The 72,089-nt window shown below is 31.8% G+C and overlaps 2 protein-coding genes across 7 annotated transcripts; both read right to left on the bottom strand.

Moving 5' to 3' along the window:
* Positions 1–27,527: 27,527 nt before the first annotated feature.
* Positions 27,528–32,244, bottom strand: LOC143242767 (dynein axonemal heavy chain 12-like). 6 transcript variants are annotated; one of them, XM_076486251.1, is made up of 4 exons: positions 32,104–32,244; positions 31,254–31,394; positions 28,264–28,496; positions 27,528–27,792 (listed from the first exon to the last, which is right to left on the bottom strand). In XM_076486251.1, exons 2-4 carry the CDS (start codon positions 31,333–31,335, stop codon positions 27,559–27,561), a joined length of 549 nt encoding a protein of 182 aa, XP_076342366.1. In that variant the 5' UTR covers positions 31,336–31,394; positions 32,104–32,244; the 3' UTR covers positions 27,528–27,558. The 6 variants fall into 6 exon arrangements, with proteins under 6 accessions (XP_076342366.1, XP_076342371.1, XP_076342368.1 ...); XM_076486256.1 differs by having other exon boundaries at positions 28,264–28,543; positions 32,104–32,242; XM_076486253.1 differs by having other exon boundaries at positions 32,108–32,220.
* Positions 32,245–34,879: 2,635 nt separating this feature from the next.
* LOC143242239 (anoctamin-2-like) lies at positions 34,880–62,188 on the bottom strand. Its single transcript, XM_076485608.1, has 17 exons — positions 62,035–62,188; positions 61,411–61,574; positions 60,123–60,205; positions 58,398–58,469; positions 57,308–57,385; positions 53,578–53,748; positions 52,256–52,292; positions 50,122–50,233; positions 49,091–49,145; positions 44,274–44,371; positions 43,856–44,001; positions 42,733–42,885; positions 41,244–41,296; positions 40,065–40,243; positions 38,014–38,120; positions 36,476–37,194; positions 34,880–36,288 (listed from the first exon to the last, which is right to left on the bottom strand). The coding sequence occupies exons 1-15, from the start codon at positions 62,109–62,111 to the stop codon at positions 38,075–38,077; spliced, it is 1,524 nt and encodes a 507-aa protein (XP_076341723.1). The 5' UTR covers positions 62,112–62,188; the 3' UTR covers positions 34,880–36,288; positions 36,476–37,194; positions 38,014–38,074.
* Between the last annotated feature and the right edge of the window lie 9,901 nt (positions 62,189–72,089).

Genomic DNA, 72,089 nt, shown 5'->3' with positions numbered 1-72,089 from the left:
AATAGAGTATATATATTTAACAATTAGTTATAAACATAAATTTACCTGTAGATTATACAACCGAAATATCGAGATAGTGTAGTGTTCTTCAACTTGTCTTTTGTGCAAGGATACCTGGAAATCACCAAACACGCGATGGCATTTGACAGTGTTTTCTGAGAAATATGGCGCACACTGTGGCTGTTGGGAAATGAAAAGTTTGTTACCATTGTTTATATTTTAGCTTTCGAGAAGCTAATAGCTTTCCTCTACTGGACACGTAGTTTTAGTTTTTTACTTTAATCAAGTTTAAGACATCAATTACCTTGAAGAGATACACAAATAGCGCTATATATATACACACTCTAACACTTGAAGAAGTGCTTTTGTCGTGCTTAATTTGTTAGTTACAGAACTGGAGATATTTATCTCATAATCTACTATAAAATACATGGTGTTTTAGCAAAGATAGATTCTAATACGGGTGTATATAATATTAACGTATAGTTAATCATATATTAAATGTGTACGTATACGTATGCACTACAGTCTATATTTAATCTCACATTGTACGTTTATTCTTTGACCATAAAACTACAATATGAGCTGTTTGCACTCTGTCCACCAGGTGGAATCAAAGTACGGATTTTAGCGTTCTAACTCCATAAACGTATCGCTGATCCAACGAGGACGTCTTAAGTGAACGTATGAGTCCGTAGGTTAATTTATTCCTATATGTAAGGAATTCATAATTATATAAACATTAAACGACTTCAAAATAGAAGAATAACCGTATTGAAAAAATACACAAATATACGATCATTCTGTGCCGAGTAAAACATATATCAAAACACCATAAATATAATATACACTCTCCCACTACATGTAGCCGTTCTTTCGATTTGCCCGAAGTTATTGATGAGGGGATGAAACTTCCTAAAACCGGTATAACTCGGTGATGAATTGTAGATTTTGCTTCGCATTTAGCACTTGTTTTGTTGTTATGCGCAAAGCCACACAAAGGGATATCTGTGCTTTGCCCACTACGGGTATCAAAATCCGAATTTAGCAGTATAAGTCCGCAGACATACCACTGTGCCACTGGGGTGCTCCGCGTTTAGTGTTGTTTGTTTGTTTTTGAATTTTGCGCAAAACTACACGAGGGCTATCTGCGCTAGCCGTCCCTAATTTAGCAGTGTAAGACTTAAAGAGAAGGCAGCTAATCATCACCACCAACCGCCAACTCTTTTCCCAACGAATAGTGGGATTGACCGTCACATTATAACGCTCCCACGGCTGAAAAGGCATGCATGTTTGGTGTGACATATTACAAGTCGAATGGCTTAACCACCTGGCTATACCGTGCCCAAATTTAGTGTATGCTGAATAATTCACAGGATTACATTACTTGGTAACACCAAAGCTACATATTAATAAAATTTTTATAATGCAGAATCAGTGTGTGAGCAAAAGACATTTCAAAATACTACACATATAAATACGTTTGTGTGCGTTTTTCTTTTAACATTTTAAGTAAATTTTGTAACTTATAGCTTGCTATTGCGTCAGGCATTCTTTAACCTAACACTTTGTTTTTTCCATAATTATAGTCCTTTAGTTTTAAACTTATTAGGGGCTCTATAACTCATTGGATTTCGTTACACATTTTATAAGTTATTCATCCACTAAAATTACTCGTGGATCTAAGCTTGCTAGTTACAAGTTACCTAATACGAAAATCAAAACATAGAAAGAAATTGACAAATATATCATCGATACTACAGCTAATTCTGATAATAACTGCTGAGAAACTAACATGGTCAGGTATTTAGGGCGTTCAACTTACAATCTGAGGGTTGCCTGTTCGAATCCCTGTCACACCGAACATGCTCGTTCTTTCAGCTGTGGGGGAGTTATAATGTGATGATTCGTTGATAAAATAGTAGTCCAAGAATTGGCGGTTGGTGATGTTGACTAGCTACCTTTCCTCTAGTCTTTCACTGCTAAATTATGAACGGTTGGTCAAGGTAGCCCTCGTGTAGCTTTGTGTGAAATTCAAAACAAACCAGACCAATAGCTACTGGGAGTTCGTGCATATTTTTACATAGAAAAGTAGTGGCTTCACGCAATGTTTTGAATGGTTCTTTTCATTAAGTATTATAAAATTGTTCATCTCATAAGATGATAAAGTTATGAACTACAGTGGTAGTGAATTGTGTAGGAAAGAAATCGTAATTTGAATATCAGAAATAATTTGGAAACACTTATGGACTCCAGTGATAGTGAATAGTGTAGGAAAGAAGTCATAATTTGAATATTAGAAATAATTTGGAAACACTTATGGACTCCAGTGGTAGTGAATAGTGTAGGAAAGTGTACAGTGTATCGAATCTACTTTTTGATTGCAGGTAATAAATGCTATTAAACTTGCAAGGCTTGGGAGATATATTACTTCTCTATTTTGCACTTGGTATACAAAATGTTTACATAACTTTTTAGATTACAATAGGCTGCATGATTTCTTAATAATAGCCTAGATTTACTTAGACATTATGTATTCTTTTTTTAACATTTGTATTTCAGTTAGCTACAAAAGAAGTAACTTACTATATTACCTTCATCCCACTGGGTTAGCTACAAAATTACTTTACACTGTTGTTCCCAAATCATTCTCCAGAAATCCGCCACAGTTTCAGGCAAAGGAGTTTGACATGCAATATAGAAGTCCGGTTTTCCTCCATAACCCTATAAATTAAACGCGTGTTTAATTAATATATCTCCATAAAGATCTGAGCAAACTAATGTAATTCACATCTTATTAAACTAGACATGTTGATATTATTCCTTATGAGATCTAAATATATTTAAATTAATGTTCTTAAAGAATTTCCAATATACAATAATCCTCATTTAATTGTTTGTTTTTCTTTGTGAATTTCGAGTAAAGCTGCACGAGAACTATCTGCGCTAGCGTTCCCTAATTTAGCAGTGGAAGACTAGAAGGAAAGCAGCTAGTCATCACCACCCACCGCCAACTCTTGGGCTACTCTATTACTAACTAATAGTGGGATTGACCGTCACATTATAACGCCCCGCGGCTAAAAGGGCGAGCACGTTTGGTGCGACGGGGATTCGAACCCGCGACACTCAGATTACGAGTCGAGTGCCCTAACTACCTGTCCATGCGGGTCTCTTCATTTAATCATCTACAAAATAAACAAGAAATAATTTGATGTAAACTTTAGAATTTGATGGTCAAGGCAGTAAAACAGAGAAAAGCATTAGCACTTCATATGAAACCACAAGACCAACATCAGAAACTGTTTAGTTTTCAGAAATTAAAGGTGGCTTCTCAGGAACGAATGATAGTTCTGGCTACTACACAATATTCAGGTTTCAGGTCTGTTATGTGATATTTTACAATCTACTGATTTTCTTCACGAATGTCCCCTGTGGGATAACAGTAGGTTTGCAGACTTACAAAGTTAAAATCAGTGGTTCTGACTTTTAAACATATATAACACTCACGGTATTAATGTAGTTGAAGAGAAATGGAAGCTACTGTCGTTTACTTTTCAGAATTGACAAATTAAGAATTTGTTTTTCTAATTTGACATGAGAAGAATTAACGCTCAGTCACAATTAGAATATCGGCAGTTAATTAGTAAGAAACTGCGGTCGTTCTGCGACTCAACAATTAGTAGCACATACTCATTGTTTGTTTGTTTTGAATTTCGACAAAGCTATTCGAGGGCTATCTGTGCCAGCCGTCCCTAATTTAGCAGTGTAAGACTAGAGGGAAGGCAGCTAGTCATCACCACCCACTGCCAACTCTTGGGCTACTCTTTTACAAACGAATAGTGGGATTGACCGTAACATTATAACGCCCCACGGCTGAAAGGGCGAAACGCGTTTGGGCTGACGGAATGCGAACCAGCGACACTCAGATTACTAGCCACTGGTTCATGAGCATTTCTTGTTTTCAAAGATTAACAAATAGTGACTCTCTCAACATGTTAATTATCCCAAAACTAGTGTCCAAGTTTTGAAACTTTTCCAATTTCGTAGATGTAGTAGGTAATGATTGTTACATGGAGCTGTTGAGCCATTTCTCACAGTCAACTTTGATTGCTTCAAATATTAAAATATTGACATTGAGAAAAGGCATAAATTTGCAAGTTCTTTTCTTCAAACCGAATGACAACTTTTGCATAAAACGTTATTTACTTTCCTACCTAATATTCTCTGTGACAATTCTTTGTATCATTAAAGTTTTGTGCTCTGGTAGTCATCACTATGGCCACAATTTTTGTGTGCAGTATCCCTAATGTGTTTCTTTAAGTATTTGTTATACACACATACACGCGCCATCACTGAACAATTCCCTCTTACTGTTGCAAACAGGCTCAATGTCGGTGACTTTCATATCAGTCATCGAACATGAGGTATACTGAGCGGAACTAGACTGTTATAAAAACAAAGTAATTTTTCATATTTTACTTGGGTGCTTCACACGCTTCTTTGTTTGTCTACCCCTCACTCTAGAGTCATGAGGGACAATTTTTTGGCCTGCATTTTAAGTTTATCCTACTGCTGGTTATGAAGATTACTACTGCCAACTATACAGTTAAAATATTTAATGAAGATCACAACACTTTTTTACATTCTATATAAAATATAAAGGTCAGATCACATTTGTGAAATTGCCTAGTTTTAAGTGGAGGAAATTGATAAAGACAATGAATTTCATGGTATCATTAGTTTTACAAAGTATATAATTGTTTACAAGTAACTTCTCTTAGGAATTAAAACCAACAATCCTATCACACACGTAAATGGAAGAACTCAATGAAAGTATTTATATTTAAAAGAGTATCTTAAATGTATGTTCTATTTATCCTGTATATTTCCATACATGTCCATTACAAATGTTTGGTACCTTCATTATTTTGTACCATTTACATTTTGACAAGCAAGTACATCTGCATACTTTCTCTTTTATTACAGAAAAACATATTTCAAGGGACGTAATACTTTAGGTATAAACATTTCAAATGTAAAATATTTTTTCGAAAACAAATATCAGTATCATGAGAAAGAGTAAGAAAAAAGAAAAAATCATTTGTCTTAGAAATCTTATATACAACAACATGCACACTATATTTCATCAGGAACACTATTTAACATAAGTATAGAAGGTATGAAATTTCTGATTTTTAGAAACTTAAATTAGGTTCATTCTGAAGGAACTTCAAACAAACCTTCTAATTAACAGATGTTCTACAATCAATAGCAATTCAAATTGGCTTGAAATAAAAGTTTCTACCTTTATACTTGAAAATTATAGTGAGTATAATTATCTTGATACTGTAAGTCCTAAAACCAAATCAAATTCCTGAAACAAGAATTGTTGAACCCTTTACAAGTGAAATATATTTATCTGTAACTTGGTAATCACATTCAAAATTTATTTTCCTTAAACTTTTGTCCAGAGTAAAACTTAGTTTATGCATGAAACTACAATGACAAGAAATGTTATAATATTTTTAACTCATTCTGGGATAGTTCAATAGTCAAGAGACAGGGTTAAAATCTCCCTTATGTAAAAATATTTTTCATATAGCTACTTACCTCTGCACCACTAAGAGCTATTCACTTACATACAACTAACACATGCCATCAACCTTGAACAAGCTCCCACGTGCATTATAACAGCTTATGACGATCACACTGCTGTAGCCCTCAACCAATGGGAAGGTCACACAATCTCTATATAAGCACAAGTTTTCTCTTGACAAGGCAAAGAAAATGAACTGGATGTCAGAAAGATCAGGAAAGAATTGTCTGTTTTATTTGTTTTGTTTTTATAAGAGTTCAGAATTGGCTATGTCAATTATATTCCCAGAAAACTTTCATTTCAACACTGGTCTCTTAGGAGGAGGAGATTGGTTTAATATTTTCCATTCTCCTATGTTCAATACAGATTTTTGTTAAGTCATACCTGTGAGGTAAAGACAGCAACTTGGTGGTTTCCCATGGCACCAGGAATGAGAAGTGTAAGATGATTTTCTTCATGTAACATTGTATCAGATGACTATCACCTTCTTCCATCCATTTTATTTTTTCTTATCAATGAGGAATTTTCAATTTGTTGAAATGTGTACATTAATCAAGGTACCATAATACATTATATATATAAACCACATTAAAATGACTGGAAAATAAAACAAACAAAAGTCATCACACTAGATCTTCTGGGTATATTGGAGAATAAAATTGGTAGGAGGCAAAATCCATAGAAAAGGAAACTGCATAATTATATAAGTTATGGAAGACAAATGTGTTACTTTTAGTTCACATGCCAGTCTGTGAGATCGCCAAAGACAAACAACGAATAGAGGCTGTGCTATGTTGAAACTGGCAGGAGATGCAAAAATGTCTATGGTCTGACTCACCCAAAGAAGAATATGCAAGATGGATCAGTTAGTGATCCCAAACAGTTAAAGCAGAAAAGGATAAATCAAGAGACCTCTCTAACGAAAAGAGTGATTCAGAGATGATAAAAAAATGACAGGATAAGAATTAATTGATTAATTTAGTGTTTTATGGCACAAAGCAGCTAAGTTTTTTGAAGGAGGATCCATAGGAAAAAAGACAAATTTCGGAACCCACTGACCCCACCCAGCATGGAGTCCTACGAGGGGATGCACTACAAAGTCATGCGAGGACAATGCAGCAACGCCAGGATTTTGTGAGGATTATACCCAAACACCAGCATCAGGCACAACGCCCACAACACCTGTTGAGAACTTCCAACACTGGTACTTGGTTGACTCTAGCCCAAGTGGACCAGCTGATTGACCCAAGGGGGGCCACCCAAAGGCTGCCCATCTACAGGAATTCAAGGTCAAAGTGGTGTATTAGGGTTGGACCCCTCAACCACCAAGATCCACTCCTCCCCTTCACAGGTTGCCACGCACGACAAACATGTGGGTGGATGTTTACATCCCAGAGAAGGTAACCAGACAAAACAGAACCTTACCTGGGAGGTCCCCTCACCAAGTACAGGAATCCACACTGAGGGAACAGTATAAAAAACCAACTTTATGAGGACAACAAAAAGACTAGAATAAAAATCCATAGTAGAGTGGGAGACAGATTCTATAATTCCTTCTGTTAATAATGAAGATACAGAAGATCAGTGAGAAGTAGATAGAAAATAGAACAATAAGAAAGGTAAAGTATGAAAAAGGAAGATTGAAATTATGAGATAGGACATACAAAGCCCCAGGTTGTTAAAGAAAGTAAACAGGAAGATGAAGTGAGAGAGGAAGGCACTGACAGGACCAAAGACTGGGACTGGTTCCAAAGAAGAATAACCTCTGAAGTCTAAACCCTGGATTCCAAAGGGTTAGGAGCAATTTCAAAAGACAGAAATATAAAAAACAATAGACAAGACAAAGCACCTAGATATAAAATGAAGGGATATGAACACCAAACTTAGGAAATACCAAAAACAAATAAATCAGAACAAAGAGAGAAGGGGAAAAGTGAAACTAAAGTAACAAACTGATTTTAAACCATCTGTATACTAGGGAATAGAAGTATGGTTCAAAATATGTTTGGCAATGAAAATAGTACAACCAATTGAAGTATCAACCTTCCTCAGATGATTCAGAGAAAGGTAACAGGCAGAGGTGGTAATAAAACATTGTGTGGTGGGCTGATCAGTAGAGACAGCAACGTCAATCTATCACATACTGAACTCAGTCAGCTACACCTAAATATGAAGACCAAAAACAAGAATGCCAGACTGTATATTCCCAAAAAGTAGAGCCAGTGGAACCCAGTGTACAGACTCTGAACTGGAGAAGTGTGGAAAGACCCTGTTCAGGGCTGAAGTATCAGATGTTGAACAGCATACAGCATGTTCAAGGCCAAGGTCCTGAGAGAAACTTAGATAAAGAGACAAAGAGTCCAGTTTTGAACAAAAAATCAATCTGCCTCATAACAGCTCCAAAATGTTCAGTGCCCTTGTTCACTTCGTATTTCAGTCGGTTGGATAAGTTTTACTACTGTGTATATTTCACAGTTATATCATTAGACAGGGTCAGAAAGACATTGTAAAGTAAAAGCAGCCAAATTGGAAATGTTTAGAAAACTGAGGCTGTGCAAAAATAAAAATTGTTATTGCATTTTCACAATCTGCAATTATTATGTACTTCCAACACTTGTTTCACTACTTTCATTACAGTTGGTGTTATGGTAGAGAAGATAAGAGAGCAAGTTTAAAGATCTATGAAAAATAAAAAAAATGATATTCATTTCGAAGGCATAATGAGTAATGTAAATTAAGCATAAAAACCATTAGGTGAACACAAGTAATTTTATTCTTAGCATAACAAATCACACATTACACAGAATTACTTGACAGAGAATTCATAAATTAAAGGATAAATGTTTTATGAAAGCAATTTTCTCTAAATATAATTTAAGTTTGCAAAAGGAATGTAACGTTTAGATAAACATTTGCCAAAACTCATGATGATACACTTTGTATATTTAGAATATTTCAGTAGTTTATGTAATTTCATGTTTACATGGAGATTACAAAACTGGTCAGAATGACCAAGCACACATACAGGTTTAATAGAGTATAATCTAATTGACAATGGAATATGCATGTGGATCACAATCAGTTGCCTAAATGTTTTAGTTTGAAGTACATTTTTTTTAAATTCTTTAGATACACTTACCATTTTAGAAACTTCTAGTAAGCCTAATTTTCTTTTCACTTTTGATAAAACACCACCAGTGACTTCATCAGGAAAACTGCTCTTGATTGGATGCTGTAAACAATTACTTTTCATAAATGTACTTGCTACAGTTAATTTTAAACATGAGTGAGGAATAAAATCAGGAGAATGTTTGTAATACATAATATATAGTTTGTTTTTCAATGTCCTAAAACTAATCTTTTGTTAAAATACAGCTTAATACTAACTATTTGGTTTTGGATACTTTTGTTTTAAGGTGGTTAATTACCTCAGACTCATTTCAGTTAGATTCTTAACCATAATGTTGGCAAGTCTTTCTGCAATTTTATATCAAATCTTATTTCTTTATTGAAGAAATTATATTGAAATAAATAAAGTTTATAATCTTAAAATCCCTTTCTATGGGAAAAGATTAAGTGTAGAAAATCTTAGTGATTTACATAAAAAACATAATTAAAGAAAAAGTTATTAATTCAAATTCTGTTAAACATTTATGAAACAAAAAGTAACGTCTGAATTACAAGGTGACAAGTGCCTCTAGGATCAAACTACTTCATGAGAAAGATAATCAATACATCTTGCTCTGATCCACCAAATACTTATGAAGTAGTATACAGCTTTGGTCTTCTTACACAAGAAGGAATAGTGATGTATAAAGGACTGTTCAGAGTGATGCAACTTAAACAGATTATCAAGTAAAAACGAGGAAGTTATCTTTCTATTCAAGTCACTAGTTGGTCCTCGATAGTCTTCACTTGAAATATTGTGTGAGCTTTGTCTGAGTAATGACAGTGATTTGTTGTAAATTGTTCACACCACAGCTACTAAAATTACACCAGGGATGGAAAGGTTATATTAAGATCTCTTTATAAAAGATCAACAGACAAGGTTTTCTGTATGTTTAAGTGGGTGATACTAATGAATCAGGGAGATAATCCTGTCAGTGTACTATGTAGTGCTGGCTTGTGACTCTTCACCATATTTTATGCACAATATCTTAAGGAAGATGCAGAGGCATGCTCCCCAAGAAATATTTAAAATCAGAAACACCATTCTCTCTATTTTCTGGTCTCTTTTAAAATAAGGGTATAAAAAATGATTAAATTTGCAATGAACATGTGATATAGTAAGGTGTAAAACATCTTTTCATGAATGTTATTACTCTTCTTCCTTCAGTAACATGAATCTCGATCACACCCAATATGCTCGCTATTTCAGCCATAGGAACTTCATAATGTAGCACTTAATTGCACTATTAGTTGGTAAAAGAGTTGTCCAATAGTTGACGGTGAGTGATGTTGACTAGCTACCTTCCCATTTGCCTTACACTACTAAATTTGGGACGGCTAATGCAGATAGCCCTTGTGTAGCTTTGCATGAAATTCAAAATAACACTGAACACAATATTCCAAATGTTTGCTCTTAAGTTATATAATATACCTGCCAGGCGAGTTGTTTAAAGAATTTTCATAACAATAATTGTGATTATCTAACAAGTATTATTGTCAAACAATAATATTTTGCAATAAAAATCGCGTAATCTTTAGCCCTTGGTGAGCTCAGCAGATAGCCCAATGTGACTTTGCTATAAGAAAACACACACACAAACACGTAATCTTAATATTTTTTCCATCTCATTTTAAATTTGTATATTTTGAATTGAAATCAAAGCTATTTCCAACTTGAATTGTGGTTCTGTGGCATTACCACAAATTTTTCACCTTCTAGTTTCTGTACTTTGTCAGCTTTAGGCATTTAATCGGAAACTTCTATAATACATTATATGTCTGACATCTTTGTTGCTTCTAAGCATTGTAAAATCACGTGCTTACATTAAAAATATCATCAATGAATTAGTTTCTTAGCAACACAGAAATTAGGAAACTTTTATAACCTTAGTTACATAAAACATTTAAATTTTAGTGCAAATAGATATAAAGTTATAGTGGAGATGAAATTATATTTACAAACATTTATTATCACACTCGGTGCTTTAATAACCGCAATGCCCACACAAACAAGAGTTAAACGTGAAGGTATTGAACTCAACGCCTTGAACAGCTTTTTGTATTAAGTAGCTAATATCTATTACTGAGTATATCTTTCACTTTCGGACGACTAATTTAGGGATGGCTCGCGCAGCCACTCTCATGTAGCTTTGTGCAAAATTCAAAGAAACAAATCTTTAATTTTGATCTAGGAAGATATCTTTATCTGTAGGATCAACGTGTCAATGAGAAAGCAAAATTTGAGAATAAATAGAGCACTTCGTATTGTTCTCTCTCTTGGGTTTTGAGTATCATATGTACTCTGGAGGGTCAGGTGCTCTTTGACCTCTTCCGCTGTTCTTTATTTATATGATCATGCAGTGTTGGTTGGTGTTAGTTCCTGCTTTAGAGTCAGAGTGGGCTGAATTTACTCCGACCCTTTTAAGATCAATGTCCATGTACTGGTATACATATACAGATATTATTTTGCCTTGTCAGTAAGAAGTCTAGTTTGATGGTGGCCCTTTTTAAATATATATTATTATTTTATCTTTTTTTTCATTCATTTTGTGTGTGTTTAAAATATGTGTTGATCGGGTAGAAGTGTTTAGGACTACCTTCATCATGTACGAGGTACCTCTCTAGTTCGCTTAATAATTCATTTTTCATCCAATCTTTATCAAAATACTTTTTTGTACGATGTAAGAGTCTATTTGGTATGGTTGGTATGTTTAAATATTTGTGTATGAATTTGAATGTTGCTTCTCTGGGAACTCTATATGCTGTTGTGAGGAGTGTGTTTTGAATTGTTTGCAACTTCATTTTAATTGTTTTGTCACTTACTATGCTGGAGCTGCATAGTCATTTACCGGTCTGATGCATGTTTTGTATATTTTTCGTGTATTGTCTGTTGATGCTCCACTATTCTTGCAAATAAGACTCAAGCATAGTTGGTTCTTAGCCAGACTTTAATTTCGTTTACATGGTTAATTTTGTGTCATAGGCTAGACTTAGAAATTTTGCCAATGTGGTAGGCAGAAGTATTGTTCCATTCACATATACTTCAGGCTGAAGTATTTTTTGTATCTTGTCAACTATGTAAAGACAAGTTGCGTTTTTGCTGAATTTATTTTTATTTTGTATTTTCGACAATAATCGTTTATTCTGTTTAGTTGTTGTTGTATGTTTATGGCTGCTGTTGTTGGTGCTGTGGCACTTTTCGATACTGCCACATCATCAGCAAACTATGAGGAGAATCCATGCTTAGGATCCTTCAATGGCAAATTGTTTACATACATGATGAAGAGTACAGGGCTGACCACCCCTCCCTGAAGTACACCAGCTTCTGGAGTAAAGTACTCAGAAAAGGTTCCCTCTACATTTACTCCACATTTTCTATTTTTCAAAAAGGAAGATAACCAGCGAATAATTCCACGCGGTAGTCACATTTCCTTCACATGTAACCGTAGACCATTGTGCCATGCAGTATCAAATGCTTTCTCAATGTCAAGAAAGCAGGAGACAGTGCATTGGTTTTGTTAAAGCTGTCGACTATCTCTTCAGTGAGTCTGACTAAGTGGTCAGTTGTTGTCTAAATTTTCTGAATACGTTTTGTTCTTCTGGTAACTTTCATGTTATCTCCAAGAATGTGGAGAGTCTGTTACTGACTATTCTCTCAAGAATTTTGCCTACACAGCTGATCAGGCTGATTGGTCAGTAGCCATTAGGTTTATCTGCTGGCTTTCATACCTTAGGGAACATTAGTATATTAACATGCATCCAAGAAATTGGTATGTGTTCTGAGGATAGTGATAAGTTAAAAAGTGCTTTTTGGTGATCAAACAATTTCGGAGTGCCCTTTTTTGGGAGGATGGCTTGTATCTCATCTTCACCCAGAGATTTGTTTCTGTGTTTTTTATTGCTTCAAGAAGTTCATGTATGAATATTTCTTTCATTAGAATCGTGTCTTCATAGTTTATGATGTGTCTTGTATTTGCCTCAGATACACTTGTTAAGAAAAATTGGTTCAAATTGTTCTTTGTTGTTTAGTATATAATTTGTGACTTTGTTGTAAAAATAAGCATTTATATCCAGATCTGTATGCATTTTAAATGTATTCTGTGGTTGGTTCACTTAATTTTGTTTGTTTTAAATTTCGCACAAAGCAACACGTGGACCTGCTGCGCCAGCCGTCTTTAATTTAGCAGTGTAAGACCAGAGGAATGGCAGCTTGTCATCACCATCCACCACCAACTCTTGGGGTACGCTTTTACCAACGAATGTGGGATTGACCGTCACATTATAACAAAGCCGTGCCTAAAAGGTCGAGCGTGTTTGGTGTGATGAGGAATCAAACTCGTGATCCTCAGATTACGAGTCGAGTGCCTTAAACACCTGGCTATGCTGGGCTATTTACAAAAAAAAGAATACTGAACAAAATTTGTGTAGATATTATAATGTACATCAATTAATTGATAAAGAAGTGACTGAAAACAGAAAGGAAAAGAAAACCTCTAGAAAATTGTTAAACCTTCTCAAGTGTGAAAACATTTAAAACTTTGCTAAACTAGTTTAAACACCTGGCCATGCCGGGATCTGTTTACTCTCTCTTCTGTAAAAGATGATAAACTCAAGATTTCGTAAATAATTTTAATATTTTTGGAATATCTTCTTTCAAACATTTCCAGTCACTTTATGTTTTTCTCTTATTGTGAAAATGTGTTGTTCTTATAGCAAAGCAACAACAGGAAATCCTCTCTGTCTACCAATGGGAAATCAAACGCTCGATTTTAGGATTGTAAATCCTTACTTATCATTAATTATGAATGTATTTTGAGTTGAAACCTGTTGTGATTTACAATACCACATATATATTTTAGGCTCATAACAAATTATTGACTACTTTTCTTCAGGAAAGCTCATAAATCAAAAATCCTGTTAGATATAAACAAAGTTTAACAAATGTAGTTGATAGTTTATCTTGCTCTGCACCTATTTAATAAAAAGTATTTTATTGACTTCTAGAAGTTTGGTATAATAATATTAATGCCATATCAGTTCAAAACAACCCAACCTCGTTGCACAGCGATATGTCGGTAGACTTCAAGTGTTAAAAATCGAGTCTCGATATCTGTTATCCATGGTGGACAGAGCACAAATAGCTTATTGTTTAGTTTTATGTTTATTTTGTAGGGTTGTATCGCTTCTCTGTCTTCATGAGTCATTAACTTTTGAAGTGGAGTCGTGCTTATCCTATTTACTAGTACAAATACTTAGCATACATATGATGTAAAATTTGAGGACTTAATTTATTATTTATAATTTATCAACATCTACTGGTCCCCTAGTAGAACTGGTATCAACAGAAACAAAAGTATGAGAAGAGCAATTCTCTCCCAAAGCAAACAACTTGGAAGCATGAAAAGTAGTGGAAAACTAAAACTCCTGAAATGGTGTGGAGTATGACAGACTAAAATAAAAAGTGTTAAAAACAAAGAAAAACAGAGTCCAAATGTCTTCTTATTTATTACATTCTCACTTAGAAATATTGTTTTACTGAAAAGAAGAAGAAATCACTGGCAAAACCCATGAATCTAATTTCCTGAAAATTAAAGTCTGCATATAACGTTGAACTAAATTCCTGGGAAATCTTACCAGAAGCATGTTCAGCTATAATGGGAATTTCTATCGTCAATACACTGATCATATATTACTGCAGCAGTAATTTGGTTTATCAACATATTAGATACCCAGAGCTCTCATGATTGTGAACAAATGTTCTTAATGTAAGGCTCAAGGAAAAGAGGAAAAATATCAAAGACAGGAATTTTGTTTCTTTTGTTGTTGTGGTTTTATTTCTGAAAATATTCTTGACTATTTGAAAGCTGCAGGAATATTCTTCTATGACATCATATGTTTATTCTGGTTTATCAAGTGCAGTATGTAATACTTAACTGATTGAAATCCAACTTATTTATTAGATAAAAATTCATCTTGACAAAAAATATAGAATTTAAACTTTTTATATTTGAAAAGAAAGATATAAACCCTTAACAGAATTAGATTTATCTTCATTAATATTCTACAAGGTACAACTGAAGATTGCCATTTAAACACTTAAAATGTTTAAGTTGTTTAACACTAATAATACAAACACAGAAAACCATACAGTTGATTTAAAAGACCTTTATACTTCACATTTTTAGTAGATAATAGATGCATAGATAAAAAATAAACTACATTACCTTCATCTCTCAAGTCCATGTAAATACTCTTCTTTTCACTTGTAAAAAAAATACAGTGCAGATTTAGGATCAGTTCCTGAAATTAAAATAGTTTTTTCACCTTTCTGCAAGAGATGAATATAACTGAACTGTAGCCATGTTGAGAGTAACAAGATAAAACACTTCAATGCTGTGGTGTGTGATTTACATTAAGCAGACTTTTATCACTTGTTTTTATTCACCCTAAGAATATCAGTGACCTAACTATTGAAAAACACACAAAAATTATGAAAACTAATTTAATATCAAAAATAGCTATGTACAATATATGAATTCATGCTTTCAGTTAATATGTACACAATACTTGCACCACACACTTGTTACATAAGTTGTTTTAATTTTTAAAGTTATAAAAACAGATAAAATGTATCAACATACATTTTTAAAATTTATAAAAATAACATTCAATAAAGTTACAGTAATAAAATAGCTTATGCTTTTTATTTTGAATGAGTTTTAGCTATGTAAATAATTTAATTGTACTTACAAAGCCAATTATTGTTGGTTAATCACAATTATCTACCTGATTTATGTCTCTCTAAATGTTATAACTGCAAAACTCATATGCAATAAAACTGTATTTCTTTCCAACCACTCATAAAGAAAATATTTAACTCTCACTGATAAAGAAGAAATATTTATAATTACAAGTTGTACATTAGTACAATTTTAATGCCAGACCTTAAAAAAAATACTGAAAAATAAATATTTAGAACCTATAATGGGTGAAATTGTGAACCTGATGTTCCAAACTTTAGAAATTCTTTTATATATGACTAATGCTAAAAAATTCCTTACTTATGTCAGGATTTCAAAGTCAGGGAAATGTATCTCTAAAAGTAGAAACCAAAGAGGTTCCATCTTTAAACACATTTAAGACTACATATCAAGAGCAATATTAATATGGTAGAATACATCATGATGTATTTCGGTTTCTATATAATACATAAGGTATAAAAACCATAATAATTCTGAAAAGTATTTTAACCTTTTCTTGAATAACTCAGTTTGAAAGATTCAACTTATGTTATTTGCTATTTCTAAGAAATAAGATCTTAAAAACCTTTATGACCTACTTAGACAGCCAGATCATTAGCATATCCAAAGATAATCTGTATCAATAACACTTATGTAGTAATTCTTAAAAGTCTTCAGTTAATTATAAAATCCTATGTTTTTTAGTACTATGAAACCTCACATTGACATATTCTCCTGCTCATTTTACACCACTTAAAACAAGCAAATGCAATAATGAGAAAAAGAAAAAAAATCAAAATTTTTGTATTTATATGTTTACAAAAACATGCCATATCAACATGTAGGGGAGGTTAAGTGATTAACAATATATCATGTATTTTGTGATGACAAGAAACCAACTTGAAGTAAAAATGTATTTTAGAACAACTGTTGCAAACTCCTTGTTAATCTGGATATGGCCTAAGAAGGTCAAAACATTATTTTCAGTTTTATTTTGGTATAACCAGTTGTCCTGAGATACATATCACGTACTTGTTATGTTGAAAGTCACACAACAACAGGAATATACAAATTCAAGAATTTCTTGCTCACACTCTTAATTGAATTACATAGAAATAACTTATGGGAAAGCTAGTCTAATCTAGCATTTGTAATAGGTAAAATTAAAATAATAAACCTTTTTACTCCACACAAATTATACTGCACAACAATTTTTTTTTTAATTTTTTGCTTCCTGAAAAGGTTTTGCTGATTGTGACAGGTATCTGGTGGGTATGCACAAATACAGATTGGATTTTGCTTCATCACGTAGAAACTTTGAGAAATAGACAGTTAACTGTTTACTGGCAATAACTTATTTAATTGCGTTTATGTTTGTAATATGCTATTAAGTTCAACATAATTACAAGTGTTTTGCTCCTGATTTTTGTTTGTATTCAATGTCCAGTGCATCACGTTGCAGTGTCCAACAGTAGTCAGCAAGCATTGACAAATTCCACTTGCCCTGATATTGTTTTCCCATTGTAGCAAAACTGAAGATTTCAATGAAACTGTACGTAATGGGCAAATGTGAATGTGATTTTCATGATCAGCAGCCAAAAATCTATAAGGAACACCCAACAGTGTTCAAGAAGCAAAAACTTTGTTGTGCAGTGTTATCTGACATTAACTTCATTCTCCACAAGCAAGGAAAGGTGACAGAAAAAAACTATTTCATAATATAAATAGTAGTATTTTACCTTTCTGTGTTGTTACAGATTTGAATATCAAGTTCAGGTCCACAAATTCCTTCCAACTTGTTGATCCACCTGAGGTAATGTGAGTAGAGTGTGATTACTCTTCTACTACCAACAATTTGTTTGAACCTTTGTATCAATAACTTCAATAAACATGGCTTACTATTTCATTGATTAAGTAAACAAATCATGCATTACAAAGATAGAGTTTTAAAGTATTCAAAACATATTATCTAATATACGTTCATTAAAAATAAAGAAAATGTGACAGCTGTTAAGATAAAAACTACACTTTATGAATTTGACTTTAATGTGGTACTTATAAGATTACTACATGGAAGTATGATTTTACAAAGCCTTTCATACTGTTTTTCTTCCTACTTTCCTACAGACAATGTTGATGACAATTATGAAATTACAAAGTGTTAAAGACATGTTAAAAGGCCATCACAAAATTTTGCAGTTTCAAACACTGATAAAAGTTAAGGTAGCTTGGATACCTGGTTGGACTGTAATATTTTGAATGCTAATGCACTGTCTTCTCATGAAGTTTATAAGAACTGGCCACACCTTTTCAGCATGATATTAAAGTAGTAAAATGAGATAAATAACACCCAGAATTTGCCTTTACCAGACCCAACTTAAATACATCTGATCTATTCAGGATGTGTGTGTGTGTGTGTGTTGGTGTGCATCACCACTGAATATACCCCACATCAGTCATTTTCTGACCTCAACAAAGTATTTGGTTATTTCAAAAACAGATTTCATACACTAGCCAAAGAAAACTATAAAAAAACAAACAAGAAACAGTCTCACCTTTACCTTACACACCATCCCATGTGCACCAGACAAAACAACATCACCAAACAAGAAGCATCACAATGTAATTTGAAAAACAATTAGTCAACATGACTGCAATCCATCATTACTACACAACCTGTGTGAGGAAATTAGTCACTCACACAATCAGCAGAACTTCACAAATAGCATGGAAATTTCTAAGGCAGACATAAAGAAGACAGCTTTCTGTGCAAGACGTGAACTGCCTCTAAAAGATTAATTTTTGATTACTGAATATTGAAGATAGTAATAATTGGACACACAAGTTGATTATTTTCATAAAATTAATTAATTACTTTGCATGAAACTAACTGATGTATCAATTCTCATTCTGATTAAGAAATTTTGAAATTTAACCATGAATTTTGCAACAACAAGTTATTTTATGGTCTGGCTTAAAGCTAAGCAATGTAAATCTAATTCAGATAGTCAAAGTGAGAGAAAAATAGTGCCACCATCAATACAGATACTCATTTATTTTAGTTTCTGTTCAAATACATTGAAATTAAAATTGGTTGACATAAATAAATCAACTTTTTTTAGACTGTTTGCAAATTTTTAACACTGCTTCCACAAGCCAGACACCCAGGATTTGTGCTGAATGACTGCCCTTAATAAATAACATCCTTCTAGAATGAGCTAAAACTCACTTTTAGAGTTTTCAGGTTGACCAAAAATCTCCCACAAAGTTTTATGAAAAAAATATGCAGATTTAGTAATGCTATCAAAAGTTTTTGACTCCCATAGCACACAGTAGTAAACTTGGAAGATGTGTATGTTGTGTTATTGACTATTTGCTTTCATTCTTGCTTTTAGTTTTCAGAGTAGAAACAAAATCCATGACCTTCATATCAGTGGGACAGTTCTCATCTACATATTTCAAAAGTTTGTTCTTCAATCTATCTTTCATTTCTTTAAACATCATTGACTAGCATATCAGTGCAAGTATAACTTTCTCTGGCAAAATTTGTTGCATATTATTGGCATATGAGAATAGTTTTGTATCATCAGATTTAATTGTATTTCCAGTCATGTTCATAAGATCATCTGGATCTCCTGGAAGTAACGTAGTACAAAGAATCCTTAATCCTGCCATACAGAATGCAAGCAATCAACTGTTATTTTAAAGAGCACTGAAACTTGATGCTTTTCATTGAGCTTCTTGATTTGGAAAGTTTAATGTTGTTGTGGATACAATACCAAATTGAATCGGCATTGCTCCTGTGTCATGTTGAAATACCACAACAATGTCTTGCTTTTACACTTCAATTCTTGGATAATCTGCATCATTCAATCAGTGTCCCAAACTCCATGGGATCCTCAGAAGTACTGCTAGGCATTTCATCTTCATCACTCTCCAGTGGAATAGATGAATCAGTTCTTCTCTTTCTTCATACTTATAATTTACCTTGCAGCTCTTTCACACCTGCTTTTTGTGCCATTTTGACCTCCGAGTCTGAACCATTGCATCTACACTGTCACTTTGAACTTACAAGCCACTTTCTTCTTTTCCTGTATTAATATTACTTTATCAACAGTGGATCAGTACACTTAATCACTGAATGTTGTCGCATGTTGATATCTGTTTTGTGGCCAGCTGTAAATCCAGTTTTAACAAACTGTGTAACAGTTGTCTGTTTTTTGGCTAATGAAATTTTGGTAAAGGCATTAGCCAATAAACAAAATATCCAGATTGTCAGCAAAGTACAATTATCTACCCATGCTGTTTCTGGTCTTGTATCTGAATTTGTTTTAATGAAAAACTATTTAATATCATAAAACATAGTTTTTCATAGTTTAAAACTTTCACATAAAAAGTCACTAAAGTAGTTAAGTTAAAAGGAAAAGTACTTGTCCTATTAAGTACTCTTGATGATTTACTAGTTACTTCACATGAACAAGTGACAGTGAGAATAAAACCATAATAATTTGTAGGACTAACTCAACAACTGGAAAAGCCTTTTTTTCTGATTACAATAGAGCCACGATTCAAAGTGATAGGACATGCACTTATTTCACCACTGCCTTTAAAGTTTAAAAATCGTAAATTTACAATTTATGTTGTCCCAACTTATGAGTTATATACTAATAATTTCATTTTAAAATGTTGTCCAAATCTACTCACATTGAACATTTGTAATAATATTGCAGATACTACTTATAATTAGCATGAAAAATTATTATGTAGCTAACTAATTCATTTTTGTATTAACACTCACAGACTGGAATTAGGCTTAGCCGCCACAGTAAATTCAAGGTACAGTATATTACTTCAAAGTACAAATATTGCACTGGTTACAATTTACATAATTCAGAATTTCAATGCCTATGTATACAACAATAAAATTGAAAATTGTTTTACTTTGATATATTTCATTCTTCTGATCAACTTTCTTTCCTGGTTCGTTTGGTTTTTTTCTTTGGAGACATCACTTCGCTAAAACAAAACTATAAAAATTGTCAGTTTCGTGAGTAGCAAGCGATCTATGTGTGTTATCAAGCGACCTCTACAGTTTCGAACAAAGAATAAAACCGAATCTGCAAGAAAGTTCTCGTCATATTAAGAAAATAAAAAAGCATACGTATATTTATATTCTTATCATTGTTAGTAGAACAGAATATTTTGTAATATTAGTAGTATTATTAGGTTAAAAGGTGAGAAATAGGATTTGACTGATATCATAATAGTTGTCTCCAGATCCTAAGATAAGTAATTAATATGATTTTAATCTATAATTTTTGATATATTGTATTAGTTCTAGAACTAGCGCTCATACCCACGAAATGTGTAAAGCTAAAATTCTTTGTCGGATGCTTATCAAACTCAAAGCTGATAGTAGAGGTAGTTGTCAGTTAATTATTGCAAATACAAATTGTAAATTAGAGTTCTTCAAAGTGTGTATGAGACTGGGATAAATGGCTCATTTATTATCTGAGTTCACAATATTTCGTGGCACAATAACTTTTAAGCTACTCAAAATTTCGAATAGAAAGACTTGCATTTTCAAAGCAGTATATTTTAATTTTAGATTATAACATAGTTTAGTAACAAACTTTTCAAATATTTGTTGGACATCAGTTTGTTTGTTTAGAATTAAACACAAAGCTGCACAATGGGCTCTCTGTGCTCTGTCCACCATGGGCGTCGAAACTCAGATTTTAGTGGTGTGTGTCTGCAGACAGACCGTTGTGCCATTAGAGGCTTGGACATCAGTTTGAGCACTTTTCTAACATCTAAATTGTATTTTATTAGGTGTCAGTTAAGTCCTCAAATGTTACCTAAGAGTATCAATAATAGACATAATACATTTAGCAGATTAAGTGAAAAATATTAATTCTTAAAGCTTTTGTCTTTGATTGATAATGTAGTTTGTTTGTTTGTTTTGGAATTTCGCACAAAGCTACTCGAGGGCAATCTGTCCTAGCCGTCTCTAATTTAGCAGTGTAAGACTAGGGGAAGGCAGCTAGTCATCACCACCCACCGCCAACTCTTGGGCTACTCTTTTACCAACGAATAGTGGGATTGACCGTAACATTATAACGCCCCCACGGCTGGGAGAGCGAGCATGTTTGGCGCGACTCGGGCGCGAACCCGCGACCCTCAGATTAACGTGCTTGTCCAGTGCGTTACTAACAAATGAAATATCCCTTCAAGAATTACTCGAAGCAATAACAAACATAAAAACAAAGCACCAGATGAAGATTAAATGCAAGCTATCCTTCTAAAAGGGCACTCCGAAATTGTTTGACCACCTAAATTCACTTTTAATTTATTTCTATCCTCAGGGTACATCCAAGTTTCTTGGAAGCTTGCAAATATATTAATGTTCCATAAGGAAGGAAAGCCAGCTAATAAACCTGATAGCTACCGACCAATCAGCCTGACCAGCTGTGTAGGCTGGTCATTCTTGAAAGAATAATCAGTAATAAACTCTCCACATTCTTGGAGATAACATCAAAATTACCAAAAGAACAAAATGGATTCAGGAAATTTAAACAAACGACAGACCACCTAATCCGATTAACCGAAACAATAATAGATAGCTTCAATAAAAAAGAATGTACAGTCGCTTGCTTCCTTGATATCGAGGAAGCATTCGACACTGTTTGGCACGATGGTCTAATGTTCCGAATGAATGAAATGGAACTACCGCGAGGAATTATTCGCTGGTTATCTAACTTTTTGAAAAATAGAAAATGTAGAGTAAATGTTGAAGGAACTTTTCTGAATACTTTACTCCACAAGCTGGTGTCCCTCAGGAGATTAATAGCGACTTTTCATTAATCATACGGCCACTGATTTGATTTGTTAAAATAAAAATAGTAAGGTGGATGTCTTCGTGTCTAATAAAAACTGTAATGTGAAATAAAGATTCGACTGTAGCCAACCATACTTCATGATCCATTAATTTACTTTGAAAATTGGCTAATTAATTATTAAAATTGATCTGTTGATATCACGTGAGTGTGTGGCTCAATAATATCACTACATATGGAGTTTTAATACTGTTCCAAAGAGTTTATGCAATATAACATACACCTGATAATTTAAATTAGATACAAGTTATTTTGATTTTTAATAATTCAGATACGCAGACTTTAAAATAAATATTCATTTCTTTCTATGACGTCGATATTGTCTGAAAAACAGGAAAAAAACAAACTCTTACTTAGATCCAATTATTATTGCGTTTATAACTTTTTATTATTATGTTTTTCAAGAGAAATATAAATAAACTGAAGTAAAGATAAAAACATTGAGAAATAAATATGAATACTCATTCATCTTGATTTGTGAAATACTCGTATTTTATAATTAAAACTACGTATTCTGGTCTATCTTTTATTTATCAACCAGGACAATGCATGGCCATTGTTTCTTTTTCAATGTTGAAGACAATGTTCCTGTCCCATTCAACAAAAAACATGAATTCAGATTAGTTTGGATTACGTTATGTTAGCTTAAACTTTCCTGAAAGCTTTCATAAAATATAAAAACTCTGTATAACTTGACTGCCAACCTTACAACATAAAAAGAACTTTTAAGTATCCACAAAATAGTCAGTGATGGTATGTGTAGTTGACCTTATTAAGAAGAATTTCAAGATTTTCGTATGAGCCAAATGAGCAATAGGAACAGATACATATAAGTTACTATTGTGTAGAACACCTTTCAGACTTCTTTTGGAGCAATCAGTAAACAATCACAACTCACTCTGCTCATATACTGCAGCTTCTAGTGTTGGTATTAATTTTGCAATATTAGTGCAATAAACCAGGGAACCTTCATGCGAAAACAGTATAACTGTTTCTCATTATTTCTGTACCAGTAATGTAATGTCCCTACAGAAAGTAAGCTCTAAGCCAGAACCCTATAACCCATAATTCCTGGAGAATCTTTTAAAAGGCTCAAATCTATCACGAAATTAATAAGTTCATCTTGTATGAAAAGCTGTGGTTCATCAGATGCTTCAAGTTGAAAACATTCATTATTATTATTTCTATTAACATCAGATTCAGAATCAGATAACACTGTATCAAGAGTCTTTGGTGAAGTAGATACAGCTACATCAGGTCTTATAACAAAATGAAGATTGGATAAGAAATTTCTTTTTTTATTCCGAGTATTGCAGCCTTGGATGTTTTTGAGAAATCTTGTGATATTTTGTCATTGATTCCTCACAACAAACTTACGACAAATGTAACAGAATATATTTGGATCATTTACATGACCTTTTGCTGCCATAACGACTAACAAATAATACTAAAAAGAAAAAAAGTATCAAAGTGCACGCACAATCAGATACTATCCAAAAAGGGCCCAGCATGGCCAGGTGGGTTAAGGGTTCGACTCGTAACGTAAGAGTCGATGGTTCTAATTCCTGTCGCACTAAAGATGCTCTCCTTTTCGGCCGTGGGAGCGTTATAATGTTACCGTCAATCTCACTAGTCATTGATGAAATAGTAGTCCAAGAGTTGGCGGTGGGTGATGATGACTAGTAGCCTTTCCTTTAGTCTTACACTGTTAAATTAGGGACGAATAGCGCAGATAGCTTTCGAGAAGCTTTACGCGAAATTCAAAACAAACAAACCTGTTTTCTTGTTTCTCTCTATGTTCAGCAGATTTTGTTAAATGTTTAACAGTCAACTGAAAAGCGAACTCAGTCTTGTAATCACTGCATAATAAATACTTTAGAGGTCATTATATCTTTCTTAGGCAGCAGTACATCTCTACCATGTAGTTGAAAGAACGGACTTTCGAAAGTAGACTCATTTTCAGCACATATGTAATAAATGAAAAAGCTCTGTCCAAGTCTTCTGATCTTTCTCACAGTATTGAGACATCGTATCCAACAAAGTTCTGTTGAATCTTTCTACTAATACGGTTGGAGTTGGATGAAAAGCAGTGGTTTCAGTTTTTTTTTGTGTTTTTTTTGGCAATTAACAAATGAGAAATATCTTTTATTAACTTGGAAACAAAGTTACTTTCTATATCCGACATTAAATACTGGAGTACAACGTGTCTAGCTACAATGTTATTTTAAAATACTTTAACAATCGTATTCGCTTTTTTATCAGACACACAAGTTATTTATTTACTCATCTTTATTTTGTTCACTAATCACATGATTTTAATTACTTCTAATTCATCCTCATTTTCGGTTCTAATTTCTCTAATTTTGTTGATAGACTATTCTCATCAGTTTCAGTGACTCTACACTTATGTTACATGGAGCATTCACATTAGAATGTTCTCTGCCTGTTATAGGAATTATTTCAAAATCATAATCTTAGAGTACTAATGATCAACATGGCTAACATAGAGGAAAAGTTCATTAATGTTATTAGTCATCTTAATGGTACATGACATGTGATGATAGTAAATTTCCTACCATACAGATAACATCAAACGGTTTTCATTCAATATACTACGGCTAAACATTCTTGTTCTGAGACCGAGTAATTTACTTCAGCTTTTCGTAAATGTCTACTGTAATAAGCTAAAGGATGTTCTTTTTTGTTTTCATTTAATTATGGCAACACTGCATTTATAGCATAATCTGAAATATCTATGTTTAAGATAATTTATTTACTAACGCCTGAGTAACTAAAAATGAATAACTTAAAATGAGTGATTTTAATGCAGCGTGTCCAAATTTCACGAAAGCTTTTTGTCTTTTATCTGCCCAAATAACTTCTCTTTCTTTCTTAGTTAGCTCAGTCAAAGGTTTGCCAACAACTCAAAATGTGGTGTAAACCTACTACAAAATCCTATATATCCTAGAAAAGCAGGAATATCTAACTTTTTAGTTCAGGTTTAATACTGTTTTCATTATCATATGTCTTAGATATTCTATTTCTTTTATCAATAACTGACATTTCTTTAGTTTCCTGTATATTACGTAACAGATAAATGTCTTCAACTGTTACAACAATCACTTTTTAAATTCTTCCCCAAACTTTAATTTTCCGTTCTTCTAAGGACCTTATGCAACCGGGGATACATAATAACTGATACTGCCCTCTGTTACTGCTTGTTCAAACATATGTTTCACACTTGTCTATCTCTGGCATTTTATGAGGTTTTCTGCTATAGGTTTATTTTCATTTAACACTATTATGTGACAAACTTGATTTTCACGACCAGGGTCAGATCTCCTGCAAATATTCTTCTGGTAATGTTATTACGCTTTCTTTCACATTTCCTAAGAAATAAATAATAATTTATTTTACTCTGTCGTGTCTGGTGTTTACTACTTCTCACATGATGCTGTGCTACTGCATCTAATGTTTCACAATTAGTAGCCTTGTCTACTACTGCGTGGTTAGGAAATATTACTTTACCTTTCACATTTTCTTTTATGAAACATTCATTAGTTATTACAACAATATTGCTATATTAATTAATACCAATGCTTGTAGCTACAATCTGTGAACAGTATGAGTGTAATTATTCCAAAAGAAGTATGAAAGATGTTCTGCACCCTTATAACATATGTATCTGATATCACTGGTTTTTCGGTACTTTCGAAATTCTCGTACAGTTGACATTCAAGTTATACAAAGTTTTCGTGTGAACAGGCTGGAAAAGCTTGTAATGAGCATTGGATAAAGAAACAAGGGCTACAAACAGTTAGCCTGATACCAAGTTCACACACAATAGTCCAACTCCAACATGTGTTTTGAAAATAAAAGTCGAGTTTTTCCCCAAAAATCTAGATGAGTGATGATATATATTCACTTGTTATCAATGTTCTTCTCTTTTTTTCAATTTGTTTATATTTTTCTTTAGGAACATAATAATAAAAAATGTCATTATGATGAGGGAAATAATAAATAAATCTAACTAAGAGTTTGTTTTCTCCCTGATTTGTAAACAATTTCTACACGATAGAATAAAAAAAAATATCAATTTCGATATCCACGTGTGTGAATTATAGAAAATTTGTTTTTAAATTCAAATAACTTGTATGTAATTTAAATTATGAGATCTATGTGCCATTGGAAAACATATTAGGAACAATATTCAAAACCCCATATGCAGTGATATTAATGGGACACACACTTACGTGACATTAACAGATCAGTTTTAAAACTTAGTTAGCCAATCCTCAAAATACGTTTATGGGATATGATGTGTGACTGGCGACTGAAGAAGCATTCTTTCATGATACAATTTTTTACGAGATACTGTGACATCTAACGACCTATTTTCATTTCAACAAATGAAAGCAGTGACCGTCTGATAAATAAAAGTTCGCTATTAAATCTTTACCACCATCTATAGTCAGAAATCATTATTAAATGTGATTTTATATGAATTACAGAATATTTGTTTTTGAAACTAAACTGATTCATCAAAACTGTTAAAAGACAAACAGTTCATTATATTCATTAACTTCTGATCTAATAAACCAATGGTGATCAGAATTAGATAATAAATCTCGTGACTAGTACAGCTAATTCAGAATAGGATTTTTACTTATTAACAGCCTTAATGTCGACAATATGCCATAAGATCTAGGTTATTTCTACACAAGATAAAGCTAATAATGTAGTGTAATCATAAAAAGTGAATAAAATGAAACCCGACAAATCTTAGAACACACATTTACACTTAACATGAGACATTAGTGTTAGACCTATTACATTGTTAACCGTTAAATTTTCTGTATAGTTCCACAGAGATTCTCAACAAGTAGAAGTGTTTATCATAATAGTATTACAACCACACTATATGTATGTAATGCCTATTGCTGAATGCGTGTTACTTTTCAGACCGGCTTATATACGGCAAATATAGTTTGCGGAATACTATTTAAGTTAACAATTTTATACAACATAACTTATATACATTATAAATTAAATATATTACAGACATTATATACTATATATGTATGGTACATACTATACGAAGCACATACCAATGACTTGGAAACATGATTGTAAAGTATATTAAATATTTTTATTGGTTTCAAATCTGTTTAGACATTCTTAAACAGCAGTTAAGTGAAACTGTAATATGGATAAAGAAAGTTATTAAACGAGAACATGAGTTGTTAGTCATACATTCATTCATGGTGATAAATACCGAACATGTTGGATTTAATTTAATTTCTGTTCCTCGTTGGATAGTTAAGATCTGCTGAGCTACTACAGATAGAACTTCTAAATCAAAACAGGACCAGGCACCACAGGAAGCAAGACCCTTAGAATAAAACATTAAGCTCTGTTCAAATTATTCTATAAAAATTATTAATATCTATAGAAAACTTCTAATATAAGTTAGCCATCAATTTTGCTTTCATCATATCTTAAATTAAGCGAATTGTTATTGATAATATTGCAACATCTTAGATTTGTGAATGTCATTTATTATAAAAGACAATATATACATATATTAATGAATTAAAGATCATAATAAATTACAAATTATTTACAATCAACTGTAAACTGAAAATACAAACTGTTCAAAAAGTGGTATGTACTAGATTCTAATACAAACATTTTTAAAAAGCATAACTAGTGTATTGCTGACAATTCATTTAGTATTAATACTTCACTTGTATTTTTGTATTGTGACTTTAGTGGATATCTTTAACCTCATTACCATACAGTAGAAATGATATTTGTTACAGTGAGAAATTGTTTATTTCATGAGGAGCAGAAGATACATTACCTTGAAAAACTTTCCTACAGCAATATAGTCCAGGCCATCTGAACAATTAAAAACAACACACTGCTTTGCAACAGCTTTGGCCAAGTCCTTTGTGGTTTCAGTCTTCCCAGTGCCTGGCTGGTCCTTCAGGAGCACCCCCCAAATGAAGATGCAATGCTCCAAAGAGGGTACGGTAGCAGCAATCAGTGAGAGGAGTAGTAACAAGCCAAACAGTGTTTCCCAAATATTCATAGCTATGTGTTAAGGATGAGTTTATCACAGAAGTTATCATTTTTTCATCCTAAAATTAAAAGGTGGCATAATTGCTGTCTTACTTCTCAAAGTAACAGAATGTTTTCCTTATTTTAAGTCATTTTAAGACCAAATTTCAAATTAAACTGTCATTTATAATATACATGTTAGTGTGCATGTCTATATATATACATTTTTTCAGTTTGACTTAGAATATGTTCCGATATCATTTTTTACAGATGGTAATATTAAAGAAATATAGTAGTATTTTAACCACTTAATAAATGAGCTATCAAGAAATGTGCTTTACCTGACTTCTGCGTGTCATGTTCGTATATGCATATACACCTCTACATTTTACTCTATAACTAAACATTTTAAACTGAGAAAACCATTTTCAAATTTGTCCTTTAAGAATTAGAGGGATGAAGGTTACTTTACATAAGACAGTTAGAAAACATGACTGAAAACTGATATAATGGTTGCTAACTTATGGCAACACATTATTTCTTTTATTAAACCTAATTAACCTCACTCATATATAGTTGTAGATAATACGATATGACTCAATGTGTGGTAGATTCAAAAGTTTCTATTATCAATACAAAGGAGCTGTAGGCTCAGTGACATTTTGCTTTCATCTCGTGGTTGTCAAGTCCTTGAGAAAGACACATTATTTTGCTTGTTTCAGTCTATCAAGCATATCAAGCTGCACAATGGGTACAAATTATTAGCTAAAAGGTTAAACTGTGCCAAACTGGCATCCTTTTCAGGTGGAATGTATCACTACTTTTATTTGCTTGTGCTAGTAAAACTGGAGTTCATTGCTGGTTTCCAAGAGCTGTCTCAGCACAGGACTGATTTGATTTCAATACTGTACTACCTTTTGAGTCAAATACATACCAATATGTATATGTCACATATACACGTGACATATCTTCACTGTCAGATGAAGATATACATAATGAAAGAGGGGCATCACAGGAACATCAGTAATGGTTCATACAAAATTGTTATTTTTCTAACTGAAATTCTATCAACAAAGCTAACTGTATAACAATACCACATTGAAGAGGCTTCTAAAGTTGTTTAATTAGTATACTCCTATCTCACAATACAGCTGAAATGGAAACTTCCATGGCAACAATTTGAAAATGACATATCATACACTAGACAAAAAAATATTTCCTCAAAATTAATATCTCAGAAGTGAGTAGATGAGAATAATTTTTAAGTAAAAAAGTCAGAGATAATCCAGTTATTCATGCTAAAACATCCCCTCTGGACAATTGCTGACACTAAATAAAATATTTATAACAGCAGCACTTTAGAGAAAGAACCTTTAGTTTTAATGCCAACATAGCATTTAATAGGAATAAAATCCTTTGAATCTATACTAGGTGAAGTAACAATCACATGAACTTGCAAACTCATAATAAGAAAAGGAAAAATTATCAAAAGCCCTCCACAAACTAAGTAAAGTTAACAGAAAATGTTATGATAAAAAGTGAAGTATGAATCACACGAAGAAGCAAAAAATTTATACATGTGCATAAGTGAGTGCTGAATCATGTAAATTTCAGTAAAGAGAAAGTCAGCTACACTAGTAGGGTGTGTCACACTCCTATTGATGGAGAGTTGTCACGTGCTCATTTGCATGCTGCAACACAGTAATACCCTAGGGAAACAAGTGAATTTAGACCCTCAATACTAATGGTGAGTGAAAATATTTGCATATATAAAGCAGCACAAATAGAGGAAAGCTATTATGTAAGAAGAAGTAAGATTGTATCAGAAGTATGCCTTATCATATATGACTTATGAACTTTTTATAACTGGCTCCAGTATTTCCTTTTATTTTAGTTGTTAATTTGAATACATTGTTTTTATAATAACAAATGTTCTATGTAGCACCAGCCTACAACTGAGTATCTGAAGTGTTCTTTACCTGTTGACAGTACTAAGATCACATACCTGAAACATTCTTTTCCTGTCAAAGTGAATATTTCAAGTGATTTTTTACCTGTTAGCAATAATAAAATTAAGTATCTCAACTGTTCTATGGTTAGCATTAATATCAAATTTCAGCATACATTTACATAAGAAATGTTAGACCCCCAGTGATATAATGGTATGTCTCTGGACTTATGCTGGTAAGAATCAGGTTTTGACACCCATGGTGTAGCTTTTTACAAAATAACTAAACAAACAAACAAGAAATATTAATTGATATTATGAAACTGGGCAACACCTCTTCATCTTAAGCTATAATTTGTTCATTTATATTTTTCTAGCATTATTAGTTATTGATGTGAAATGCTCTAACCTGCCAATAATAACTAAGTTGACTTAACCATATAAAATCATTTTCAGATGACACTTTGTTTTCTATTAAAGTAGCCAACACATCTCAAGCATGCACATCCAGTACAACCAGACACCCAAGGGTTGTCCTTGTCTGTTGGAGAAAATTTCCTTTCACTAATGTCACAACTTTCTCTATCTGCCTATTGTTTTGTTCCAAGTATTTATCCAAAGCCAGAAATTGTAGTCAATGTAAAAAAAAGGTAAATTACTGTAATGCAATGCTAAAACATTTGATTTTGTTGTTCCACTGTTAAAATGATTTATCTCAAAACCTTATTAAAAGTATTCAAACTGCAAACTACATGTTTTGAAGAATAACAAAATATTTCAACAGATGTTACATTTACAAACATCATTTTAGTGAAACTTTTAATGTAAAATCAACAACATACTTCTAGTCCATTCTTTATAACTTGATGAATGTTTGCTGTCCAGTATGTCTGAGAAATACAGAGAATAGCTTGTCCTGGCCATTTCATTACCCACGACTCACGAGGAGATTCACAATATGATCTAATAGATCTAGATATCACCTATCAAACCATGAAGAGCAAATAATTTATTTTTAATGAATGTACAAGGCATGCTCATTAAGAATATGTAAATTCCAGTTCCTATGTTATCCTATCAGATTTTGTTAAATAGTCAAAATTTTAATACATGAAACAAAAATATTCAGTAAACATTGCAAAATTAGTAAAATGAGCCCTGATTTACACAGTTCATTATGTAATTATCTGCATAATAGCAAACAAAAACTGCGATAAAGAAAGAGAAGTTATTAAATTAATCTAAAAAACAATAAAGTAAACTCGACAGTATCTGAGTAACACAAATATTTCATAAAAATGTAATTCCAGTAATAATTATTATTCAGCCTCCAGTACTTTCGATATAGTAAATTCTGCACTACAGCATTTAATATTACGGCGCCCGGCCTGGCCAAGCGTGTTAAGGCGTGCGACTCCTAATCTGAGGGTCTCGAGTTCGCATCCTCGTCGTGAAAAACAACGGCCCTTTCGGCCGTGGGGGCTATTCGTTGGTAAAAGAGTAGCCCAAGAGTTGGCGGTGGGTGGTGATGACTAGCTGCCTTCCCTCTAGTCTTACTCTGCTAAGTTAAGGACGGCTAGCGCAGATATCCCTCGTGAAATTCAAAACAAATAATGCTTGTGAAGTATAATGAAAATAAAACTTATAATTTCTATATTTAACACGTTTTATAGTTTAGTAACAATTATTTACAAACGTTGACGTCTTGCTGAGCTGGCTTTTTTTAATCATGTTGATAAAGTGTACAGAGCAGATAACACTAAGTATAGGAAATATACAAAAAAGCACAAGTAGTCGTTCAAGAATATCAAACTTCGTAGATGATGAGAATTTCGTAACATGTCAGAAATTCGAGGGGGCGTTAGGATTATTTTAAATTGTTTGCTCGATAAAACTGTACCCAGTTTAAAATCGTTATCTAGGTTTGGAGAAATTGTTTAATATAATCGCTCTTCTGGTCTTTGGGCCTGAAATGTGAATAATCGGGTTTCGATACCCTTGGCTAACAAATAACCTACTGTGCAGTTTTGTGTTTAAAAATAAGAAGGAAACAAATTAAGATAGTCTGAAATTAACTGTCAACTTAGTCTTCGAAATCTGCACTAAATTGTTGTTGTATAAGTTGCCAACATAATTACGAATATTTAGAATTACTATTGTATTACGTTGTTTTCATTTAGCATAAATCATAATTTTAACCAGGAGCCTTTGTAATCATATTTTTAGGAAATAAATTTTCAGTTCCTTCTAAAATTGCATTAAACAAATAACAACAACCAGTGTAAATAAACAAATAATAATGAGTTGTAATCAACATATGACACAAGAAGTTCATTTGACTCTTTTGAGAAAAAAATCAACGAGTAAAACAACATTGTGTGGTAGCTCGCTTTTTGTAAGAAAATTTAAATAAAGATTATGCTGTTGCTGGAACATTGTGAAGGTAACAGGAAGAAACACTGCTTTTTTAAGATTATATTTCCAGAAGTTTGTCTGTCTAGAGAACAGTTAAAGCTGTTTTTTCTTTGATTGTAACATTTATTTTTATACAGCTGTTATCAGTGCAGGAAATCCCTATTTTTCAATATGTTCCATTTAAAGGGCACAAAAATTCAGAAAACTGTCAGGAAAAGTGGGAGAACCAATAAAGAGCTTCTTGGGCTCTTAAGCGTGCCCTAAACTCTGGCCTCAGTATGCACGGCTTTGATGTGTATTCCCTCATTTTACTTGATCAAATGAACCTTGCCCCTACTTTTAATTTGCCTTTACTCCTCTGAGAATGCTATTTATCAAAACCTATCAGCGTAGAAATAAAAATTTAAAACATTTAACAAATCCCTTACTTAAAATTCGGCCAATTTATAAAATGAAGTTTACATTGACAAATTATTTACGAAAGAGCTGTAAAATTATATTTCATGACGGGTATTAGTTTGAAGATGGCCTGGGAAAGTCGAAACGTTGTTCTCTGCTTTACTTGTGTTAATACTCATACCAGCCATCTTGACATATATTTTTTACTTCAAGTGGGTTTGTCGTCATCACGAAAAGGTGTAAATATTTTACATTGTGTAAAATTCCAAAATGAAAAAAAAATGTATTTAAATATGTATTCAATATGTTTTTAACGTGTATATAAAAGTTCATCTCTTATGTTTATCGGTTTTAAGTGCTATCATATTCCTTAAAACATTCAACAAGATGAATAAACCTCTTAGGATAGCGTTTTCCAGGCAGTGGCGAGGGCGGGTCGGCCTTTTGGCGGAAAATAAAAAAATAACGGAGGAAGAAAAATACTTCATTACAGAATATTTAAAATCAAGAAATACCAAAGACTGTATGGAATTGATGGTAAACAATTATAAAAAACACAACACACTATACTTATCACAGTTTATTAACTGTACAATTGATCAATGGATGTATAATATCTTAAATTCACAGTCTTATATATCAATATCAAAGGTGCACTTGCTTGCAAGAAACATGAAATTGAAGAAATTAGTCATAGTCAAACCAATTACATATGTTATGTTGACCTGAAATAGTTTTATCTTTGAGCCAATCTCTAATAAAAAATATTTATTGCGGCGCCACCTTCCTCGAATGTAGTGTTGACCCGAAATATTTTATCTTTGACCCAATCTCTAATAGGTAATCTGTATTTCCGCACCACCTTTTTGGAATGTAGTGTTGACCTGAGACAGTTTTATCTTTGACCCAATTTCTGATAGAAAATCTTTATTGTGGCACTACCTTTCTCGAATGTAATGTTGTCCACATTAATTCCCTCATAGAAATAAAGTACTCTGATTCTTATATTAGATTTCGCGATCGTGCCAAATGGTCAAGATGCGGTTAGATTTTTGAGATAGAAATGTTTCTAAAGTTCGTCAAAAAAACAACAAACCAAAACGAATTATAGAAATAGCCGACTTTTCCCAGTGTTGTCAAAAAAACATACACCTAAATTTCTTTAAGCTTTCGTAAGTAAACAGAAGATAAACATCTTCTGTGAAATAAAATGCGCATGTCCGAGGTTGTGTCGTGCGTGTACAACCACTGTTATTGATATTAAAACTCTCTTCTGAGCTATCGTGGTTTCTCGGTAGACAATCAATGCACTTTTTTTGGTTTCGATCATTTTCTTCTTGACGAATAACTTTCTCCTGTACGTAACTAAACATCCTTTCTTGTCCTTTAGGAGCAGGAACTGTGAATAACGTCATCCGTGACCGAAGCAATTTTCAATATAATTTCCTATTCTAAATATTGCCCTTTTAAACAGTAGCGTGAGACGTGTGAAACACACATGTTGCACATAAACCAACAAAGATATTTATCGGATTTCCAGTGTCAAAACGTACTCTACCGTCTTGTATAAGAATAAAGAAAACTGTGCCAGTGTATGAGATTGATGATTTAAGTTTTATCGTATAAATAACACAAATGACATCAGAAAACAAAGTTTTGATATACATGCAATTTATTTACAATATTTTAATGCAATATAAATGTAAACAAAACACACGGTATCTAAAGAAGAATTCTCTTCCAACATTTGTCTTTACTTAAGTACATTTTTACTCTTATGTGGCTCGCTCGTTCTCTCTGGGCAGGACGTGATTTAGCACTTAGCGTGTTGGATTGTGGATTCGTGGTTCGCATCCCATTGCAGAAACAAATCGCGCAAGCACTTTGTGGTTTTAAGTATACCGTAAGAGTGATGGTCAAATGATGTAATCATAATAGTCCAAGAGTTGGTAGTCAAGTGATTTGATTATAATAGTCTGAAAGCAGATGGTCAAATGATGTAATCATAATAGTCCAAGAGCTGGCGCCCTTGTGATTTGATTATAATAGTCTAAAAGCTGACGGTCAAGTGATGTAATTATAATAGTCCGAGAGTTGACGGTGGGTGTTATTGAGCAGCTTCCTTCCCTCTAGTGTATCAGTTGAAATCTAAGGGTGGTTGCTGTTACATAAATATTCGAAACAAATAAACTAGTGTTTATTTACTTTAAAATTTTCATTCACCCTAACGAGTGATTCAAATTATTATTAAAGGATTATGACAAGTACATACTTAAACACAAATCTGTTAAAAACTGAAGTTGTATCCAATACATCTAGATGAATATTCACTATTTTTCAATGATGCACACATTTATAACAGTAAGTACTAATTCATAAACTGAAGTTTTCATTAACTTTAAAGAATTTTCCTTTGAGTTAATCAAATAACTTTAGTGTACTCTTTGTCACAATCATTTCAAGAATTTTTTTCTGTTGATAATTTGACAGCACACTTAAAAAAAACAACTGACAACCAACGTATATTGACACTGATAAAAACAATATAGATGACAAATTTTGAACTAAAGAAAGGAAGGTTAAGATAAATTTCCTCTGAACAAAATTTAGTTCAAGATCTTTATTAAAAACAGCTTCTTTTTCACTAAATCTACTTAACAATGATTTAAAAAGTGATGACCAGTGTAAAAATTAAAAACTTTAATTTCTGATTTATCATTATTTTAAAACACTGGAACTTAACATTGTGGAGACACTAAAACAGTTCAAAGAGTAAACATTATCTTAACAATGGTGTTTCTGAAACAAACTCTGAACACAAGTTTGAGATTCATACACAAATGACAAAGTTGATAACAATTTGGAACCGTGACAGATTGTAGCATTTGTTGTTGATCTGTTAACACTGTTCAAGTCTTGTTCTTTAGAATTCTGATGGCACGTCACCTTGAACAAGGTGCAGGAGCAGGTATATTACTTCATTCTACAACTCTGGAATGGTCTTCCACTTCTATAGTATCATCTTCACAATGTTTGGTTCTACCTGTGTATTCAGAGATTCTCCTAAATCAGAAAAAACAAAAAAAACGTGCTCAGTAATAATAGTAGAAAACTGAATATGAAATTACATTTAATCAATTGTGAAACAGACTTCAGGGAAAGGAACAAAACTATGTAACAGCACCAATGTCATTAAAAGAACACACTGAAAATATAATAATCAATTTACATTTTCTTTAGTTTTACTTACACAGTATTTCATTAAGTGTTTATTTTGATTTCCTACAGTATTCTTGTTCTAAATTCAGATTGGCTCCCGAGACCTAAAAGGTTGCCGACACCTGTTCTAAAAGATACGTGAAAGATAGAAGTTTGGTTAAAAATAATGAACACAATATTCTCACAACTTTTAAGTACTTATAAACATTCAACAAAAGAAAACATCAATGTTATAATACAAGACAGTTTAAAACTGTTGTCACCAAGATGGTGTAAACATTAAGTATATAAACAAAAATAAATAATTTGTTTAAAATTTAACAAGGTTTGACCTTTGAGGTTGTAATATATCAAATGTTAAGTGAAAGAAGAAATTTTCTAAATAACATAGACTTTTGCAAAGTTTAAAACGTACTTGTTCTTGTGGCACATATATGTATGGAAACTGTATTCCCTGTTGGACTTCATTGACCATAGATATTTGATTAGATGTTATTATCAACCTGTTCACTTACCTCTTAAACAGAAAAAAACTCTGCCTTGTTCAAATTTTTAAATATTACCAATCTGTGAAATGATGTTCTAAAATAATGGTGTTTCCCTCCTTCCAAGATATTTTGCTCTTTTCAGTTCTTCTTCAATAATCACATCATTGACGATGTGATTTTCATGTCTAATCTGTAGTTTCACAGACTTTGGAATGTCTGGTATTAACCAACAAATTAGAGTTGTCATGATGAATACAAGACACTAAAAAAAGGAAAAACATAAGTTTCACTGGAGCAGTTTTTAAAACATAATCCTTTAAATAACACTGTTTAACCAATACAGATTATAAAACTTTATGAACAATGGTTAAATCATGAAGTCTTCTTAAATTACTAATGAGCATGTACAGTCATTCAGAACAGTATCAGTGCTACATAATAAGAAAAACATTCTACTGGATGAACAGAAGCCACAAAAAAATCTAACATTTATAGAATTGGGTAATAAAAAGGATAGTTTATTAACAAAAATGATTAATCAATCCATTTTGTCAAGGATAACTTAGTAAATGTTACTGAAACTTTTAAAAACATTCTAGGATTGTCCTGGCTGTATTAAAATGTATTACCTTTTATACTCTATTTATGTTGCTTCATTAAAAAACAACTGAACATAGTTATAATGTTTATACATTTTCAGTCTCAGTAAATGTTAAAAAGTTTCCAACTCCCTTGAAGTTAATTTAATACAGCAATTCTCAACTGGTTCTGTGGGTTTATGTACATCTAAACATATATTTAGCTTCCTCAAAAAAATTTAAACTACAAATAAAAGGTGTTTTAATAAAAGTTATTCACACTTTATATTTGTTTTGAAAACTTTGGTTAAATAAAGTCTCAGGTTAGTTCTACAATTAACATTTAAAAATATTCTATCTTTTGAAGAAAGAAGGTTGTATTTTATGTCCTTAAGTGAAAGCTACTGTTAATTGATTTATTTTAGTATAAACTAAAAATGAACTGCAAATGTAATTAAGTTTAATCAAAAATAAGATCTATAATTTGAAAAATTGTTTCCAACCACAAAAATAGAAACGAAAACCAAGCGAGCTGTAGCCAGCTGCCAATATAACGTCTTATATTCATATTTGTTGCTTGCTGTTGGGGGGCTCTCTATAGTCTTGGTACCTGAAACCATGAAATAAAATGACCTTAAAATAGAAGCCAGCATTTTAAACAACTTATTTTATAGTGGATGTTTTGCATTTCATAAAATTTTAACTATACCTTAAAATTGTTATCTGTACTCAGACAAGTTTTTTAAAATAAAGTTAACTTTCTAACTTAAACAGCTAAGTACATTTTGTGCTCTTATATGAACAGCAATATCCAAGTTTGTTAGCAATATCAAATTGTTAGAAATTAATTCTATAGTTTTCTTCCAAAAAAGTTCCTTTGAAATCCTATTGAGTGAGGAGATGTTGTTGGAATTTTGTGGCTCTGATGTCTGGGAAATATTAATAGATTTGTACCAACAGAAAAGAAATAACATCATCGAAGGGTTTACTCTTCAAATTCTATTGTGTTTTATTTAAACAATATTTGTGTATCAATACTGAAATACAGTCATTGAGAAAGTCGATGTAGTTGATTCAAATTTTGCTGAAGATAAAATCAGTAAAGTTCTCTCTCTTGAAGATGTATAACTTTTTTACTGCACATAAAACAGAATCTAGAAACAATCCTTTCATCTTCCTCGGAGAAAAATGTATTAAAGTTTTGTACAAATGTTACTTCTTTCAGAATAAAAAATAAAACTGATGGTGAATGTTATGAAATCTCTTGTGATTATTTTTAATGTTTATAAAAGGATAATAAAATTTCTGTTTAGTACTATGAATAATTATGTTACATTAAAAAATATTGCATAATGCACTTGAATAGAATTGTAAAACAACTGTTATTTCTAACTAACCCACAATTAGGTTTATAAAAAAAACAAAAAAACAAATTCATTACTACTTAAAGCAACACTTTTTGTCGAAACCCATCAGGCTAGCTTCGTGAAGTATTGGCTTTGACTGCCGAAACAAAAAGAAACTTGCCTGATTTATGGATAGAATACACTCTTTTTATTAGTTATATAAATACAACCAATTGTCCAACAGCAATATAAATGAGAATTACACAAATTTCTTGAAAAACAGAAGATAGTACAAGGATTTGTCATTTGGGTTGAAATTTTATATTCGGAGTTGTTAGTATCTGCTATATGTACGTTTCTAATTGGTTGAACAATCTGAAACCCTCACAAGAGGAGAGAAAAAAAATATTTGTAAATGAAAATTCAGAGCATCACCAGATTGTGTAGAGAAGTATATTCATTTTTTTAACTTAAGAATTAAATCTTATGTAATACTAATATTTAAGTCATAAAGTATCTTTTTTGTACCAAGTTTAATAATATGTATTATTTTAAGTAGTTTAATTAACCCTTTATTGTCTCCACCCATATATCTACACATGCTAGATATCACCTACAGCATTATATTTGCACATGCCAAACATCATTTCAATCCATATGTCTATGCATACGAGACATAACCTTCATCAAAATATCTACGCATACCAGATATCTTTTCCAATATGTCTGATCATGCTAGACATCATTTCCACCCATACATTTAACATGATAGACATCATCTGTACCCATCTATCTTTGCATGCTAGGCATCATTTCCACCAACTTATACATGCCAAATGTACCATGTTGCATTCAACTGCCTTGAATCTGGTTCATTGTGGTAAAAATGTTGTTGCAATGATGAAAAATACTTTCATGGATGATAACTTTGAAACTAACTCAATAAAATGGTTGTACCTTGCACAATTTGATATCCCATGTCAATAGGGTTAAAGTTTGAATCTACGTAAAATGGTAGTAACTTGTGCACTTTCATGTCCGATGTCAGTAGGGTTAAAGTTTGAATCTACGTAAAACGGTTGTAACTTGTTCACTTTGATGTCTCACGTCAGTAGGGTTAAAGAGACATCACACTGGTTCTTAATCACACATACATTGTTTTCTATGCTCTGTTAATTTGAAACAATAAAACAAAAATTAACACTTACTTGCAGTATTCCACACTGGTGTCAGGTTCAGAAAGAATATTCAAATCACCAGGAAAGTCACTGATGTTGAAATCTGACAGAGTAAAGTTCAGAAATCCATTCAGTGACCCATCTGGTGAAATGAAAACTTTATAAAATGTCTCCTCTATAAAACTTGATGTAAAGGCAATAATTAGTGCCTGAAAAGTAAGAATATAGAATTAACAGTTCAGAAAATAACACACTTTCTTTCACCTTAAATAATATACTGTAATATTATTTAGTTTGACTGTGTAAGAGCAAACATTATTAAGTTTCACACCATTAAGTATATTGGACAATGTAGAAGAAAATATTCACATATGTAAACGTCATAGTACACAGTTAACTGGGTTTGACATTGTGGATTATAATAAAATTCACTGTGTTAAATGTCTATTGCATCACTAACCATGCTTGATAGAACAGAAAATAATAGCATTTTCATCTTAAGTTTCTTATGACATTGTTACTTTTTATATTAAATGAACATCAATTTACTATATAGAATTATTATACTATATAATTCCAAAATAAAGTAATACACTGTACTTCAAGTGATCAGAAAGGTAAAAAACAAGTTATTGTTTCTATTGACATCAATATGTAATACATTATAAACTCCTGTCTCTTCATAATAGTAACAATTAAGTTTTTATATCACATCAAAATTGTGATAGATCAACACCATGACAATTCTTCAATGCACAAAATTTCGTCTTTAATTAATAACAACCAATGGTCAGTAGGTGTAAACTTGTAAACTGACTCACAAAAAAGAAATCACATCAATGTATTTTATAAACCCACTAAAGGTGCTTTAGAAAATCACTGCAGAAAGAACACAAGTACACAGAAATTCTAAAAGAGATCATATTAAGTTACAGTTTTAGAACTGACCTATACTTATAACATTAATTACATTAATTTAATAATCACCTTAAACATCAAACGTTTCTCAAAATAATTTCATAATTTAGATAAAATTTGAAAGGAAATGCAAAGAGTTTATTTCACTTATAATGATTCTTAAGGTGTCTCACTCTAATATCATACATGCATATGAAGTATTCCTTTATCACTGTAATCAATGTATGTGATATTACTAACAGTTAAGATAAAGAACAAGTACAAACATTGCTCATAATTCTCTGTACTTACATTTGTAATGACAGAAATCTTTCCAACAGAATTAAGAATTCTGTACCATATTCCTATCAAAATAGAATCAACCTATTAGGATAACTGAAATATATTTCAATAACTTTACTGTCTAATCTTTTTATTATTTTTTTGCTTACAAAACAATTCTCTTTCATTAACATTACATTCATGTATAGAATGGATTATATATATCTCAGCTAAGTTATGAATTAATACTTATCACTAAAGACTAATCAGGAGTTATTAATTAACTCTAATAATTCTTCTCTGTATATTTAGTGTAAAAAAATCAAGGTTTGAAATAAAACAAACTTCAAAGTATGAATATTACATTACTTCACTATCTGGGTAACTAGAAATGTCATAATGAAAATACCTAAAAGGCTAAAATCCAAATATTTCTTACAACTGATTGGTTCACACATGACTGTCAAATGATTGTTATTATTTACTAATAACAGTCCTCACTCAGTTAATGGAAGAGTGTTTGTATGTCACAAAGAAGTTGGGTATCACAACATTATTGTCTACATTTTAAGAGCTTCAGACTGTGATTTCTAACAGATTTACCATGATACATTTGTTTTAGTACCTACATTTATTTCAATATAGTTTTCCTTTTTTGCATGTGATGTATATTGTTGGCTATGTATTGCACAAGTCCCATCTGTTCTTGAAATTTGCAGAAGAATCTCAAGAGTAAGATTTAATATTTATATATTTTATGAAAACACTAGCATCTTCCAACTTTGGTGAATATTCTAGAAACTCACAATAAACTATATAAACCAACATGCCAAGAGCAGGAATAATATTATTAGTCAGTTAAAGTCAGTGTGATATAGGCCTCAGAAGCTATTATTGTGATTAACACCAATTAATCATAAAACTACAAAATTGGGAACCAGGTATGCAGTAGATTTTGAACATTACAAACCATTCAATTTCAACACATTAATTTGGGATATTATTTTTTCTACAAGGACATTAAATAGCATCCCTGGAAAAAGTCAGTTTGTAATCAGTGCAAAGCCATACAAGATAGCCAGCTTAAGTGATGTGTGACAGTCTCAACTCGGATTGAATTTGCTTGTTATGGGCCTGAACTGTCGATAAAATATCGGGTTCTAGATCATATATAAAACTCAGTATTGTTTCTAAAACTCTTGTACCTAAACCCTAATTTGTAATAACTATAATTATAATTTGTGTCGTTTTTCTTTTTGCATATTTTAATATATTTGTGTCATAATAGAGAACAGTACATGCCAATCTTGTTGAGAAATATCATATTTTAATACATACTAACATTTAAATAACAACTAAATTCAAATTAGTGATTATTTAGAGCAATAATACATAATGTATGTAACATAATAAATCAGAGACTTGTCTGAAATAAAAAATATGTAACATTGTCAATTTACTTTCTTCTTAACAGACTAAAACTAAACAGCTTGCTGTATTCACCACACTGTGCACTCACCAATGTTCTTAACTCTTTCTGCAACAGGTCGTCGTAAGAGAGTGATAAACTTTCTAGCATCGAGCCTGATTTCTGTGATGTTGTTTAGTAAAGCAAATAATGGTGCCAGAGGAAATGCAACCACAAAAATTGTGACAAATCCAAACTGCAACACTGGAGAAGGGAACAAATTACAGAAACGTTTATTAATTGAACTGTACATTTAATGTTTGAGGAAGTTTTTATGATTTAGACAGTTAAATATATTAATGTAAATAGTGGACTACAATAACAATAATACATGTGGTGACTCCTTGGAAGTATCACACTTTATTACACAGAAATTCTAACCTTATGGTGTTGATTCAGGTCTAAAGGTGGTTGAATAAGAGATTTAATTTCTAGTTTGACATGAAAGTCAAGACAGAAACATTAACATCAAAATCAAGTAGCATATTAATAATGTTTCATTTAAAAAACAAACAAACTAAAACACAGACAAGGACCTTTAAAATTGCTGTTCCAAAAAATACTAATCATTGAGGTGGTGTAGCTGTTTTACAGGTATTTAATAAATGTTTCCTCTATACATTAAACTGTTCTGAAAAACAAGCTGAAACCCATAACATTAAAAAAAAATTTCTTTGTTTCTTGTTAAATGCAAAGTTGTACGATGTGGAATTTGACCCATAACCATAGCAGGAATCAAATGTTTAATCTTAGCATTATAACCCTTCAGGCTGAGCAATAAACACAATTCATATCCATTTCTACATCATCAAAAACATTCTAAATGCTGCTCCAACTACGTTTTTCACATACATTATTATCATATCACACATTTCATCTTTACTGTTAATTATACATTATATATCTAAAAGTATTTTAAACTACGTTGGAGATACTTAAAATAATTATATTTCATTCATTTCCATAGTAGTCAGTTACTCAGTTAACTACAATTAGAATAACTTGATTTTAAGGCTCTTGAATGATGTACAAACTACAAGGTCATTGTTAAAGATCTAACATTTTTCACAGACATGGAAAAAGTACCATTTTAATCTGTTCAAGTTTTTATGTAGAACATATGTATCTATTAATGTAATTATTTTCACATCATTATTTTAAACTTAAGCCTTACCCATTTCAAGATATTCACTAAAAAGACCCAGTTCTTCTTGGTTTATTAAGTTGTAGTCACTCTCCCACTGAGTGGGTGCATGGTTTTCATGAGCACACTGACCCTTTTTATGCACTGACCACTTCTTGTAAACCCGTAACAGCCATCTAGATAAATACAAAAATATTTTTACCTAGTTTTAAAATAATATCAGTTTTTGTTGTTGACATGAATGTATAAATAGTTTAATTTTACATACAATCTGACATACTACATGTTTGACTGAACATTAATAAACTATGAATCTCGAACATATCAAAATCACTTTTTGAAAAAAAAAGTACAACAGTTCTAATATCTCAAAATGAGCCAACTGTCATAGAAAATGTTCTTACATGAAATTATTACAATAAATGTCTATTTTAACTAAAAAACTTACGGAACACCCATTTCCACCACGGCGTTAATGAACTGCTTCCCTGCCACAATTATAGCTAACTGCAAAGAGAGTTCAAACAAACACCCTCCTGTTCCACACTAGAAAGAAATGTAGAAAAACAGTTTCAAAATTACTGTGGCAATACCACTTTAAAAAATATCTCAGAAAGGACACAAGACTGAAAAGTACAATAAGATATAAGTTAGTGAGTGAGAGCACTAATAACTTGCCCAGGATCAAATGGTCCAAAAAAATAATGTTTCAAACCTCAAAATTTAAAGAATGTGTGTGACTAACATGAAAAACTTTGATTGATTCTTCATAGTTTAAGTTTCTCATGACAGGCTCAATCCCAGGAACTGACCTAACAATTATTCTGTGCTTGTTATAGTATTACAATGTATTCACATCATTTGGCAGGCTTTAAGTAAACATAAAAAGTTTTTTGCACACCAAAGATTATATTTTTTGATGGAGTATTTTCACTAAAAATGTATCTGTGAATACTTACATATGTATAGATGAATAAATAGAGAATTTCTGTTTGCTAGTCTGAATGTTGATTTCCATGTTTAGCTTAAAAATACTTTTCTTAGTCTCAAAAATTTCAAACCTTTTTCTGTAATATCTAAACCTAAATCCTTGTTACTGGTGTAACCCATGAAGCAGTGAAGAATGACTGTCTGGAATGACTTTAAATTGTGATATTAAACTACTTATGTTTATACTAAATAGTTTTATGCTCATAATAGTGTGTGTATGTGTATACATTGTTAAATGTTATTGTTTTATTGCCTTTATAACCCCTAACTAATTACTATTCATGCCTTAATAAGTTGTAAATCATGTGACAAATATGCAGCTCTTGCTATGCTTTTGAATTCCATTATGCACGAGCTACTCATGAACATTTTTTAAAATATTACTATTATTATTAGTTTTTTGTTTGTGTGTTTTATTTTAATTTTGTGCAAAGCTACACAAGGGCTATCTGCACTAGCTGTCCCTAATTTAGCAGTGTAAGACTAGGGGGAAGGCAGCTTGTCATCACCATCCAGTGTCAACTCTTTCACCAACAAATAGTGGGATTGACTGTACCATTATAACGACCCCACGGCTGAAAGGGCGAGCATGTTTGGTGTGATGGGTATTCAAACTCGCCACCCTCAATTTACGAGTCGAGTGCCTTAACCACCTGGCCATGCCAGGCCTATTATTATTAGTAGTAACAGTAGTACTTATTTTACTCAATCTAACCTAACTGATCTAAAGATATTTCTATTTTCAAACAATAATTTCCCATGGCAATCAAGGTTAAATTGAAAGCAAAATATGGAATTTTATTTACAGGAAACATTGCAATATGATAAATCACTTGACAGATGAAAACCACGGCTTTCTATTGGTTTTTAAGTAATACTGAACTGAGTGGCTTAAACACTTATTGGTAATTTCTAATAAAGAGGACGTCACAAGTGGGTGTGGCAAGATAGATTTGATTTCATGTCTCTGGAACCAAATAATATCAAACGCTATGAAAATTATAGTATGCCTTAGTGAAATTATATAATAATAAGTGATTTACATTAAATTTCATTTTCTACTTCTTGGAGGGTGGTAAATAAATTAGAGAAGAAAAGGCCTAGAGAGAAAATGTTACAATTCTTACACTAGAAAATTCTAGTTTTTTTATTTTAAATATTGCCTTCTGAAAGTAAAATCTTTAAACTTGTATACTATTAAAATATGGATTAAGAGCTATGTTTTCAGAGTTTATTTATTAGTATATCATGAAAAGAAAATACTTTAATCAACTTTTGAATGTAACTCACTAAAACCTTAAGACATGCACAGAAAAAAATGTCTACAGAAAAAGGGTTAATATTGCTATTTTTTCCCAGCCAACAGGAAGTGTTCTTTGAATAAAATCAAGATTTCATGTTTTTTACCATGAATTTATGACTTCAGGTCCCAAATACCAGTGCAAATACAGGACTTCTTATAGTTATTTGACTGATTGCTATTATGTTATTGAGCAAAACATTGTCTAACCAGGTTTCAGATTGAGCATATACATATTGATAAAGTAGGTCATAGATCAGTGTTGTCTGTGTAAAGTAGATTACCTCAAACAGTGCTGGTTAGTAAGGTCATGTGGGAGCTTATGTACATATATCAAAATGCAGTTTGTTAGAACAAGAAAGAAGTAATTTAGGTATGTTACTTTCTAATCTAAATTACATTTGTCTGTGTATAAATGAATAATTATTACTGATCTTGGATCTTATCTAAGCCCAGATCTATACTACTGCTAGTAGCAATAAAACAATGCAGGTGTCCTAATGATACTCAGGCCTAAACACAGGTCTGAGCAACACTGAATGATATGTGCAAATTGGAGATAGTTTTACAATGCTTTATGTTTAGTGTCATTTCTACAACACAGTGACAATGCTGGATACTTATAATTTCTTGGGATAAAATTTCAAAAACCAAAAATTCTTTTGAATATGTCTAAGAGACAACTTAAAAAAAAGAACATTGGAAAAGAAAATCACAAAAGTCCTTAATTATAGAACATATTTAGTTTTATAGATACAGTATAAAATCAAATCCTATTTGCAAATTTCAACTTAAACTAAGAACAAACAACACAATTATTAATAAAATATTCCCTTCAATGTTTCAGTTACTTTTAACTTATTATTTAAATTCTTAACTCATAATATCCTTACGTATTTAGAAGTTAATTAAGTTAATGGCCATTTTGGCCAACTGACCACCATTTTGCATACAATCTTCACATGACTATATCAACTTTAAAGACACTTTACAACATTCATGTTTCAATATTACCAGGAGATATAAATGAAAGTCTGAAAATGGCAAGTTGTCTTAATTATTTTGGTAGTGCAAAAGTAAATAAAAGGTAGGATTTTATAAATAATAAACTGCAAACAACAACATGATGTTATTTATTATGACTTAAAGAACAGAAAAGTGGCAATTACATTCCAGTTTTAGTTTCTTAAAAATTACAAGATTACTGAGAAATTAAAAGCCTCTAGAAGGCTTATTTTCTAAAGTTATCTAAAAATAAAAGTTAACATTTTACTTAAACTGAAAATTGTTTCCAATAATACTTACCATCCACCAACACTCTAGCTAGAATCTCACATTGATAAAAGTGTAGGGGGCAGTGCAGGCATGATCCACACACAAAGCATTTGTATAGAACAGGAATGTACCAAGAGAAAAAGTGGTACAAGAGTGTGGAAATTACACCCTACCTCTATGACAAATATGCTCTTCACTTGGAGCTTTGTTCCTAAATCAAAGGCAGAACAGAATATGAATAATCATCAGGTAGGCCACCCCTGACCAGACAGCCAAGATTCTATGGCTCAGGGTTGAAATTAAGGGGTTGTAGTACCTATATCCCATGTTGCTGGCTATGGTTATCAGACCACAATGTTATATGTGTATATATACACACACACTTTAGATACCAACATGTAACCACAGAATGTTGCATTTGGCACCATCAGAATAACGACACGAAAGTAAGCAACACTTAACAAGTCCAAAAGGTAACACCCGAGGCTAGGAATAATGGGATCCCATATGTCATACTCAACAAATGAACAGAACTCATCTGGTAAGGAATTATGAACATTTGTTTTCAGTCTCTAACCAAGTGGATAAGGTGTATTCTACTTAACCCTGGAATTATGTGGAACCTGCACTCAACCAAGGACTTACAATGGAATTGCTTTAGTTTCAAAATTATGATATAGTGAACCAACCTCCATAAATGATAACCAAAACTGGCACTGATCAAAGAGAAGGGTTTTGCACTCCCCAACTAGATAACTGTATGCAAAATATGAACCAAATTTATGAGTAGGTTCCCAGGAAGGCTGGAGCCACTCTTTCTGAAAGATGAAAAAAAACATCTAGAAACCCTAGAAGGAGGACCCCTGACTTTGCCCTCTTCTCCAAGAGTGGTTGAACACACTCAAAAACTTTGGTGGAAAAGCCTCTTGTCTGCCACAGATTCTCAAGCTCCACTAATACAGCCTGGTGTGCTAAAATGCACTGGGGAGACCTGAAAAACAGAGCTCTGGAAACTGTGCAATAGGGGAATCAAGTTCCCTACATTTTTTTCAAAGCAAACCAATCACAATTTATTCAATATGAAGATTAGCAAGATCCTTTTTAGCTGTATTCATGAATGTCCATGAGTGGCAATCCATAATAAGATAATATCATCTGGTAGGTGCCTAAATGATCTTACAGGGCACCTCATTTTGACAGAACCTGTTGCATACTGGTGGTAGTAATTATAGTGAAAGTAGTTGCTAGTATCAAGTCAAAAAGAGAAAGCATACTTGCCTCAGAAGCACTCACCCCAGAATGAGATACCATGAAAATAAAGGGACCCTGAAAAAATAAAAGAGTATATGATTGAGGAAAATACTCATTTCTGGTAAAAGCCTAGCAGATGTGGTAAAAAAATATACAGGAAGTACTGGGACACCATCAGAAGAGAAATTGGCCAGATCATGTAAACAAAAAGATAGGAGTGTAATAGAAGTATTCCACATACCAGCCGACACAATGTCTTCAAAGAACCACTGGACCGAGCAGCTAATGACACTGGATATTGAGAAATAGCTACAATGTCAACAGATGTTAAGTATGTTTTGGAATTATTATACAGTACTATGAATAAACTGTGTACAAAAAGAAAATTTAAATAACAGTTTAACACCTGAACTTTTATAAAACAAAAAAACTGACAATGTTATACATACTTCCTCTTGTCGATATCCAAACAATGAATTGTAATGTCCTGGATACCCAACAAACCTGTTGCATCAAAAGATAAATTTTAACATAAACAACTTTCTTCACATGTAACATAAAGATAAAAATAAAATCTAAAAAAGTCAATTCTGTATTGATGAACTATTCACACTTTCTCCATTGTCCTTTTTCATTTTAAGTCTCCTAAAATCTCAAAGGTAAAACCACAAGTTTGTGGGTAATTAAGCACAAAGCTACACAATGGGTTATCTGTACTCTGCCCACCACCAGTATCAAAACCTAGTTTCTACCAATGTAAGTTTGCAGACATACTGCTGTGTCATTGGGGTAAGAAGTACAAGTTTAGGACATTTTTAAAAAATAAAGAATTCTATGCCATTTCAATAAGTTATTATTAAAATTTCCATGACCATTTAATTCACTGTAAGCACAATAAATGTAAAAAACATTTTAGCTTGTTATATTTAGACTTGTACATCAATAAATTATATTATTCAGCTAAAACATTAATTTTATCTGCAATATTTATAAATAAAGGGCCCTCATAATGCTAAGTTTATTTTAATGAACAAAAAATAATGTGCTTCAATATTTGATTAGTTACCTATAATCTGAATTTGAAAGGGAATACCCTTTATTATGGTGTTACAAGTTTGTTTTATTGCTTAAAACATTTTTCTTACATATGAATTGTAATAATATCTTTGTATTAAAAACTAAAAACCAACAAAAGTAGAAAAAAATGAACACATAAAGGTAAATACAACAGTTTAGCACATTGCTTCAACAACTTAATCTACTTCAACCTACACATGCAGATATTAAAATGTTTCAAAATCATGTTACATGTGATTTTAAACACTTCTATGAACAGTAATAAGTTAGTCTACAAAACAACTTGAAAGATTAGTTTTTATAACTATGTATTATCAGCTGTCTTTTAGTACCATTTATTTTGAGTTCACTGTTTCTTTTTTTGTAAACAACTTCATTTCATATTTTAACACAAATTACTCACCTTCCTTTAAAAAATGCAATGTAAAAAACTGATGAATAGTAGTTGACAAACTTCAACATGTACATCTTCAAAGTCAAACTATTTTCATAATCACTTTGAGTGCGATGTATTTCTATATACAATATTTCAGAACAGTATTTACTATTTTACAAAAAGAATATTAACATACAGAAAAAGGTTGACATAAATAAAAAATGTTTGATAAACTACCTTAACACTAATGACAACCAATTGATAATACTATTAAACTTGTCATTTAACATCCATCATGTCAGAGGTTTTTAGAGCTCTTAGGTGAAACATTAAGTTCTATTCTTCAAATCAAATCTTTAGAGTATAAATATCTTTCTGTCTGAAAGTGAATTATTTCTTATTTACAAAATTCATTATTTTCCATAGTTATAAATATCATTCTACGTCTGGTTCAGGTCCAGCTTTTAGGTGACTCTGCTGCTGTCACACGGAGCAAAGATATTTCTGCAATGTAGTTTTGAGTAATTAGAAATACTACGGTCAAATATTTTTGTATTGAGGGAGAGGAAGTCATAATAAAATACAAATCATAGGAACTGAAGACGAATTTTCCGTATTGTTCTTAATTTGTCCATGATCTAAATAAATGTTAAGCCTTATCTTAGCCTCCACCATTTTTTTGTTGTTGTTGTCAGAAGTAGGATACCAATGACTGTTGATCAAGACAGTTGTGGTCTAGATACACTAGTTTCCATGAATTAGCAAACACGAACTACTTCTCAAGCCAAATCATTAGGAAACACAAGTTAATTTTAAATCAAAATGATTGACTTCATTCCATACTGTAACATAAAAAAGAGCTTTACATTCTAGTTTTACAGTGGAAATATCTTTTATGGTAATTTTTATACACATTTTTAGTAATCTTTGACAATTTTAAAATATATAACATGCAGTACTGAAGCCAATTTATGTAATATCTCTACATCAATTGACTGCATTAACAAGAGATGTTTTATTGTTTATTGTAACATGATTTTATCTCAAAATAAAATTCCATATTTTAAAATTTATTTTATTAGTAGCCTTCATACACAAGTTTATAAAAAATTATGTTGAAACACACATATATCCTTAATATAAAATGCATGGGGTCGGTTTATTGGACAAATGCCATATTACAGATGGAATGTTCACTATATTTCTGAATTTATTATGGATATCTACACAAGATGTTGCAAGTTGTTAGTAGAATGTACAAGTCTGTTGTATGCTAAATATAAAACACACTGGAAAAGTATTTCTAATCAAGAAAGGATGACAATCTGAGTTACATATTAACATGTTGATGTTTATGTAAAGACTAAAAATACTATATCCATGGCACTGCTTGCATATTGTGCTTGCCTCTAAAAATGTGTATTTACAAGTTTTCCTTTTCAGTATCCCTGTACACTGTATATGATATTTACTGTTCTTCATCATGAACTGTCATCAAATCAAATACATAATACCAAATTAAAAGTTACAAATAATCATCTAACCTTAAAATTATCATAAATATATTTATATAAATACTATACAATTTTTCATGTATTTCTGCATATATATGTTAGCAATGTGAACAGTTTTCACTGCTTTGATCACAAGACTATATGGTATTGCAACTAAATATACTTTACTGTGTTTCACACTGACCCACTAGTTTATTTAACAAAACACTCAGACTTGATCAATAATAAAACTAAGACTGGTAAAGTGATAAAGTGTGCTGTTAGTGATGTTCAATATACTTTTACATAATTACTTTCTAATGTTATTTTAATACATTCTGTACAAACAGAAAAGTTAATTAAAAATTCAGATAACATGCATAATGTGGCATAAATTAATTTTTTAAAGAAATAAGTTCTATTTTGAAAAGTGTGCATAATTTGGATTTATTCACCAATAAAATGTATATGTTTTTTCAAGATGTATAAATTATTCTGATAAACTTTGTGTGACTGTAACAGTATTTATCTGGCACTAAAATAAATATGGATAAGAACTTTTGCAGTCAGATTCTGGTTAAATTTTGTTATTCAAAATGATGAACAAAACATACAAAATAACCTATGTTCATTTGGAATTGCCAAAATTAGAAACAAGTAAAACTCACCCAATTCAGTGAGGAAGGTGGCTATTCTTCTATAAATCTAGAAAAGGTTAATAGTTAGTCAGTTGTTTCAGAAAGAACATCTACACTAGCCATCCCTAACTTTAAACTGATAAGACTATGAAATGGCACCTATTGCCAATTCTTTGGTTACTCTAATCAAATAACAGGATTTGACAATCACTTTTACAACATTCACATAATCTCAAGGTTGAAGGGCATTTTTGCTGCAACAGGATTAGAACCATAAACCCCCAGGTTCAGAGTTCAGAACACTGACCACTAGGCCTAGCATACAAATAATGAAACAATACCAAAATGTTTCAGATATCAGTGTGATATGAATATGGTAATTTTATCCCTGGTTAAGTGTTCTTTCTCTTTTGTTTTTTTTTACTCTGGCTTGTAATTTTTGGAGTTTAAATCAAGTTTTTCTAATTCAAATTTATACATGCCCAGCCCAAAGGTAAAAGAACAAATGCATGATCAACGTACACTAATTCCTGTGCCTAGTATTTGACCACTCAATGATGATGGGTGTGTTTATAAAAAAACTGAAAAGTTATTTGGTTTGGTTTGTTTTGAAGTTTGCACAAAGTTACACAAAGGCTATCTGCACTTGACGTCCTTAATTTAGCAGCATAAGACTAGAGGGAAGGCAGTTAGTCATCACCATTCACAGCCACACCTGAGGCTACTCTTTTACCAATGAATAGTGTGGATTGACTGTCATATTATAATGCCCCCATGGCTGAAATGGCCAAAACTGAAAAGTACTACTGAAGATCTTACAAAACAAATATATAGTAGTGTTACTTGCATCTGAACTTAAATACTGAGGGTTTGTCATTATTTTAATAATCTCTCTGGCACGCAAAATATAAAGATTTTCTTATGGTTATTTTGGTGCATTCATAAAAAAATTCCAAGCTATATTAATTTCATTCTTGAAAATACAAACATGAAAAAAAACATTACATTATTTACAGCTGAACAGAAAACAAGAAACGACCTTAAAAAATTACAAGTAATTACATATAACATTTCCTTTTAGTCATTAAGAAATCAAAGTAAAAAATAAATAAACAACAAAACTAATATGCTTACATACAACTATATATATATATATACACACACACGTGCCACTTTAAACAGGTACTTGATACATATATATACATATATACACACACACTCTTATATACACATATCACTATAAGCAGGTATTTGATCCATATCATCTTCAATAAAGCCATAAAAAGTACATTTTACACAACTAGAAATAGGTGAATTTCATATCCCTAATGTTTCTCATTTAAGTGACCTACCAGGTTAAAGGTCATGATGCATACAAGGTTCAACAGTGCAGCTGTCACAGAGGTAGTAAGAGATACCATGCTGGTTAGTGTCTGATTGTCACTCAATGTGAAGTACAGAACAGTTTGAATGGATATTCTGTAAACAATCACACCAACCACAGCAGCAATAGCTATTGTTATCTAAAGAACAAAACATAATTTAAGTCTATAAAGAATCACTGCATCAAGACCTACTGTAACACAGAATATGTATGTAAATTTAAAATAGTTTTAGGGAACTTAAAAAAAAACACTTTGCTGTAGCAAACTATAACTGGAGTCTGGCAGTTAAAGTCCAGATTTCTTCACACAGTTGGAGGTTATTTGTCCTTTTATGGAGTGGTTCACTAAGTCTTTGCCTAGATTTTCTAGGCAGCAAATTGTTTTGCAGGATATGATAAAACAAAAACCATGAAATCTGCAACTGATCAAACAACTCTAAAGTTATGCTTTTCTGTGGCATCTTAACCCATTTTATAATTACTAAAAATGGGCAATTTCACAATTTTTTGTTTGTCAATGTTTGGGACCTGTACAAAAATATCTTTCTACCAGCTACCATGTAAATTGGTCAAAATATGGCTGAGTAAATGATCAACAAATACCTCTAAATTGTGCTTTTTTCAGATCTCTTCCTGCCTCCCCCCCCCCCAAAAAAAAAAAAAAAAAAAAAAAAAAGATTCAAAATGGGCAAATCTAGCTATTTTTGTTTGTCATTGCATTGAGCTCATGAATATTTACATTTGTGCCAGTTGACTTCCAGACTGCTGTAAATATAACCACGCAAGAGCCCAAAAGATATATTTTTGGGTTGTTTGGCATCTGACCCCTTAAAAAAGCCTAAATAAAAAAATGAAAATACTTACTGGACATACTGGATCAAAGTATGACCCTACCAAGTTTCAAGATAATCTGCCAAGATATGTAGGTATGGCAATCGACTGAAAAGAGTTTGGAAGAAGGTGAAGCAACAGAAAAACTATATCTCTTTCATGATGATGAGGAACCCACATCAAGTAAAAATGTATCTCAAGATGGCTGGTATGGGTATTAAAACTGTTTTTCTTAACCTGAAGGCCTGAGATTCCTAAGAAGGTGAAACATTGTTTTCTAATTTATTTTAATAAGAGTTTTAATATCCATACCAGCCATCTTGAAATACAGTACACCTATCCGTGGAGACAATTATGAGAAATAACTGTTTTGTATACCATACTGCAAAAAATTGGAAACTGGATTCACTGAAAATAATAAAAAAATCCTCCCAAGTTTACAAAATGCATCTTTTAAAAACAATTTTTCTTTAAACATAGAACCAAAAATCAATGACCATGAAGTTATAAGTCATCTTAATTTAAGAATGCAGCCTTACTCTAAAACAGTACCACCTGTGGTACTGGGATGTCTCTTTTAAGCCTTTGAGTAATCTCTGATCATTTGGGAAAAAAACCTTTAAAAGTAGACTCATTCTTGAAACACCACTGAAAACTTTTCTTGTAAATAGACTGGACCACCAAAAGATTGATAATAAGCAAAATACATGATTGTTGAGACAAAGTTAAAATTTCCTTACTTAATCGTGTTATTTTTATTCATGTTATTGTTACACAAAACTACAGCAAAATCGACTGAGCATTTTCAACCACAACATAGAAAGATATGCTGTATGGAATGCTCACTTAAAAATCAGTTAATTTTCAGTGAAAGATGCTTTACGTGGTTATAAGTGCATAACAGATACAACGTTGTTCAGTGACTGCTTTCATATTGGACTCACGTTAAACAAGTCACAAAACCTTGATAAATAATTACTTCAAAAGACACAAATCTTTATTTAAAGAGACGTTTTAAACACACTTGTTTTATTTGAAAGGGCTGTTTTCCTACTGGAATAATTTTATACGTGCCTAGTGGGGGTCGTGTCTCACTCTAAACACATATTTTCTCATTGTTGTGCACTAAAAAAAAGTCAACATAGCAGATAATTAAAAACTAGGTATTTAAAATCCACAAATAGAGATCACAAAAAAAATGTAAGCAAACAAAACTGTAGATCTATTGCTGACAGCTTAACTCAAGCCACAATTAATCATTTTGATTCCACTATAAAATTATTTCAAATGATATTTATTTTGTTACAGGACTCCACTGAGATTTCTGCAAGAAACTGACAGTACTTTTGAACTTACTTCCCATCCTTAATTATGTCATGCTGTGAAATTTTCTGAGTCCTTCATTTTTAGCCATCAAAAAATCCAGTGTTTTACTAGTATGTGCATTAGTTGGAAACTACAGCTTGTGCATTTTCTAGTGTTTTTATTGGAAACAGATACAACAAAATTAGGCGATTCTGATGATGGATATTGTTATTCAAGCCACTGTTGTTCATCATTACTCAAATTTATTTCCTTGGCAACATTTCAACAGCTGTTTGACACTGGATGATTACCATAACAGATGCTACTATTCAATATCACATCGGTAATTCTTTCTACTGTTTTTTGTACTTAGCAAAAGTCACAAGTACATATTCAGTATTTATTACCACTGCATATATTACTCTTTCATATAGCTATTGCAATTTTAAACAGGTAGTGGTAGTAAAAGTTATTGATAATTAGCAATTTAGCAAAGTGTGCCACTGAGAGAATTATTTGTGTTGCCTTTTCTAACAAACACTTGTACACAGCAGGCTGTTGAAGAACAAACATATTGTTATGTAAACCTATCAAAGTAAGCATGTGACTGTGTATGTTTATGTTGCACTAAACTTTGTTGTATTTTTTTAAAAGAAACATTATTCCATTCTGATGAGATTCCTTTGTTACTGTTCATCTTTTGTTATATAATAGTTCAAGCTGATGGAAGCTACTCATTAAATTTGTGATCATACAATCTTTGCCTTCACAATGGTCCTTTGAGAACAATTTTACAGTTTGTATGTTACAGGTGTATACCAGTAAATATGTTTATTTTATCTTGAATATGTGTCATTTATTTTTAATATGTGGTGGATAAGTGGAACATAAAGCACAAGCAACAGTAAACTGTCAAAAATTATGTAACATTCAATTGAATTCACATGCACTTGTGAAGTTTAGAATGTATTCTCTATTAATGAATATTAAAAAAAAACATCTTAAGTAACAATATAATTAAAACTCATTCTAGATTGTCAGAAAAATAAAGAAACAACATGAATCAAAATGCAGAGACTGTATTGTCAAGCCTATAGCCAAAGGCTCTAACAAAGTAAATAAATACAGCTGCAAGTAATGTCTGTATTATTTTCTTAAGATTATTATAAATCTCTCTATTAACTCCATGCCTACAGTACTTATCAATTTTAGTGGGGACAAAATAGTTTGTTTACTTTTAAGAGTCCCGAGTTGTCAGCTTGAAATGACAATTTTTATATTTTGATTCAACTTTTCTGATGATCCATACACCCCTTCCCAAATTAATAATTTTAATAATAAAGTTCACATACACATATATTCCTGTATACAGATAAATTTCTCATTCCCACTGAATACCAAACACCATCACTGTGTCAAATAGTCTTCATTACCTACTGAACCTGTTTCTAAAGTTCACTGTTCTCAAAATTGGTTCTTCTTTAAATCTGAAATCTTAAATGTTCACATAGCTTTAGTGTACACACCTACATACTCAAATTAATTCATAAATAAATACTCACAAGTAGTAACACCACAGACCAGGAAAATATGGTACACGGTACTCGTCTCTTCCAAAACGAAACACATGGTTCGTTTACCTGTTACAGTGTACATCACAGAAGCATTTAGAAAAACACATCAGTAAAAAACTAAGTAATAAATTTTCATAACTCGTAAGAAACAAAGTTCAAACACATGCCCTTAGAAAAAGAACCAGAACTGATGAAAAACTACTGTAATATTCCTTCTGAAGTTCAATTTACATTATTTTTGAAGGGGATAATAAAACCACAACTTAGGCATTGGAACATCTAACTTGTTTGTTTGTTTTTTAAAAAAGGGATAAAATAAATGTAATGAACTTTAAATTATTTGCTTTGTTTTAAATTTCACACAAAGCTACACGAGGGCTATCTGCACTAGTTGTCCCTAATTTAGCAGTATACAACTAGAGGGAAGGCAGCTAGTCATCACCACCCACTACAAACCCTTGGGCTACTCTTTTACGAACAAATAATGGGATTGACCATCACATTATAATTACGAGTCGAGAGCCTTAACCACCTGGCAGCCAGGCGGGGACTTTAAATGAGAATATTTGAAACAAGCATAAAAGTTGACATTTTAAACTTTCAATTTCAAACAATGTTCTACCAAGATCTTTTAAATTTTTGTTATTCACATGTATTTTTTATACTCTGCTGTCTTTTAAACTACATGTAATGCATTTACACTGAATTATTTTTAGAAAAGTGTTTTATCACCCTTTTAAAATTGTACCTTTGAAGACCATTTACTCAAAATAACTGCATTTTTGAAGAAGAATAAGGCATTTTTTTAAGTTTAATAATTTTAAGAAAGAATTTATACAAAAGATACATCGCTTGTTAATTTTGTTTGATAGAGTTATTTAGTTACAGTTTTGTTGTAAAACCAATACCAAACACTTTTAGTGTCATCATAAAACTTATAATCTGATAATCAACTACAACATTGCAAAATCATCATCAACAGATAGATCTAGACTTGTATAAAAAAAACTGGACAACTGGACAAAAAAGTCAGATGTTTGTTTTGATGTTTATTATAAATTGATAACTGCTGTTCTTACCCTGTAATAAAGTTTACTTTCTTTTTCTTTACTGTTGATAATTTGGCTAAATATTCTGGCCTTGGATGTTCCTGGTGATATATAAAAAAAAACACACATTATGATCAAGAGTTCAGGTAAAACATCATATCTGTGTGTTAAGAAATTTACATTTTTAAACATGTATTTTTGAGAAACTTTCTCAAAAGAATAACTTTAGGGAACATTCAAACATTATTTTTATAAATCAAAGTTTGAAAAGATGTTCAAAGGAAAATACTAGAGAGTAGCTGTAAATATCATACTGGAAACAAACAAACTTGTCCTGAGCACCCACTCAAGGCAGGAAAACAAGGTCATTAACCCTTTCACATCAAGAAGGTCAAGCTGCATATGTCACAACCTTTTACAGAGTTAAATTCAAAATTTAATTAAACTAGTTTATTATCGATGTATACAAGTAAACTTTGCATCACAATGTAATTACTGAATCAAATTTTAATAGTATTTAAGTTCTTAGATTCTTCCTTTTTTTATAATTTACTTATCACCTCTACAAGAATTGAATAATTTTATGTAAATTAGTTATTATAAAGTAGTTATTTTACGGCTTTCTATCTTATTCGTTCATGATGTCATACACTAGGAAATTAGAGTCATTTAGCACGCACACAGCTTCTCTTTACAAGCTGCCAATAGTTCTCTATGATGTTGTATATCCATAGACTTACCACTATATCAGCAAGGGGCATTTAGTGTGGTAGTGCCATTAGTAAAGAACAAAAAAAGATGCTGGTAAACAGTACATTTTATGTTTTTCATGAATATTCTTTATTTATTACTATAAAAGTAACTAAAATGAAAAAACAAGAAAGTTGTTAGGTTAGATTAGCTAAAATAATGAATAGTAATAAGAAATATTCTTCATATTGTTTAATGTAATTCAAAAGGGTAACATGAGCTGAAGGTTCACCAAGTGATTTAAAACTTGTGAAGAAGGACTGTTTGTTTTGAATTTTGCACAAAGCTACTCGAGAGCTATCTGTGTTAGCCGTCCTTAATTTAGCAGTGTGAGACTAGAGGGAAGGCAGCTAGTCATCACCACCCACCGCAAACTCTTGGGCTACTCTTTTACCAATGGATAGTGGGATTGACCATGACATTAGAATGCCTCCACGGCTGAAAGGGCGAGCATGTTTGGCGTGATGGGAATGCAAACCCGCAACCCTCAAAGGAAGGATTAATAGTTAAACATGGTTCAAAAGTCAATAAAACTGTAAGATTAAGAAGAAACAGAAGATGTATATTGTCACAATTTGTTGTCATTTTAGCACAATAAAAAAGTAATTAACAATTATTTCATAATTTTTATGGTGGTTATGAGGATGTTTAGATTGGCTGATCATTTGAAAGTTACAGCTTGTAAAATAACAGATAAAATAAACTTTTTACTGACAGCAAACATCATCTGATATTTATGAAGGAGGTTTAAAGAACTACATAAGTGAAATTTGAAAATTTTTAAATGAAGTATTTTTAATCTTAACATGAAAAATCACTTTGCAATCATAACAGTCAACACTGACAACATATAATTAAAATACTTGTATGATTACTGTCAAATTTGTCATGACACAACTAGTACCTTCACAATCACAATAGGTATACTGCCATGGTTAAAAGTTCATGTCAAATACACAAGTCCATTGTGATAAATTAATAACTGAAATAAAAGTACACATTACCTCTAAGGTGTCAAAATTCGTTGCATCCCAATGGTGGGTGATTTTTGATGAGTATCTTTTCCACAATTCCATAAAGATAACGGCTGAAAGTAAATAAAAACAAAGTGATAAAGTTTATCATCACTAAAGACAAAAATCGCAACAGAATACAAATTACTCTTTAAACTTATATGGCTCATGATAATTTATTCAACTATTTTTGTTCACCAAAGTGTTAGTAATAATAAACTTTGTAAAGTGTTTTCTTTTTTCCTTGAAAAGTCCCAAATTACAGACAAGATATCTCAAAGTAATAACATGCTTTTGGAATTAATTTGAAGTGTTTGATGTGAGACTTCAGTAATAGAAGTTTAAAGTCTTGAATGTGTAGCAAATTTGATGTGCTTTATGTTGGTTTGAAATTAAGACCATTTCAAGTATTGCAGGTTGGACGTTTTTATGTTGAAGTAACCCTTTTGCTATGGGCATCCATTACCACACATATCATGAGGATTTTCTTAGTGAGTTACTTTCCCAAAATTCAGGTCCTTTGTAAGGTCAGTTTTATGTTACTGGATATGGTAGCATGAGCATACATGCACCTTGTCATTGTAACTTCTACACTGTTATCCAGACACAGTTGAAAGATCAATATAATAAATTTATATATGTACGTGGTGTGGACAAGAAAAGTGGCCTCCTCGAAAATACTGTTAATTTGTTATATATTTTATTTGATAATAGAAAAATGTGTAAAATGCACTTCACAAGATCTATTCCAAAATAATATCAAATAAATTAACATTTTCAAGGGAGAGGCACTCTTTTGTCCTCCCCTTCTATATAAATGTATAATGTTATCAAATTTAAGCTATTTTATATGAGTTATAGTTTGTAGTTATTCTAGAATGAAAAAAGGCATTATTTATATTAATTTCCTAATTGTTTATAGTGGTCAAATCTATCAAGCCCATACAGAGTTTCATTAGTAAAAATAACAGACAAAACATTATGTTTTTCTTTGTACAAAAATGTTTGATAATTATCTGGAGGTTATAAAAATTTTATATGTAAAATTTGAACATTTTCTGATGCACACAAACATTTTTTAACCTTAAAATCAAAATTACTATGCATGTTAGATAGTCAACATGCTAAAAGAAAATAGGCATAAGAAAAGCGTAACTTAAAAAAGTCTTAAAACTAATTTACAAAAAATTTGATATTTTGTGTATGAAAGCTCTAACAGAGTCTGAAGAAGAGAATATTATTTATATAACTTTAACATGTAAATCTATATAATACTTACCCCAGAGTGACATAAAAACAGCAAAAAATACAGCAGCACCATTGTCAAAAAGATGTGTAATTTTGACAAAAGTGCATGTCTGTCCTAGCTGTTCATATTTACATCCTTTTATGTCACACCGAGGACATAAAATTATGTCATTGTGGTTCTCACAGACGTCCTTGCTGTAAAAAAAAAAAATGCAATTTTGTTTTAAATTTATAGAATAAACACAGTACAGTTGAACATTTAAATCAATCATAATATACAACTATCAATTTCAATGATAATGCCACATAAACTAACTAATTAACTGAAATTATGTTTAAATCAATTTGTCACAAAAATTATTGAAAATATTTTTAGGTACATTAATGGTTAAAAACATATCAACCAATAAAAATTAATGGTTCCAATTATTACTCTTTGCAATTATTCCAGCTACAAATGTCTTGTGCAAAATAATTAATTAGTTAAACACTGATTAATTAGTCCAGTGATTAATTACTTAACACATTCCATCAATTACATATCTCTAAGTAACTGATTTATTTGAGGTATAATTTAGAAAATGATCAAACATGAGTTATAAAAATAATAAACTGTTTGATAACTCTTTTAACTTTTTTCTCCCCTAATTCATACCTGTGAGCATCACCCACCAAGGTGAAGAACCCATAGAGGAAACACAGCACTCCTACTGCTGAAGCTGGGATCAGCATACAGGTATAAAATCCCAGCCAAGCAAAGTAGAGGCCAATTTTCACTCCAAAATATTCCCTGAAAAAATTGAAAGGAACAAACAATAAAGTGATTCTTATCAAACAAAATATAGTGGATACAATAACTAATGAGGAACTCCAAAAAATCAATCCATAAGAACCTTTTTTTTTTTTTTTTATAAAGATTTGTCTCAATTTTAAACTCTGATTAGTATGAGAGCAAAGTGATTTTCATGCTAAAATTAATAATATGTTTATATCTTTAATATTACAGTTTCCAAATTTCATTTGCATAGCTTCTAAAATCTTCTAATTGAATATCAAGTTATTTTTGGAAAATATTTATATGTCATGCATTAGTGTCTCTACCTTCACATTACATGAGCTCAGGCCATTTGTTTAACCTTGTAACCACACCAAAAAAAATATGAAATAAAATTTTTCCTTTCTAAAATCCCTGCAGAGCACAATAAAAGCTTATCATTGTTTATCCTGACTATCTTCAGGCTTGTATCAGTTAAATATGACAACTTCCTTCATACTAAGCCTATGTAACAACCCAGGAATCACCTTGTATACACTTCGTTCAAATTACAGCATAAAGTTATGTCATACAAACAATCTTCAAAAGTATATACATATATTGCAAATAAATTAATCTATTTCTTCATTCATATATTCTAATGTTACCTAATAAGTATTTTTTTACAATAAAAACAAACAAAATATGTGCATAAAAAATAACAAAAATCTAGTACTTTATTGTGAATGCTGTAATTTCTTTTGTTGTCAAAGACTTAAAGTATTGATAGAGGCTAACCCAAATTTTCCATGGGGCTGTTTTTCATTTTTTCCCCAAATTATTTATTAATTTCAAACACACAATTTAGAGCACAAACAATAATAAACACAAAGAATTCAATGTCTTATAATTATTACAATTTAACTGGTTTTCTAACTAAACATTGTGCATCAAAACACTTTCCTTGGCTGGTTAAACTAAACATAGTAATAGCAGATTTGAATCTATGTTCCAAAAAAATTAAAAGCCATCCTGTGAACGAGATGACATTATACATAAAAGAGAATATTAAATATTTATTTTCTAATGGTTATCAATAATGTAATAGCAAATGTCAAAGACAGAGAGAGAGAGAATTATTTACATTTTTGAAAGACTGTATGTCGAACAGAGCTTTATGGGATGGCTTGGTAACTATAACTTTATTCAGTGAAAATCTGCAAGTCTGAAAGCATTCAATTTCAGTGAACCAAACACAAGTGAAAAGATGTCTAAGTTTAGCAATTTTAAACAAACAAGTGCCATCACGTGATACAGAAATGTAAACACTAAGACGTTACAAATTAAAATATTTTACTTTTGAAATTCAGAAATTAAAACTATTATATAACAGAAACATCTGATTAACTACATGCTAATTCTATTAGATCTACATCTCTTTTGGTTGGTTATTACCACATCTTTATTGAATTTTGTAGCTCAATAAATATAATACAATAGCAACAAAAGAGAATTCTCTCCCTCCTATTTTCAAAACACAACTTGTAAGAATAAAACTCCAACTGAGACTCTAAACATGGCATACAAATATAAGATGTTTTTTTTGGTAATTTCAATCTTGTACACACCTACATACTCAAATTAATTCAAATAAATACTCACAAGTAGTAACATTACACCAGGAAAATATGGTACACGGTACTGTCTCTTCCAAAACGAAACACATGGTTCGCTTTTACCTGTTACAGTGTACATCACAGAAGCATTTAGAAAAACACATCAGTAAAAAAACTAAGTAATAAATTTTCATAACTCATAAGAAATAAAGTTCAAACACATGCCCTTAGAAAAGAACTAGAACTGATGAAAACTACTGTAATATTCCTTCTGAAGTTCAATTTACATATTTTTGAAGGGGATAATAAAACCACAACTTAGGCATTGGAACATCTAACTTGTTTGTTTGTTTTTTAAAAAAGGGATAAAATAAATGTAATGAACTTTAAATGATTTGTTTTGTTTTAAATTTCACACAAAGCTACACGAGGGCTATCTGCACTAGTTGTCCCTAATTTAGCAGTATACGACTAGAGGGAAGGCAGTAGTCATCACCACCCACAAACCCTTGGGCTACTCTTTTACGAACAAATAATAGGATTGACCATCACATTATAATTACGAGTCGAAGGCTTTAACCACCTGGCAGCCATGGGGACTTTAAATGAGAATATTTGAAACAAGTATAAAAGTTGACATTTTAAACTTTCAATTTCAAACAATGTTCTACCAAGATCTTTTAAATTTTTGTTATTCACATCGATTTTATACTCTGTCTTTTTTAAACTACATGTAATGCATTTACACTGAATTATTTTAGAAAAGTGTTTTATCACCCTTTACAATTGTACCTTTGAAGACATTTTAACAAAAAACCTATTTTTCAAGAATAAGGCATTTTTTAAGTTTAATAATTTTAAGAAAGAATTTATACAAAAGATACATCGCTTGTTAATTTTGTTTGATAGAGTTATTTAGTTACATTTTTTGTAAAACCAATACCAAAACACTTTTAGTGTCACATAAAACTTATAATCTGATAATCAACTACAACATTGCAAAATCATCATCAACAGATAGATCTAGACTTGTATAAAAACAAGACAAATTGTGGGAACAACTGGACAAAGTCAGATGTTTGTTTTGATGTTTATTATAAATTGATAACTGCTGTTCTTACCCTGTAATAAAGTTTACTCTTTTCTTTACTGTTGATAATTTAGCTAAATATTCTGGCCTTGGATGTTCCTGGTGATATAAAAAAAACACACATTATGATCAAGAGTTCAGGTAAACATCATATCAGTGTGTTAAGAAATTTACATTTTAAACATGTATTTTTGAGAAACTTTCAAAAGAATACCTTCAGGGAACATTCAAACATTATTTTTATAAGACAAAGTTTGAAAAGATGTTCAAAGGGAAATACTAGAGAGTAGCTGTAAATATCATACTGGAAACAAACAAACTTGTCCTGAGCACCCACTCAAGGCAGGAAAACAAGGTCATTAACCCTTTCACATCAAGAAGGTCAAGCTGCATATGTCACAACCTTTACAGAGTTAAATTCAAAATTTAATTAAACTAGTTTATTTGATATACAAGTAAACTTTGCATCACAATGTAATTACTGAATCAAATTTTAATAGTATTTAAGTTCTTAGATTCTTCCTTTTTCTATAATTTACTTATTACCTCTACAAGAATTGAATAATTTTATGTAAATTAGTTATTATCAAGTAGTTATTTTACGGCTTTCTATCTTATTCGTTCATGATGTCATACACTAGGAAATTAGAGTCATCATTTAGCACGCACACAGCTTCTCTTTACTAGCCGCCAATAGTTCTCTATGATGTTGTATATCCATAGACTTACCACTATATCAGCAAGGGCATTTAGTGGTAGTGCCAAGAAAGAACAAAAAAAGATGCTGGTAAACAGTATTTTTATGTTTTTCATGAATATTCTTTATTTATCATACAATTAAACACAATAAGCGAATACTGTCAAAAAATACAGAATAAAAATAAATACAGCAAAAAAACACAACTTGCGTCTTTACAAAGTTGATAAAATAAAAAAAAAACACAAAAAAACAGCCTGAAATATATGTGAATGTAATACTACTTCCGCCTATCACATCGGCAAAATTTCTAGGTCTAACCTATGACTCTCAAAATTAACATAGATCAACCATGTAAATGAAATTAAATTCTTACGAAGAACCAACTATGCTTTGAGTCTAACTGGCAAGAATAGTAGAGCATCAACAGACATACAAAAAATTTACAAAACACACATTAGACCAATAAATGACTATGCAGCTCCAGCATGGATAACTGTAAGTGAGAAAACAATTAAAACGAAGCTACAAACAATCAAAACACACTCTTCACAACAGCAGTATGCTCAGAGCAACATCATCCAAATTTACATATTCAAACATACCAACCATACCAGATAGACTCCTATGTAGCACAATAAAGTATTTTGATAAAATTGGATGAAAATGAATTATTAAACTAACAAGAGTGGTACTTCATACATGATGAAGATAGACCCAAACACTTCTACCAGATCAACATACATTTCAAACACAAAAAATAAATAAATGAAAAAAAAGATAAAATAATAATATATATTTAGAAAAAAGGCCACCATCAAACTAGACTTCCTACTGATAGCAAAATAGTATTTATATATGTATACCAGTACGTAAACATTGATCTTAAAAGAACTGGAGTAAATTCAGTCCACTTGAACCTAAAAGCAGAGTAACACCAACCAACACTGCATGATCATACAAGTAAAGAAAGGCGGAAGAGGTCAAAGAGCACCTGACCTCCAGAGTACATATGATACCCAAAACCCAAGAGAGAAAAACAATACGCAGTGCTGTATTTATTCTCGAATTTTGCCTTTTCATTGACACGTTTAACATTAACTTCCGACAGATGAAGATATCTTCAAAGATCAAAATTAAAGATTTATTTGAATTTTGCACAAAGCTACATGAGGGCTATCTGCGCCAGCCGTCCATAATTTAGCAGTGTAAGACTAGAGGGAAGACAATTAGTCATTGCCGCCCACCGCCAACTTTTGGGCTACTGTTTTACCAACGAATAGTGGGATTTTACCGTAACGTTATAACGCCCCCCACGGTTGAAAGGGCGAGCATGTTTGGTGCAACGGGGTTCGAACCGCGACCATCAGATTACAAGTCGAACGCCTTAACCCACCCAGCCATGTCGGGCCCAAAGTGAAAGAAATACCAGTAACAGATATTAACCACTTAATAAAATGTTGTTCAAGGCGTCGAGTTCAATACCTTCACTTTAACTTTTGTTTGTGTGGGCATTGCGGTTATTACAGCACTTAGTTCTATAAAATAAATGCTTGTAAAATGATTTCATCCCACAATAACTTAATGTCTGCTTGTAACTAAAATTTAAACGTTTCATGTAACGAAGGTAATAAAATTTTCCCTAATTACCGTATTGCTAAGAAGTTAATTCATTATTAATATTATTATTATTGTAAGCACGTGTTTTTATAATGCTTAGAAGTAACAAAAATATTAGACAAATAATGTATTATAAAAGTTACCGATTAAACGCCGAAAGCTGACAAACTACAGAAACTAGAATAGAAAATTTGTGGTAACACCACAAAACCACAATTCAATTTTGAAACAGCTTTGATTTGAATTCTTATACAAATTTAAAAGGAAGTTGAAAAAATCTAAGGATTACGTGTGTGTTTTCTTATTGCAAAGCCACATCAAGCTATCTGCTGAGCTCACCGAGGGCTAAAGATTACACTTATTACAAAAATATTTGTCTCGATAATCACAATTATTGTTGTGAAAATTCTTTGAACAGCCTGTCTGGCAGGTATATTACATGACTTAAGAGCAAACAAAACAAAAAATGGACTTTGTCAGAAATTATAATTTATATATTTTAGGCAAACGTCCTTGGTCTGATACAAGTATGTCATTCAGAGTCCTATATACAATGGTCGTTTAGTTTAACAGTAAAGGATTGGCTTGAATTATAGTGAATAAAATCATTAAATGCGTAATCTTCGCTTACTATTAAAGTGTTATTGTTGTGAAAGTTACAAAACATCAAAGATAAGGACATTACATGATTTATGCCTCTCGAGGATTTTGTCATGAAACAAAAGAATTGTGGTGAAATGAGTGATTAATCTCTAAAGCCATCCAAGTGTTGTGTGGTTGCTCGTGGTAGGGTAAATGGGACTCAGGTTGTACCTATAGAAATATTGAATGCAAGCTAACGAGGCTATAACTTCATTAAACAAGTCACTGGTGAGGTTTCATTTGAATATTGTGTTCAGTTTTATTTTGAATTTCGGACAAAGCTAAACGAGGGATATCTTACCGTCCCTAATTTAGCAGTGTAAGACAAAAGGAAGGCACTACCTTATATATTTATATCTTATTACACATTTACAACATAGAATTAGGTAGCTAGTCAACATTACTCACCGTCAACTCTTTTACCAACGAATAGTGGGATTAAGCGCTACTTATGAAGTTCTCACGGCTGAAAGAGCAAGCATATTGGTGTGACCGAGATTCAAATCCGCGACCCTCCAATTACGTGCCTATTGTTTTAGTCTTACGTTTCTATTTTGGGAAGATATTAAATTGCTGAAAAGGGTTCAGAGAAGGGTTACTTCGGTACCTAGGATAGAGGGGCTTGTCGTATGAGGAGAGGCTGAAATCAAAAAACGTTTGATTGGTCTCTTGGATGTTGTAGTGGCAGTAAATATAAGTGAGTCAAAAGAAAGCTTCATTAGTATATGAATGATAAAGATTGGTTTTAAATTTTTTATTTATAGCATTTATAGGGATGGACAGCCACGGTGGACTAACAGGTTACATGTTTTCCAAAAACATTGTGTTAATAGCCGTGTCGTTTTATGTATCAAATCACAATAATGTAAGAAAAGTAAGAAATTGTTCAAAAAAGAAATATTATAATCATGTTACTAAAAAATTATTAATCGATCAATATATAATTAAAAAATCAAACAGTAAGTTGATTTAGGCTGACTGTATTAGTTATACTCATACTGACCAAAATGCATGCTTGTCCTTCTTGTGGAACTATAACGTCGTTACATTACCATGGCGCCTGAGAAACGAGCCTCTGGTGATACTTTCTGGAACAACGACGCCACACTGAGCTATGAACGCTCCATATGGTGACAAATTTTGAAATATGTATTCTCATCTTTAATGGCAACATTCCTTTCCCACCTGACACCATATGTAGCGCCATCTAAAGGCCTGTTGCATGAGACCTGGGATAACTATTTACACCTGTTGATTTTTTTTGTAACTGATATACAAGTTGCATGTTGTATAGTAAAAACTTAAAGAAATTTGTGCTATAATTTGGGTGCAAAATTTATGCTTACAATATTCTCTATGACCAACTTTTTTAGGATAATGACGAAATTTACATATCTATAAAAAATCTCTTTCTTATAATCTCTTCAGTCTTTATTTTTTTGTTTATTTCCAACAGTGGCTTTTATTTAAAGTACTGTCAGCTTATTAGTGTGTTGAAAAATTTTATCCAGTACAAATCCTATCCTTATGGTTACGCGCATACGTTTGCTAATGAATGAAACTTAAATATTCAGGTCTCTAAAATAACACAGGGTCTGACAATTCCAAGAGGCGTTCAGTCGTTTATCAGGCATAACATCCAAGCCGATAAAGCAGTTCGTTTTCGTCCTATTATCTTTAATATCAGAAAGAATAGAAATAGAATTCAATATGAGGAGAACATAAAGGTGGAACATAAACGTGTCAGAGAGGAAAGGGTATAGCGGTACAACGATATAAAAGTATTCTAGTGACACTTGAATCAGGTATCTAAAGACAATTAGTGTTTATTATGACAGTGTATTGTTTATTCTGATGATAAAAAAAGAGAATTGTTTCTGTTTCAAATCACCAACAGATAGCGGGTCAACAATGATCGACGTACTTTTATATTTATTTTCAATTGTATTTACGATGGAAAATGGTGATGGTGAAGCAACTTTGTTTTTATTACTAAGTCGTTTACTCTATGTGTTTCTGCTTAACATTAATTCCATCAACCTTAAACTTTGTTCACTAACTTCACATCCCAGTGAATAAACTCAATGTTTCATTATCTCATCCGGGCTACGAACTATACAGATAATACAGTATTATGTCATATATCACCCAGAAGACACTAAAATGACGTCATACAATGGATGCTTTACACTGCAATTGTAACTGTTGTGAAGAAGTAAAACATGTGACTGCATTAATCACAAAAAAGAATAGCATTCTGTAGACTAGAACACGATGTGGTATGTGAAGAGCAAATAAAATATTTGTTACTCCTAAACTTGGATTTATTTACTCTTGAAACAGAAAAATTTGAAGTCTTCTTTTCAGTATTTAAAAATAGGTTTATTTTCAAAGTTCGCGCAAAGCTACACGAGGGCTATCTGCGCCAATTGTCCCTAATTTACCAGTGTAAGACAGGGTAGACAGCACCCATCGCCAACTCTTGACTACTATTTCACCAACGAATTGTGGGATTGACCTCACATTATAACGACCCACTGACTGAAATGGCGAGCATGTTTGATGCGACGGGGATTCGAACCAGGATACTCACATTTAGAGTCGAGCGTCCTAAACCACCTGGTCTATTCTTTAGGTCCAGTATCTTTTACACGTTAATATATTTTAAATCTAGGAGGTTTTATTTAAATTTATTTCAACACTTTCCTTACATTGTTTCAACTCTAATAGTAAAACGATACTTTTGTTAACATCACATTAAATATTAATATGAATAATTTAAAAATACTGGATTTTTTAGAATAATACAAAATATTTCTAATTGCACATACCTAAAAATGCACGTCTGCCTTGTGTTTTGGTGTAATAGGACCTAAGCTTTTATTTAATAAATACGGCCTATATTCGTTAGATAAGTTAACTTTTGTCTGTTTTTTGCTTGTTTATTAAGGACAAAGTTTACCGTCTGTACATATCAACAGGTAAACTTATGTTATTTTACTCATCTTACGTTAGACCTTTTCAAAAAGTTTTAATACATCGCAAAATGTATACGAAATTATATTTACACTCGCCTTTTGCCTGCATCAAGTTATATGCGTGCGCGCATATTTAAAGAGTACGATTTAAAACACGCATTTTCAAGACACAAAATTAATTGTTACAATAATAAACAGAATCTTTGTTGTCCTGTTGATAATACAACTTGGAGAGCTATGTACAATAGTATAGAAAATACTGCTGGTAAAACTATAAGGTATTTAAACTCTGATATATTTGAAAAAAATCGGTAAAAACATAATCAGGAACACAATATTTTAAATGTTACATTTCAGGTATATTTTGAAGTACAATAATTATAAAATACAGTGGAGCGCTATTTAGCCGCGGACCAGTAAACCGCGAAATCGCTTGCCGCTGTAGCAAGTCTTGTGAGCGATGTGAGCGAGGATTATCGCGACTCACCGCTAATTTAAGAACATGTAAAAACGCGGCTTACGAATTTAATCCTGGATTTATAACTTCAAGGGATATTTAAAAAAGGATTTTTAATTTGGGAAATAAATAAAATATTACAATAGAAATCGACCGTTAATCTACCTTATCCGCTCTCATGTCAGCTTTTATGGAGGCCGCCATTGTTACCGAATTACACCTTCCATACATTAAAGTTAATCCGCGGTAAATCCATGAAAAAGCACATTACTAAAGTATTATTTTTAATTTATAATCCGATATAATGATCACGCAACGCTCTGGATGAAGTTCTCTATGGAGCTGTTGGCGACTTCGGCTTTCAGTCACAAAGGTTTAAGCTGCGGTTAAGCATGTCGACCCCCCAAATACCGCGGCATAACGGCGCTCCACTGTACTACATACATACTGAAACTTATATGTTTTATAGGTCTTTGTTTTCCAAAACAAGTGCAACATAAATATGTTACTTCCACAAGTGAGACATCAAAGTTGACAACCTCCAAAATTCCCCAAATAAAGAAGAACAGCTACAAAACGAACTTGCAAAATAAATACAAAGAATACAATAGTAACTGGATGTGAGAGACGTGAAGTACGACTGCAACATCCTCACAAATTTACATTATGTTTACGTAATTCATTAAATGTCAATATTGTCTCAAAGACTACAAGAATGTTAAAAAAGAAAAAATAAACCATACGTGTCAATTAGATAATCCGTTGTGACTGAATATTGTCTCCAAAGATAAATTATCACAGCAGAGCAATAGTTTTAATTCTGTGAGAATTTTGTGGGTAGAAGTAAACGTGGCCT

Source organism: Tachypleus tridentatus, unplaced genomic scaffold, assembly GCF_004210375.1.
Source record: "Tachypleus tridentatus isolate NWPU-2018 unplaced genomic scaffold, ASM421037v1 Hic_cluster_2, whole genome shotgun sequence".
NCBI lineage: Eukaryota > Metazoa > Arthropoda > Merostomata > Xiphosura > Limulidae > Tachypleus > Tachypleus tridentatus.
This window is presented reverse-complemented; position numbering and strand designations above follow the sequence as displayed.

What these genes read in the sequence shown, in the direction of transcription:
- LOC143242767 (XM_076486251.1), bottom strand. Translation starts at nt 31,335, where the DNA reads ATGGCCAGGACAAGCTATTCTCTGTATTTCTCAGACATACTGGACAGC. An exon ending in TTATAAAGAATGGACTAGAA is followed by an intron (nt 28,497 to 31,253) that starts GTATGTTGTTGA and finishes CTTAACACATAG; the next exon opens with CTATGAATATTTGGGAAACA. An exon ending in CTGTAGGAAAGTTTTTCAAG is followed by an intron (nt 27,793 to 28,263) that starts GTAATGTATCTT and finishes TTTTATTCTAAG; the next exon opens with GGTCTTGCTTCCTGTGGTGC.
- LOC143242239 (XM_076485608.1), bottom strand. Translation starts at nt 62,111, where the DNA reads ATGCTGATCCCAGCTTCAGCAGTAGGAGTGCTGTGTTTCCTCTATGGG. An exon ending in AAGTAAACTTTATTACAGGG is followed by an intron (nt 57,386 to 58,397) that starts TAAGAACAGCAG and finishes ACACTGTAACAG; the next exon opens with GTAAACGAACCATGTGTTTC. An exon ending in GCATCATGACCTTTAACCTG is followed by an intron (nt 52,293 to 53,577) that starts GTAGGTCACTTA and finishes AACCTTTTCTAG; the next exon opens with ATTTATAGAAGAATAGCCAC.